This window comes from Chiloscyllium punctatum, chromosome 4 (assembly GCF_047496795.1).
Source record: "Chiloscyllium punctatum isolate Juve2018m chromosome 4, sChiPun1.3, whole genome shotgun sequence".
In the NCBI taxonomy this organism is placed as follows: domain Eukaryota; kingdom Metazoa; phylum Chordata; class Chondrichthyes; order Orectolobiformes; family Hemiscylliidae; genus Chiloscyllium; species Chiloscyllium punctatum.
Window position 1 is genome coordinate 53865351 of NC_092742.1, and position 72089 is coordinate 53937439.

Consider the following 72089-nt stretch of genomic DNA (forward strand, 5'->3'; position numbering starts at 1 on the left):
CATCATTCAGAGGCCATCTCAGGATAGAATAGGAGACGGCCTTAGGAACCCTTTACTTTAAGCGGCCTATTAGTGAACTGCTAAATGAGACTCTCGGTTTCCTGATATGTCATTCGATGACCATTATTTTCCACCTTTTAAATCCATCTACATCCTTTAATTGACCTCAACTAACCTCTTGAAATTTAAAAAAAACAGAAGAGCTGATTACCTGGCCCTTTTCTGTGGTTATGTCAGAGCCCGGGTGTCCCTGGAGCAGGAGCACGCAATGTCCACCAACACCCTTGAGATTTTCAGGAAAAGGTGGGCAGTGCAGGGAATGGAGTTTATTATTTCCCCCTCTAACTCTATTTTGGTTCAATCCCTGCCCTCTCCTTCACTGTTTGATCACACAGCATTGCCCTTCTCAAAGGCACTGAACACTCAGATGTTTCCTTTCTTCCAGGTGGTGGAATATAAATAAAGATTTACGCATTTGTTGTTTAGAAAAAAAACAATAAAAATAACTAGAACAGCTTTATCCAATGACACATGCAAATTTTTCAAAACCAAACAGTGACTCATTCTGCTGGTCTTGTGGGGGTCTTTACTTGTCTTAGTGATCTTACACAGTGCTACCTGAGTCATTCTTGTGTGGATGTTAGAGGGCTATTGATTTTCACTGGAGGAGACCTTAAGTGAGCATCCAGGATGCTGCCTGGTGGCTCCAGGCCTTCAGAACCTGGCTTTGGATTGTAGCAGCTTGGTGTGGGCTAGAGCAGTCTGGGCAACAGTGGGTGTGTAGAGGCAGAGAGAGAGAGAGAGAGAGAGAGAGGGAGAGGCAGAGAGAGAGAGAGAGAGAGAGAGAGAGAGAGGCAGAGAGAGAGAGAGGCAGAGAGAGGCAGAGAGAGAGAGACTATCCTAATGTTGTGACTTTCACAGCACACTAGACTGCATTAACATATCAAGCCATTAACAGAGACCAGGGTTTGCAATTGGGTTTTAGCTTTTCTGTCTGTGTGTTCTTGGAGGCATGTAAACACAAAAATGTCTACAGTTAGGGTGTAATCAGGAAATCAACTTTCTGGTGACAGGAATAGTCAATCCCTCGTCATAAAAATCACATTCCAGTTTATTTTGTATTACTTCTCTCCCTTTGAAGGGTTGTTGTTTGAAGTTCCCTTGACACCTTCAGGTGTGACATTCCATGCTTCCTCCCAGGGCTACCCCATGCAGTCACTGAATTTATAAACAACTGCAGTCAAGTTTTGATTATATGTTCCTTTTTAAAAAGCATGTGGTAACTACAATAGTCTAAGGTTATTACCAATTATCATAACACATAGTTCATAAAGTGTTCAGCAGGTTCATGCTCCTTTGCCAATCACTCCGTAATCCTAGTAATTTGTTAGAGGGCATATGTATGAGACTTTGGAAACAGCTATGAGCTTAGATTAGAGTGGTGCTGGAAAAGCACAGCAGGTCAAGCAGCATCTGAGGAGCAGGGAAAATCAATGTTTCAGGCAAAAGCTCTTTATCCTCCATTCTTGATGAAGGGCTTTTGCCCAAAATGTTGATTTTCCTGCTCCCCAGATGCTGCCTGACCTGCTATGCTTTTCCAGTACCACTCTGATCTAAACTCTGGTTTCCAGCATCTGCAGTCCTCACTTTTGCCTAAACAGCTATGACCAGAGAGTTCACAGTCAGGCTACCAGCAGTCTGGACCGGAATGAGATCAAGTATGGATTTTGTAACCTCAGTCTGAACTTCCACTGTAGCACTGAAATTCTATGTTGTTGCTTACTGTGTTGCAATGAAACTTGAAATAAGTCAGTCACCAGACACTGCATGATGGCTGGATCCAGGTATATTATAACTGATAACTCTCTGTTACAGTAAAGCTGGTCTCCTCATGTTTCTTGACATAGGGGAATCCTCTCAATGTGGCAGACCTGGCAATGTAATAAGAATCTCTGTTCGTGTTCATCAGCAACGTTCATCAAAATTCTGAAAATTCTCTACAACAAATACTACCTGAATGCTTACCACCCAGGGAGCTGCACCTGAACTCCCCTGTCCCCATGGTCTGGCAGTAGCATTTTCATTCTCATTGACTCAGCATGGGTAGACCTTGCACTATGTTACCCAAGGTACACAGAGTCAATATCTGAACTGGTGGCTGTGTGTGCTTCTTCTGTTTCTTCTTCAGTAGTTCTTGTCCTCCCTGATGAGCTATATTCGGTGAGCAAGGGCACTTTTAGGTATTTGAATACAAAGCCAGAGGGAGATGTTTGATTGAAGGATATAGAAGGTAGAACAGAGAAAAGAAAGAGTCAAAGTTCATATCATCACTTGGTATGAGATAGCAGGATCTGGGAGAGGAGGAATTTGAAAAGCAGCATAAGACAAGAACATAGTCCCTCTGATGGTTTTTAATGATGGTGAATGCAAATGCTTCTGTCAAAGCAATCCCTATGACATAGAACATCATCTCTTCCAGAAGACTCAGGGGATGTGGGTATACCTGTTTCCCCACCCTGTTCTGCTCTGCTCCCTTCTGCTGTGGATCACATTATTCTGCAAGAGAGAAAGGGGGGCGGGGTGGAAAGTAGGTGGACGTATATCAAAGCTGTAACAGATAGACATGAGGCTGGTGATGTTGGTACATGTGGGAGGGTGAGGTGGCATCTCTGAGTGTTAGATACAAGCCCTGATTACTGCTGAGTGAGTAACACATTGAGCACTGGGAGAGATTGCTAGCGTAGTCGATAGGAGATATCCTGTCAGGCTGCATTCACTGATCTCGTGAGATTATTGAATCTCTTGCAGTACCCCAGGTTCGCAGGGGAGAACACTAGAAATGGACTTTCCCAGCCACCTGAGCTCAATCACTCCCAGAGAGCATCCTGACCTCCTCGCTTCCTTTGCACCTTTTATGCAAACATCTCCAGTGTCACATCAGAAAACCAGAGAGCCTTCGCTCTGCCCTCTGCCCTACTTGCTGTGATTATTCTTTGACTACATTCTCCACAGAGGCAGTGACAACCTTTCTATAAAATGAACATAATACCCATTTAAAGAGGAGAGCTTGTCTTTAACGGAGTGTGTAATGATGATAGATTAGAACCGCAACTTACTAGTGGACTTATTGAACTTATAATTCCAATATGTTTTTTTTAGTAGAGAAGATTGCTTCAGCCTCAAAATGTCTGGGAAATGAACTCTGACTGTCTTGCAAAGTGTTTTGGAGATCCATGGATTGTCACAGCAACACAGTGACATGGTAATTGCAGACAGAAAGACTAAAAAGAGGAACAGATTATGAGAGGTGACTAAACACTCCCCATCACCCCTATCAGGAGAAAGCCATCTGCTTCTGACATAGAGTCACAGAGTCATAGAGATGTACAGCTCGGACACAAACCCTTCAGTCCAACCTGTCCATACCGACCAGATATCCCAACCTAATCTAGTCCCATTTGCCAGCACTTAGCCCATATTCCTCTAAACCCTTCCCGTTCATATACACATTCCTTTGCTTTTTCAATGCTGTAATTGTACCAGCCTCCACCACTTCCTCTGATAGCACCTTCCATACTTGCACCAGCCTTTAGGTCCCTTTTATATCTTTCCCCTCTCACCCTAAACCTATGACCTCTAGTTTTGGAGAACTCCACTCCAGGGAGTTTGTCTATTTATCCTATCCATGCCCCTCATAATTTTATAAACCTCGATAAGGTCACCCCTCAGCCTCTGACGCTCCAGGGAAAACAGCCCCAGCCTATTCAACCTCACCCTATAGCTCAAATCCTCCAACCCTGGCGACATCCTTGTAAATCTGTTCTGAACCCTTCCATGTTTCACAACATCCTTCCGATAGGAAGGAGACCAGAATTGTACGCAATATTCCAACAGTGGCCTAACCAATGTCCTGTAGAGCCATAAAATGACCTCCCAACTCCTATACTCAATGCTTTGTCCAATAAAGGAAAGCATACCAAACGCCTTCTTCACTATCCTATCTACCTGCAACTCTACTTTCAAGGAGTTATGAACCTGCACGCCAAGGTCTCTTTGTTCAACAACACTCCCCAGGACCTTACTATTAAGTGTATAAGTCCTGCACTGATTTGTTTTTTGCAAAATACTGCATCTCGCATTTATCTAAATTAAACTCCACCTGCCACTCCTCAGTCCATTGGCCCATCTGATCAAGATCCCATTGTACCCGGAAGTAACCCTCTTCGCTGTCACTACACCTCCAATGTTGATGTCATCTGCAAACTTACTAACCATGCCTCCTATGCTCACAACCAAATCATTTATATAAATGATGAAAAGTAGAGGACCTAGCACCGATCCTTGTGGCACTCCAGTGGTCACAGGCCTCCAGTCTGAAAAGCAGCTCTCCTCCACCACCACCCTCTGTCCTCTACCTTCGAGCCAGTTCTGTATCCAAATGGCTAGTTCTCCCTCTATTCCATGAGATTTAATCTTGCTAACCAGTCTCCCATGAGGATCCTTGTCGAACGCCTTACTGAAGTCCATATAGATCACATCTACTGCTCTGCCCTCATCAATTCTCTTTGTTACTTCTTCAAAAAACTGAATCAAATTCATGAGACATGACTTCCTGCACACAACGTCATGCTGACTATCCCTAATCAGTCCTTACCTTTCCAAATACATGTACATCCTGTCCCTCAGGATTCCCTCTAACAACCTGCCCACCACTGAGGTCAGGTTCACCGGTCTATAGTTCCCTGGCTTGTCCTTACCACCCTTCTTAAACAGTGGCACCACATTAGCCAACCTCCAGACTACAGCACCTCACCTGTGACTATTGATTATACAAATATCTCAGCAAGAGGCCCAGCAATCACTTCCCTAGCTTCCCACAGAGTTCTCAGGTACACCTGATCAGGTCCTGGAGATTTATCCACCTTTAACCGTTTCAAGACATCCAACACCTCCTCCTCTGTAATATGGACATTTTTCAAGATGTTACCATCTATTTCCCCACATTCTATATCTTCTATGTCCTTTTCCACAGTAAACACTGATGCAAAATACTTGTTTAGTATCTTCCCTCATCTCCTGTGGCTCCACACAAAGGCCACCTTGCTGATCTTTGATGGGCTCCTATTCTCTCCCCAGTTACCCTTTTATCTTTAATGTATTTATAAAAACCCTTTGGATTCTCCTTAAACTTATTTACCATATCTATCTCATGTCCCCTGTTTGCCCTCCTGATTTCCGTCTTAATTATACTCCTACTTCCTTCATACTCGTCTAAGGATTCTCTCAATCTCTCCTGTCTATAACTGACATATACTTCCTTCGTTTTCTTAACCAAAACCTCAGTTTCTCCAGTCTTCCAGCATTACCTACACCTACCAGCCTTTTCTTTCACCCTAACAAGAATATACTGCCTCTGGATTCATTTTTGAAGGCTTCCTATGTTCCAGTCATCCTTTTACCTGCGAACAATTGCCCTCAATCAGCTTTTGAAAGTTTTTGCCCAATACTGTCAAAATTGTCAAAATTGGCCTTCCTCCAATTGAGAAATTCAGCTTTTAGATCTGGTCTATCCTTTTCCATCACTACTTTAAAACTGATAGAATTATGGTCGCTGGCCCCAAAGTGCTCCCCCACTGACACCTCAGTCACCTGCCCTGCCTTATTTCCCAAGAGTAGATCAAGTTTTGCACCTTCTCTGGTAGGTACATCCACATACTGAAATCAGAAAATTGTCTTGTACACACTGAAGAAATTCCTCTTGACCTAAACCCTTAACACTATGGCAGTCCCAGACAATATTTGGAAAGTGAAAATCCCCTACCATAACCACAGATAACTGAAATCGCCTTACAAATTTGTTTCTCAGTTTCCCACTGACTATTAGGGGGTCTATAATACAATGCCAATAAGGTGATCATCCCTTTATTATTTCTCAGTTCCACCCAAATAACTTCCCCGGATGTATTCCAGGAGTATTCTCTAAATTTTACCATTCTAAGGAAATACAAAAAAGTGTGACTAAATACCCACTGGTCTGTGTGAATTAGTGGACTGATGTCCTAATATATGGACTGGTGTTCTGAAGATCACTGTTTGAGAAGAGCCATTGATAAACTCTCCATTGCTGGTCAAGAAATGGAAAGAGTGAGTGGTTTTCCAAGTGCTGTCAGCCAGCCAATGTCAAAAAGAAACAGAACTAAAGAATTTCAGTTAAATAAGCTGAGAATTTGAAATGGATTGCTCAACTGCCAATATCATGCTACCAGCACCATCCAAAGTAATGGCTGCAATATTCTACTCTATAAACTTCAAGAATGGCTTGGAGATTGATTTTAAATCATTTTTAAGCTGACTTTTTCAGAAGCACTTCTTATCCTTATTCTGGATTTTTAAAATGTACTGTGCTATGAGTTTTTTCTCACATTTAGATTAGATTAGATTAGATTACTTACAGTGTGGAAACAGGCCCTTCGGCCCAACAAGCCCACACCGCCCCGCCGAAGCGCAACCCACCCATACCCCTACAACTACCCCTTACCTAACACTACAGGCAATTTAGCATGGCCAATTCACCTGACCTGCACATCTTTGGACTGTGGGAGGAAACCGGAGCACCCGGAGGAAACCCACGCAGACACGGGGAGAACGTGCAAACTCCACACAGTCAGTCGCCTGAGGCGGGAATTGAACCCGGGTCTCTGGCGCTGTGAGGCAACAGTGCTAACCACTGTGCCACCGTGCCGCCCTTTAGGAACTAATTTAGGAACTAATAAACTCACTTTTTTGTTACGTCATACAGACCTGGCTAAAATTGCTCATTTTAAAATAGAGGTTTATTGTGTGAGTGAGAACAGTATCCATCATTTAAGGAATCACTTTTGGAATAATCTTGTTTCAACCAATTGAAGAGGCAGGAGAAAAAAGAAGAGGAATCAGATGACCCCTTCTTACCCTGGACCTTGGCAACCATGACAACTTGAGAAACCTTGTCCAGGGTCTGATCATCCAGAAGTCTTCCTGAAACAGGCATTAGCCAGCCATGCTGCTTGGTTCCTGCTCCATCAAACTGAGACAACCAACAGTGCATTTGGGGGTGGACTGCACACTCCGAGTCATTTAAATGAACCATAAACTTGCATGCTGTCTGTCTCAGTAAGATACTTCACTTCTTTTTCTTTGTCCTTTCCCAATTTTTCTGAACCCAAGTGGCTTGCCTGGCCATTTCAGAGTGCAGTTAAGAGTCAACCATATTGCTGTGGGCCTGGGGTCACATGTAGACCAGAAAGAAAGCAAAATGGCAGATTTCACACAGTAAAAGATGGAGAATTACAGCCATCACAGTCACGTTCACTGAGGCAAGTAGTCTATTCCCGGTGCTGTGATGGAATTTGAACTGCCTTTGACTCCAAAATATTAGCATGTCCCTCTGCAGTCACATTGGAGAGATATGCATGGACTAATCAAGACTTTCAATCTACACACCAGCAAACACAGGCCATCAAAATGTTTCCCCGGTGAGAAAGTTGATAAACATATCACTGAGGGCGGTAGATTATATTTATTCTACAATCACATGAGCTATCTGACCTGTTGACAGTTTCCACCATCATTTGGATCTGATCTTTTGGTTTCAGACAGCCAGCATAGGCACTTGTCAATTTCTATAGTGTTAAAACATTGCGGCGTTTATGTTCTAACTGAGACTTCTCTCATTTTACATACTTCATGTCACTTTCCTGAGAGTATCCTTCTATTGTTTTCCCCATCACACACTTATCTAGTTTCCCCATGAATGCATCTGCACTATTTAGCTCCCCCACTCCATGTGGTAGCAAATTCCTCACACTTTCACTTCTTCAGCTTCTCATGAATTTCTTATTGGATTCCTTCTGGCTATTGTAATTCAAGTAAAGAATTACTTCCTTTGCCCCTGCCTTCTTCCTCCACCTTCTAGACACTTGTTCTGCTCTGTGAGATCTCTATTCATTCTCCACATAATGCTGTACTTCAAGGGACAGGTGTACTATCACATCAATGTCTGGCAGCAACTGGTCTGTGCAGAAACCATGAGATCTGCAAAAACCCTTTAAATACTTGCCCCTACATTTGCAGTAAGTCTTTGTTACTTTAAACTGCCATAGAAAGCAATAACCAAATAAGCAACAGCCTGAAGACATGAAGCAGCAAATAACCAGTGAGTAATTCCTTGATTCTTTTAAACAGATGTAGTAACTCAAGAGGTTTATAAAATCATGAGGGGCAGAGGTAAGGCGAATAGCCAAGGTCTTTTTCCTAAACTGGTTGGGGAGTTCAAAGCTAGGGAGGCATTTTTTAATTAACAGGAGAAAGATTTGAAAGAGACCTGAGGATCAACCTTTTCCCACAGAGGCTGGTTTGTGTGTGGAAAGAATTGCCACAGGAAGTGGTAAATGCAGGTACTATTACAACATTTGAAAGATGTTTGAATAAGTACATGAATAGGATAGGTTTAGAGGCCAAATACAGACAAATGAGATTAGTTCAGTTTGGAAAATTTGGTCAGCATGGATGAGTTGGACTGAAGAGTCTGCTTCCATGCTCTACCGCTATATGATTCTATGACTGTCATATTTATAAGGTGCTACATTTTCCCTTTGCTAATCATCAGACAATATCAATGAAAATGATGCTATGCTAGAGAGAAAGAAGGGACTTTAAAAATTGAATTGATGTACATAAGACTTTGAATGAATATTTTGGAAAATCTGTCAATTGATAAATCTTAATCCACAGCAGTGTCAGGATACCTGCCAAAGGAAATGGATTAAAAATCTCTCACAAAAGAAAAGAATATTGAAATAAATGGATTACATTTCACAACTTGAAATATTTAACCTGAATCAATTTCAGGGGTGGCATGGTAGCTCAGTGGTTAGCACTGCTGCCTCACAGTGCTAGGGTCTCAGGTTTGATTCCACCCTCGAGTGACTATCTGTGTGGGGTTTGCACATTCTCCTCGTGACTGTGGGTTTTCTCCGGTTTCGTCCCACAATCCAAAGTTGTGCAGGTCAGGTGAATTGGCCATGCTAAATTGTCCATAGTGTTAGGTGCATTAGTCAAAGGGAAGTGGGTCTGGGTGGATTACCCTTGGAGGGTCAGTGTGGACTGGTTGGGCCGAATCTCATCTCATTTAAGATGAGAACCAACAGGGAAAACAAAAATTTGTAGCAGTGTTCATATTTATTAGAATGCAAATCATTTTTCTAGTTAGAGTGATGTTTTATTATTAAAATGTGGCTCCTGGTGACACTTTGCTTGTTTTATTACTGCAATTTTATTATTTCAATATAATGCTGTGTGGCCTGGAAATTTGAAACATTGCCAGCCCAAAAAGGCACTTATTTCCCTGTGCTTTCTAGTGATATATTTTTACACTCTTGTCTAAACTGCATTTTTCATTCCCTCCACTTCACAGGAACAAGTTTATTATGGTTTGGCAAACGAAAATGTATTAAGAAGAAAACAGTTACATTCAGCTTCAGTTGTGGTGCAGATGTCCTCCTGCAGCCATCCTTCCTGATTGTGGGGAAAGCAATTGCCACCAGGATTGTTGCATAAAAGTCTAAAAAGGTTATTGCTGAAACCTGCATTAAGCACTGCCCAATGATAATGGGTTGGCTGAGGGGAGAGATTGGGGCAGATCAGCTCTGAATCAGCTTTTACATCAAGTGCTTCCTTATTTTTAATAACAAAGGGCTGAATCTAGTGTGGAGGCTTTTGTGGAGGTTAGATTGCCTTGCCCAGGTGCTCTTGATGTAATTTACCAAACTCACCTCATTAGGTGAAGATGGGCTTATGCCCAAAACATCAATTCTCCTGTTCCTTTGATGCTGCCTGACCTGCTGTGCTTTTCCAGCAACACATTTTTAAGCTCACCTCATTAGGTACCTACCATGCGGTGGGCTTCCTTCCCAACCGATTTTGCCTCACATTACCACATGTCGTACTCGGAATGACTCCCCACTCACTGGATATCCGCTGAAAGAAAGGAAGATCTGCATCACTTGTTCCTGTGTCATCTTTAAAAGTTCATCACACACCCAGACAGGCAGTGTCCGTCCAGAGCTGCGCAGCATCATTCCTGACATTTTCCCTGGATATGACAGGTAAGGGGAAAGCCAGTGTTCTGCTTCATTGCCTACTTCCTGCAGGTCCTGGTCGACAAGCTGGTGCAGAGGCAGGACCTCTTCCTCCCTGGACCATGACACCAGACTGTGCCAGCCTAGTGCACAGTTTCCATCCAGGATCCAGAACCTTCAACCATCTAGAGGAATACCCAACACTCTAAGACAATGACTAATGCCCTTCTCCACTCTCCCAGGACAAGGGCCACTATCTTCTCTCTGATACATCACACTCATTCTTTCTTTCTGTTACTGTATCCATTTCTCACCAAGGTTCATACTCTACCACTCTCAACATCTTGCCTATTTGCTTTCACTCACCTTGACCCCTGACACCACTAACACTGCAATACCCTCAGTGCTGCCTACGCACTTGCTCAGGGCACTTGCCTCCTACATCAAAAGTAACAGCTATGCCATCCACTTTCATCTCCCATAAGACCTGACTCCCTCTCTTTCCAGGAGATAAACAGTCCACAATACAGCAAGGAGTCAAGACAGGCAATGAGCTACCTCAAATTTGGCTCCTCACTCCTAATATGGAGAGGATCCTAACTCTTACTGGCCCAAGTAAGCCTTGGACTAGTATTGAAGGCTGCCCTTGACTTATAGTTCCAAGACGCCCTTAGTGAAGGATGTACCCCTTGACTCAGAGGTCTAATGATAACCATGACAAGCTTCCTGGCTTTGTGACTGCACTAAATGTCAAGGAAAGACAATGGGGGCAATGTGCGAAAGGACAAGGCAAGGCAAAGAAAGACAGGGTGCCATGAGCATCCATGAGGTGGACTCAGACAAACTGAGTGCTAAGACACAGAGCAACCATCTCGAAGATGCAGCCTGCTCCAGTCCATGAGCTGGGTGTGTGTCCCTGACTGCACAGTGTTCTTGCTGCAGCATTACAACGACAGTCTCTGTTGCACCTTGAGATGCAGAAGATGAAATATCCTGCTGGTAGATCACAGATGTGCCACCAGGGCTCTGAGAGGCGAGAACATATTGGATGCTAATTTCCATGGGAGTGGGGTGCATGTGGCTGCCCTGAGATGTTGCTGCCCAACATCAAACATGATGGGGAGCTGAATCTGCCAGGTGCACACTGGGTTCCATGTTGAGCTTTCTCCATGTCTTTCCCAATGATTTGGCACATTTGGTAAAATAGAAAGGTGAATATTCATAGTGGCCAGTTGGGCCATCAACATGGTATTTAAGATTAGATGACTTACAGTGTGGAAACAGGCCCTTCGGCCCAATAGGGTCACATCAACCCACCGAAGTGCAACCCACTCAGACCCATATAGAGTCATAGAGATGTACAGCATGGAAACAGACCCTTTGGTCAACCAGATATCCCAACCCAATCTAGTCCCACCTGCCAGCACTCGGCCCATATCACTCCAAACCCTTCCTATTCATATACCCATCCAAATGCCTCTTAAATGTTGCGATGTACCAGCCTCCACCACATCCTCTGGCAGCTCATTCCATACACGTACCACTCTCTGCATGAAAAAGTTGCCCCTTAGGTCTCTTTTATATCTTTCCCCTCTCAACCTAAACCTATGCCCTCGAGTTCTGGACTCCCTCACCTCAGGGAAAAGACTTTGCCTATTCATCCTATCCATGCCCCTCAATTTTGTAAACCTCTATAAGGTCACCCCTCAGCCTCCAACGCTCCAGGGAAAACAGCCCCAGCCTGTTCAGCCTCTCCCTGTAGCTCAGATCCTTCAACCCTGACAACATCTTGTAAATCTTTTCTGAACCCTTTCAAGTTTCACAACATCTTCCGATAGGATGGAGACCAGAATTGCAAGCAATATTCCAACAGTGGCCTAACCAATGTCCTATACAGCTGCAACATGACCTCCCAACTCCTGTACTCAATACTCTGACCAATAAAAGAAAGCATACCAACCGCCTTCTTCACTATCCTATCTACCTGCAACTCCACTTTCAAGGAGCTATGAACCTGCACTCCAAGGTCTCTTTGTTCAGCAACACTCCCTCGGACCTTACCATTAAGTGTATAAGTTCTGCTAAGATTTGCTTTCCCAAAATGCAGCACCTCGCATTTATCTGAATTAAACGCCATCTGCCACTTCTCAGCCCATTGGCCCATCTGGTCCAGATCCTATTGTAATCTGAGGTAACCCTCTTCGCTGTCCACTACACCTCCAATTTTGGTGTCATCTGCAAACTTACTAACTGTACTTCTTATGCTCGCATCCAAATCATTTATGTAAATGACAAAAAGTAGAGGGCCCAGCACCGATCCTTGTGGCACTCCACTGGTCACAGGCCGCCAGTCTGAAAAACAACCCTCCACCACCACCCTCTGTCCTCTACCTTTGAGCCAGTTCTGTATCCAAGTGGCTAGTTCTCCCTGTATTCCGTGAGATCTAACCTTGCTAATCAGTCTCCCATGGGGAACCTTGTCAAACGCCTTACTGAAGTCCATATAGATCACATCTACTGCTCTGCCCTCATCAATCTTTCCCCAAAGTGACAGTGAGGGTGATCCCTCATGCAACATGCTTCGCATAATGCCTCACCCAAAATGACTAAACTTCAAATTTCCAACATTCATTAGTAAAATCGATAGCTGCTTTTAAATGGCAACAAAACTGAATTTAGTTTTGTTGGCTTGGGTATCATGGTTTGGGTATAAATTCCATACAATTGATGTTGGGTTCTGAAGAACCCAACAATCTCCAGTGCTTTTGGATGTTTTTTTTTTGCCAGAGAAAAGAAGAAGAGAAAGGAGTCACTTCACAATGTCTGAGTTCTCAGGTGAGCTAATGGAAACTTATTTTCATTGCTCCTCTTTCCTCCAAATTTTGAGCTGAATTAGCAAATGACAAGAAGAGAGAGAAAAAATAATTGGTCAAAACTTAGAGAAATTTAGACTATAGACTGGAAATTCCAGGTTCACTTTCTGATTAATAGGTCAATAAGACATCTCAATATGGATCTTATCTGTGATGTAATTATTCTTATTCTTAGTTAGGGAGGAGGAAACCTGTGTTTCCCAGCTCCTGATCCCAGCTCCTGATCCTATTTCCAATCGGAATGTGCTTAAAATGATCAATTGGAAGAAACAGCAAGGTGTCAAGAAAAATATTGTGTGAACATGTGCCATTAAATTTTAACTATGAGCATGCAGATGTAGTAAAGTGAACTGTGTCCAGGACTTCAGGACTGCTACCCCAAAAGAGCCTGTACTGTATTATTCTGGAAAGCTTGTTGGCCAATGATACCAGAGCAATCTTTACTCATCTTATATGTATTCACGAAATTAACATTATGAGCATATACTTTCTAAAACAACCACATGACATTTTTAAGTTCCCCCTCATGCCCCTTCCAAAGTCCAATTGAAAATAAGTCAATGAAATCAATTTGTTAAAAATCAGTTTGTTTGTACATGTGAGGACACATTTTCATAGCTATCACATGCTGATTTGATGTCCATTTGGCGGCTAGGAGGGCCAATGTAATGTTAGCATTTATTTTGAGTGGGCTAGAATACAAGTGAAGAGATGTACTGCAGAGGCTCTGGTCAGACCACATTTGGAATACTGTAAGCAGTTTTGGGTGCCTTATTTAAAGGAAGGGTGTGCTGGCATTGGAGAGGGCCCAGAAAAGGTTCACAAGAAGGTTCCCTTGGTGAAGGGTTTGTCATAAGAGGAGCAGTTGAGGACTCTGGTTCTGTACTTGAGGAGTTTAGAAGGATGGGGGGGCTGGGGGGGACCTCATTGAAATTTACAGAATACTAAGAGACGTGGATTGAGTGGAGGTGGAGAAGATGTTTCAACTAGTAGGAGAGACTAGAACCCAAGGGTACAGCCTCACTGTCAATGGTCCTTTAGAACTGAGATGAGGACTTTCTTCAGCCAGAGGGCGGTATATCTGGAACTTATTGCTGCAGAGGGTTGTGCAGGCATAGTCACTGACTGCATTTGAGACAGAGATAGTTTCTCAATTAATAAGGTGATCAAGGGTTATGGGGAGAGTGGGGTTGAGAAACATATCAGCTGTGATCGAATGATCGAGCAGACTCAATGGTAGAATGGCCTAAAGCTGCTCTGATATCTTATGGTCTTATGATGTGGACCAGAATCTGACATTTTAGTCTAGAAGGAGGGTCACTGCACCACATAACCCTAATTGGCTAATTAAGTTTCGTTTGAACACATGTAACATATTATATTTGCATGCATTAAATGTACAAATAACACATCTGTTTGGGTTGAGATGGAGCATACTGACAAGAGTCCTGCACAGAATCAGAATTGCTGAATGAAAATCTTTTCGGCGACTGACTCAACACGGACATCTACTGCAAACCCACCGACTCCCAGAGCAACCTGGGCTACACCTCCTGCCAGCCTGCATCCTGTAAAAACACTATCTCTGATTCCCAATTCCTCCGTCTCCGCCACATCTGCTCCCAGGAGGACCAATTCCACCACAGAACATCCCAGATGGCCTCCTTCTTCAAAGACCGCACTTTCCCATTCCATATAATGGATGATGCCCTCCAGCACATCTCCTCTCCTTCCCGCACCTCCACCCTTAAACCCCACCCCACCCAATGCAACAAGGACAGAATCCCCCAGTCCTCACCTTCCACCAAACCAACCTTGCATTATCTTCTGCCACTTCTGCCAACGACAAACAGACCCCATCACCATAGATATATTTCCCTCCCTACCCCATTTGCATTTCAGAGAGACCATTCCCTCCACGACTCCCTTGTTAGGTCCACACTTCCTACTAACCCACCCTCCACTTCCGGCACCTTTCCCTGCCACCACAAGAAGTGCAAAACCTGTGTCCACACCTCCCCCCTCACCCCTCACCTCCATCCAAGGCCCCAAGGATCTTTCCCCATCCGACAGAAATTTACCTGTACTTCCATGCATGTCATCTACTGCATCCATTGCAGCCGATGTCGTCTCCTCTACATCAGGGAGACAGGTTGCCAACTTGCAGATCATTTCAGAATCATCTCTGGACCACCTGCACCAACCAACCCCAATGCCCCATGGTTGAACACTTCAACTCCCCCTCCCTCTCCCACTCCACCAAGGACATGCAGGTCCTGGGCCTCCTCCATCACCAAAGCCTAACCACCCAATGCCTGGAGGAAGAACTCCTTATCTTCCACATTGGGATTCTCCAGCCATATCAGATTTATGTGGATTTCATCAGTTTCCTAATTTCCCCTCCGCACACCTTATCCCAGATCCAACCTTCCAACTCAGCACCGCCCTCTTGAACAGTCCTACCTGTCCATCTTCCTTCCCACCTATCTGCTCCACCCCCCCCCCCCCCAATCACCCCCACCTGCATCTACTGATCACATAGCCAGCTACCTTCCCCCCAGCCCCACCCCCTTCCCATTTACCTCTCAGGCCCCTGGCCCACAAGCCTCATTCCTGATGAAGGGCTCATGCCTGAAACTTCAACTCTCCTGCTCCTCGGATACTGCCTGACTGGCTGTGCTCTTCCAATGCCATACTCTTCGATTCTAATCTCCAGCTTCTGCAGGCCTAACTTGCTCCCTGTGGACAGAGAAACAGAGTTAACATATTCAGTCATGGACGGAGTTATGACATAGTGGTATTATCACTAGAGTTTAAATCCAGAAACTCAGGTAATGTTCCGGGGATCTGGGGTTCAAATCCTGCCACGGTAGAATTTGAATTCAATAAATACCTGGAATTAGAAGTCTAACGATGACCATGAAATCATTAAATCTATTGTCGGGGGGAAACCTATCTGGTTCACCAATGTAAATTCGGGAAGGAAACTGACAGCCTCCAAGTGTCTGCAGACCCACAGCAATGTGATTGGTACTTAACTGCCCTGTGGACAATTAGGGATGCATACCCACATTCCATGAATGAATTAAGAAATGTCAGATGTGGCGCTTCTTCAGAATTAACTTTAACTACGACAGTGTTTTGGAATAATTTTAAAATACTAGTCAACTGGGGGATAGCAACATTACATTAAAATCAAAATATAAAAAAATGGTGAATTTTGTGCTTAAAGGACATGCAGAATATGTCCCTCCATTCATAAATTATGATATTTCCTTATCAACACAAAAATTTCATCCATCTTCAAGCATAGAATATTCTATATGCATGGCACTGCAAAAACGATATTGAAGTCTGCCTACCATTGCATAAACAAATGAGAGCTATTGAAATTAGATATGTGAAATGTTCTACACATTGTAAGGCATTTTAAACGTTATTTGGGGTGGGGTGAAGGATAGGAAGGGAGTGTGTGGAATGACACAACCACTAAACTTTTGACATATTAAGCACATCACAATTAAGTAGAAGCAGAAAATTAATTTCCAAGAAGAAGGGGACCTCAGCTTCTAAGAAAATTCTAAAATTAATTTTCTACAGCCTTCTAACCAGCTATCATCTGGTGCATTCCAGGAATTGTATCCCACTTTACTGATAAACTTACAGTAATAATAGTGCAGAGTACTAACTTTCCCTAACTTACATCGCGCTATCCAGAATAAAGCTAATACTTGACACAGCAGGTTTTCAGGGTGTGCTGATGCTAAGTCTACAGTGGATATCCTCAGGAATCAAATGGCCAATTAGTAAAATGTCTTTTTTTTTAGACAGTTTCTGCCAGTAGCAGAAAAAGCACAATCCAGTAGCTCCTGTGGATGACTCACTTGGTACTTAGTAGCTGTCCATAATGGATTGCAATGGTTGGTCCAGAGAGGGGTTTGTAAATATTGTAGAAGTCTTTTGATGCAAGAGCAAGTGTTATCATTTTATATGGAAACAGTAAACACTAACTGTATAAAAAGGTGAAGGCTTCACTACTGCCACTAGGCTGCTAGAGAGAACTAGTAGTTAATCACTTTCCAATGATATAAATGACCATATTTACATTAAAGAAGCAGTGGTAGGGTTGGCAGCATTCAGGCTTCTATGCCCAGGGTTGTCCACTCTTTTTTTTTTCATTCGTTTCTTCTCTGGAGACCGGAGCGTGGTGGCAGCTGGTGAGCCTGGACTAGGACTCTAACAGATGACAGAGAGGGGGCTGTCAGAGGGGAGATCATGAGGACCCAGTGTCAGCTGCAACCTGAAACCAGTGGCAGTGTCAGCACGGAGGTGGTTTCAGCCCAGCCTCCAATGGCCCAGGAATCCTTTGGGTTGCTTTGGTAACATCTTCCTTCTTGGTATCGGTGACAAGATTGGTCCTTGGGGCAGCTTCTGTGGAGTCTAGTGGCCCGGTATACCCTAGGCCTTGCGTGGTAGTCTTGCAACGGTATTGTCTTTTCCCAAAACCAGGAGCCATCAATTAAGCTAAGATGGACTTTGTCTTAACATTTTTTAAAAATGATTTCTTATCTATCCTTTCTGTTATTAATATAGGTATTGTGATATGGCAACTTAAACACTTCTCACTGTATTTTGTTTTGTAAAAAATATAAATGACAAAAAAATGACTCTTCTAAAGCCACGCCCTTCACATCACATATGTGACCACTTCAACAGGTTTATTGCCTGTAATCTCAGTCTTTGGTTTTCCTGCTGTTCTATTTCATACAGTAGGATTTTCAGGCCAGATTCTGAAACTCTGGTACCTTCATCTCTGTTTGTACATCATGCCTTGCTGCATTCTTTACCAATACCTAACAGGTTTTTCTGTCTTCAATATCCTTTCAAGATGGCCCAAATATTGTTATGCAACATTTAAACGAGTTAGCTCACTGTCAAGTCGCTAAAGCATTCTACTTCCTTTGTTCCTGCTGCTCCTTTAAACTAGTTTTGCAATGCTTCTTTGAGAAGATTGAACATAACTTTAAGCATCACAGATCATCGGTTCAGTTTTACATTGGAACAGCATGCTTTCAATTAATATGATTATTACCCTCATCGGGTTCATTTCTCATTGATGTAAAGGCAGGACAGGAAATGAAATATCAGGAAATTTTACTTTGCACTTTGTTTTCCTCCTTCATTTTCATGTATTTGCCCAATTTCTATTCTTTTACAAAATATGTTCCCAACCTGGGAAGTATAAGTGCTCATCCCTGTGAGATGATCTGGCTGTAACTCCAGGCAATGGAGGAAGCAGGTTACAACTAAGATCCAGTCAGGACTACACATTGAATTTAAAAGGAGAGATATATGTGGCACCAATAGAATGTAGAACATAGAACAGTACAGCACAGAAACAGGCTTTTCGGCCTATCATGTCTGTGCAGAACATGATGCCATTCGAAACTAATCCCTTATACCTACACATGGTCTGTATCCCTCTATTCTCTGCTGTGGGCATATTTGTCCATAGGGTTGTGAATCTCTGGAATTCCCTGCCCAGTGAAGCAGTTGAGGTTACCTCATTGAATGTTTTTAAGGCGAAGATAGATAGATCTTTGACCTGTAAAGGAATGAAGGGTTATGGTGAGTGGGCGGGTAAGTGGAAAAGAATCCACGAAAAGGTCAGCCATGCTCTGATTGAAGGGCAGAGCAGGGCGCAATTGGCCCACCCATGTTCCTATTTCTTATGATCTTATGAGAATCATATGTAAATGCTCTTAAACTTTGTTGTGCCACCCTCCACTTGCAGTGCCACCTATCATCCTCTGTGTAAAAACATTTGCTTCATGCATTTCCTTTAAACTTTCCCCCTCTCGCCATAAACCTATACTCCCTAATATTTGACATCCATCCTGGGAAAAAGACTAACTATCCAGCCTATCCATGCCCCTCATTCTTTGATACACTTCTACTGGGTCACCCTTCATCCTCTGACTCTCTAGTGAACACAATCCAAGTTTGTCCAAACTCTCCTCATAGTTAATTCACTGCAATCCCGGAAACATACTGGAAAACCTGTTTAGTACCATCAACGTCCCACCTATGTTTTGGTAAAAAGAACGACACACTACTCTAAAAGTGGTCAAACTAAAGTTTTATCCAGTTGCAAGATGACTTGCCAATTTTTATACTGTATACCCTGATTGATATGGATTTACCCTCAAACAGCAATCAAACAGCCCCCAATCTAATTTCTCCATTCCCTGTTTAATACTGTTGTAATTAGCCTTCCACCTATTTAGCACATTAAGCTGAGGACCAATCTTATCCTTATCCATAACTATTTTAACACTTAACAGAATTATGATCACTGTTCCAAAAATGCTCCCCCATTGAAACTTCAATCACCAGGCCAGGCCCTTTCTCTAGTTAAACTATCTAGAGCTGTTTCAAGAAACACTCCTAACAAATTCTGCCCCCTCTAAGTTCCTGGCAGTGAGAGAGTCACAGTCAATATCGGGGAAGTTAAAATCACTGAAGACAACAACAACCACAACATCAGGTAAGTAGTTCTTTATCCATGCCATGTTCACTCCTCACTTTTCCCCATCCCATTAAGCTTCTCATATATCCCAGGTCATACTGCTCCCATCTTACTGACACTTCTTTCATTCCTTCACATGCCTGTCAGCTCCCACACCTTCGCATAAGGCATTCTGCTACAACTACCCACAACCACCTGGGCCTGCTCTGTGACCTATTGCCTGTCTCCAACCAATGAGTACTGTTTTCTTGGCAAATAGATTCCTCCCATATCCTTGCCCCTGTATGTTCCTCTCCATTTCCCAACTGAAGGCCTAAGGGACACCGAAGTTGATTTTTTTTTTAAAAAGTGAAATACTAACCAATAATTAAAATAGGATTATAAAAGTTTAAAGTGTGGGGAACTGTGGCCATAGTAAGTTATAAATTTACGCTAAAATAATCTATACTTGTCGAGCTACCTTGAACTACCAAAGATCTGAGAGATAAGAGGTATTGCTTGAGGAGCAGCAGCACCATCTAGCTTTGGAAGAACTGAAAGGGACGTACCTAGCACATTTGATGTAGGTTGAAAGTAATACCCAGGTATGACAGGTGTAGTTAGAAAATTATAGTCATGAAGAAAAATGTCAAATCGATCATTATGCACAAACGATGAATACATTTCCTGCAGATGTTCACAGTAAAATGGAGGATATACTGTTTCATAACAACAGAAAAAAAAAACCTTGTGATATCAGAGCTAGTAATATACAGAGACAGAATAAATCAAATTCCATTACTTTTATGGTTCTGCGATTTTAAATTAAATGTTCAAATGCCTCCTACAAGGTTTGGAGTATATCCTCATCCATGCATCACTTCCCAGTTTAAAGTGGAGAATACACTGGGTACTAGTTGGATTTAGATAGATAGCAGGACTGAATAATGAAAGTGATGTTTTATTGCACTGTACTTTGGGAGTCTAGGAAACTAGTTTCAGTTCAGACAGCAGCATGGAATGATCCTGGACTTAGACAGCCCTGTGGTGGGAGTTCTGGACTTTAGCAGCATGGAATAAACGTACAGCCTGACAGCACTGTGAACAGGGACCCATGGTTTAGCAGAAATAGGGTGCGTAAGTCTGGCAGTTATCATGAAGGGGTGGACTGCTGGGTTCAGCTCAGCCTGCCAGCTTGTCAGTGATAAGGTGAGCAATCATTCCAAACAGCACAGTAAAAGTGTGGTGGGGAAAAGATAGCTGCATAGATCAAAGGATTAGTAGCAACATTTTCTTTGGAGGTGTATTTTTCTCTGCCTCTCTTCATCTCTGCAATTCTCACATATCAATAACTAGAATAGTTTCATTTATGAACCACCAACAAAACAGATGATAATAGAATCTTTGTTTGTTGTGCATCAGCCAGTCTCTCTGCCTCCTTCTCCTCTGTACACATCTCTCACAAGCACCAATAAGTTAACATTTCCATCTGCTTCTATTAAGACAAAATTAAATTTGATAGTCTGTGGAAGTACTGGCGACAGCAAAGAAAGAAACAGAACTAACGTTTCAAGTTGGTGTTCTTTCATCAGAATTGTGTCAGGCTTTAAGCAAACAAAGAGATGGGGAAAATGCAGGGTGAGGAAAACAAAGGGCCTGCAGAAGATATGAAATGGTAAAAGGGATGATGGAACAGGACAAATGAAGGAACAAAAAAGTTGGTCTTGATGGAAATGAATACAATACAAGCAACTGCTGTCTGAAATAAAATAATAAATGGAGGTTGCAAGATTAGAGATTATGTTCTGGAATTGTTGAATTCAGGGGTGAACCCAGAGGTCGGAAAATGCCCAGATGAAAGACGAACTCCTGTTCATCTAGCTTCTGTTGAATTTAATTGGAACAGTGGAATAGGAGGCCGAGGATAGCAAGATTAGAGTGGGAGTGAAACAGAGAGGTAACATAACTGGCAATTGGACTATCAGGTTTGTGTTTGCAGACTAGAGATAGATGGTATTTTGTAAAACACCAACCCAATCTGGGTTCTGTCTCTTCAGTGAATCTATACCAAAAGTAATATCTGCCTGATGAATTAGTTGTATGAGCCCAGTACAATGGAAAGGGGTATGATTAAAGGGCAGGTATTATACCTCCTGAACTTCCATGGGAAGGAACCACAAGAAGGGAATGGGGAGGGGGTGATTTAAATATGGACCAAGGTGTTGAGGAGGAAATCATCTCCTCAAATTGTTGAAAGGGAAGGAAAAGGGAAGCAGCATTGTGGTAGACTTTGCAGAAAATGATCCACTGCACTTAGAAGCTATGAGCACTAGGTCGGGCCTACTGTATTTGTAGGAGGAGAGCAATGGGTGACAGCAGTACAGCAGAGGGCCCATTGCCCACAATCCTCAGTGGAAGAGACAGCAAGATACATTAAAAGCACAGGAATGGAAGGAGCTATCAAAGCAGATGGGACAAGAGGTAAAGAAAAGTGGGTTGGAGGTCTCTGTAATAGGTCTTTAGTTTGGCCAGAAGATCAAATGGTTCTACCTGACTACAGCTGCTCCCCTATTTTTCTCATCTTAAACTCCCATACTTTTCCACATTCTTGCTCCCTAAAACATATGAGGAAAAGGTCAGTCTTCTCTTCCCTACATTTCCAATTGAATGCCTTGGATACCAGGGATAATTCCTTCAGCACTTGGCAGAAGCGCACTATAATAAGCATCCTCCCCTACCCCTCACCTCCAGCCAAATGCCAATTCTTACCAGAGTTAAATGGGGACCTGACAATCAGACACACAGAGAGGAAACCTGAAAAATGAACTCATCTGGGCCTCCTTTCTTCTTAAGATCAATTATTTTATCTTTTAAGCTACTGAAGATCAAGCCAGGCTACATCTTGCTCTGACTTTTAAAATGTGCTTATTTTATCTTGTTTTTTTTTTCTCTTGGCTTAATAAGCCATTCTGAATACATCTTAAAATTTCTAGCTGTTCTTTTGAAGTTTTGGAAAGGCAAATGGATCTCATTAAGAGGCAGAATGAAAAGCACTGAGTTTTGACTAGCTCAACTATTACCAATACATACCAACAAATTACACACACAGGTACAATTCAACATAAAAATAGCAATACAGATTTTGCAGTAACAAAAACAATGAAGCTAATTTTGCTTGCTGGTTATAAATGCAAAAATGGTACATCAACTTCGTATGAAATGCAATTTCCAAAAGCTGAAGTCCACATTGTGTTTATGGTTAACTTTGTGAAGATGATATTTTGTTTATTGATTCATCACGTAATAAGTGGAGTGGTATGTCCTCACTACATTTGAATAGTAGACATGAAGTAAACCGACAGCAAATATTTAGGGCTAGTCTTCTTTGTGTTCATTCTCTGAGATGAAGGTGACCTGTTCGTTTTGTGAGAGTTTGGCAGGTTCTGATGAGTATGTAAGTAACTGTCAAGGCCTGGAAGATTCTGAAGCAATGGGCCTGGATAGCATAGATGATTGAGTTTTGGATACGGTGCTGACCTGGGATTTCCACTTGTATAAGCTCTCTGCCTTTGATATTCACTCACATTCAAAGGAATCTTGATTTGATTATGCCAGGTGCAGTAACTTTGGGTGAGCTTCACCCAACATTCATGGTTCGTATTATAAATTAAACCTTCAAAGAGACTTTGTGGCACATTCTTTGACTATTGCAAAACCCTACTTTAAACTCAAATTCTTTATCTAAGATTTACTTTGATTAATGAGTGGCAGGCTGGTTTAATAACATCAGTCCAACTAAGTTGTGAATTTTTCAACATGTGGGTGATTGAGACACTCGATATCTGTCCTAAATTTCATGAACAAATATTCATAAGGATGGTTGGCTTCATAATGACAGTCACTCATTACCAAATAATCATTACAAGTGTGGAGTCTCATTCTTACAGTTTGTTGATTTTTACAATCTTCAGAACAATATCAAATTCTTTTTTCCTTCATTTTATTTTCTTAATCCAATATTTTGTTTCCTCTCTTATTTTTCTTTCCGACCCTGATATGATATCCCTCCAAATCTTTTGTATTTGCCAGTCTTTTGTATTTGCCAGGGCGGCACGGTGGCACAGTGGTTAGCACTGCTGCCTCACAGCGCCAGAGACCCGGGTTCAATTCCGACCTGAGGCGACTGACTGTGTGGAGTTTGTACGTTCTCCCCGTGTCTGTGTGGGTTTCCTCCGGGTGCTCCGGTTTCCTCCCACAGTCCAAAGATGTGCAGGTCAGGTGAATTGGCCATGCTAAATTGCCCGTAGTGTTAGGTGAGGGGTAAATGTAGGGGTATGGGTGGGTTGCGCTTCGGCGGGTCGGTGTGGACTTGTTGGGCCGAGGGGCCTGTTTCCACACTGTAAGTTATCTAATCTAATCTTTCGATGTGATTAGTTAAGGTGATGCCTTGTTGATTTTCCTGATCACTCTGGTCCAAGGGACTCATGATCAAATCACTCTCACACCAACTTTTCTTTTGGAGATGTGTAATGGTTAGATTAATTAACAGTAGGTGGAAAAGTTTTGCCTTCCCGCAGCAACATGTAACCCTTTGGAGGTCTTATGGCATGCTGGTAGTGTCTCCACCTTTGAGCGAGGAGCCCTGGATTGATGTCCCATCTGCACCACAGGTGTGGAATAACATCCCTGAACATGTTGATTAGAAAATATTTAAAAAAATTTAGTTCTCCAAATCTAATCTAAATGTTTTTAAGAGAGTTTGAGACATTTAAAGGTTAGCCCACAACCTTCAGTCTGCATGGTGGCTTAGTGGTTAGCACCTCACAGCACCAGGGTTCCAGGTTCAATTCCACTCTTAAGCAACTGTTTGTGTGGATTCACATGTTTTCCCTGTGTCTGTGTGAGTTTCCTCCAGGTGCTCTGAGTTCCTCCCATAGTCCAAAGATATATAGGCTAGCTAGGTTAGATATGGTAAATGTGATGTTACAGGGATTTGGGTTAGGATGATATTTGAAGGATTGCTACAGACTTGATGGACCAAATGGCCTCTTTCATACTGTAGAGTTTCTTCAATAACTCTAACGTAAAAGATACTAAATTATGAAATGCAATTGATAAACATGTCAAATAAATACTTTAAATTTTATTTAATATTTTAGAAATTTCAGTTTCTGAAATGCAGATAGGATCAAGGATAACCCCAAGGCATTTTATGCGTATGTGAGAAACATGAGAATGACGAGAACAAGGGTAGGTTCGATCAAGGACAGTAGTGGGAGACTGTGTATTGAGTCAGAAGAGATAGGAGAGGTCTTGAATGAGTACTTTTCTTCAGTATTTACAAACGAGAGGGACCGTATTGTTGAAGAGGAGAGTGTGAAACGGACTGGTAAGCTAGAAGAGATACTTGTTAGGAAGGAAGATGTGTTGGACATTTTGAACAACCTGAGGATAGACAAGTCCCCCGGGCCTGACGGGATATATCCTAGGATTATGTGGGAAGCAAGAGAGGAAATTGCAGAACCATTGGCAATGATCTTTTTGTCTTCACTGTCAACGGGGGTGGTAACAGGGAACTGGAGAGTGGCGAATGTTGTGCCCCTATTCAAAAAAGGGAATAGGGATAACCCCGGGAATTACAGGCCAGTTAGTATTACTTCGGTGGTAGGCAAAGTAATGGAAATGGTACTAAGGGATAGGATTTACGAGTATCTGGAAAGACACTGCTTGATTAGGGACAGTCGGCACGGATTTGTGAGGGGTAGGTCTTGCCTTACAAGTCTTATTGAATTCTTTGAGGAAGTGACCAAGCATGTGGATGAGGGTAGAGCAGTGGATGTAGCGTACATGGATTTTACTAAGGCATTTGATAAGGTTCCCCATGGTAGGCTTATGCGGAAAGTCAGGAGGCATGAGATAGAGGGAAATTTGGCCAGCTGGATAGAAAACTGGCTAACCAGTCGAAATCAGAGAGTGGTGGTAGATGGTAAATATTCAGCCTGGAGTCCAGTTACAAGTGGAGTTCCACAGGGATCAGTTCTGGGTCCTCTGCTGTTGTAATTTTTATTAATAACTTGGAAGAGGGAGTCAAAGGGTGGGTCAGTAAATTTGCAGACAATACGAAGATTGGTGGAGTTGTGGATAGGGAGGAGGGCTGTTGTCAACTGCAAAGGGACTTAGATATGATGCAGAGCTGGGCTGAGGAGTGGCAGATGGAGTTCAACCCTGTCAAGTGGGAGGTTGTCTATTTTGGAAGGACAAATAAGAATGCGGAATACAGGGTTAACGGTAGGGTTCTTAGCAAGGTGGAGGAGCAGAGGGATCTTGGGGTCTATGTTCATAGATCTTTGAAAGTTGCCACTCAGGTGGATAGAGCTTGTAAGAAGGCCTATGGTGTATTAGCGTTTATTAGCAGAGGGATTGAATTCAAGAGTCATGAAGTGATGTTGCAGCTGTACAGGACCTTGGTTAGGCCACATTTGGAATACTGTGTGCAGTTCTGGTCGCCTCACTTTAGGAAAGATGTGGAAGCTTTGGAGAGGGTGCAGAGAAGATTTACCAGGATGTTGCCTGGAATGGAGAATAGGTCATACGAGGATAGGTTGAGAGTGCTAGGCCTTTTCTCATTGGAACGGCATAGGATGAGGGGTGACTTGATAGAGGTTTATAAGATGATCAGAGGAATAGATAGAGTAGACAGTCAGAGACTTTTTCCCCCGGGTACAACAGTGTGTTACAAGGGGACACAGATTTAACGTGAAGGGTGGAAGGTATAGGGGGGATGTCAAGGGTAGGTTCTTTACCCAGAGAGTGGTGGGGGCATGGAATTCACTGTCTGTGGGAGTGGCAGAATCAGAATCATTGGTGATCTTTAAGCGGCAATTGGATAGGTACATGGATGGGTGCTTAAGCTAGATGGGTGCTTAAGCTAGGACAAATGTTCTGCACAACATCGTGGCCGAAGGGCCTGTTCTGTGCTGTAATGTTCTATGTTCTAAAATATTTTGAATGATCCTCTGCCTTCAACAATATATTGAAAGCTAACATATTTTCATGTTACAAGGGGGCATAGCTTTAAATTAAGGGGGGGTAGATATAGGACTGATGTTAGGGGTAGGTTCTTCACTCAGTGAGTCGTAAGTTCATGGAATGCCCTGCCAGTAGCAGTAGTGGACTCTCCCTCTTTATGGGTATTTAAGCAGGCATTGGATAGGTATATGGAGGATAGTGGGTTAGTGTAGGTTAGGTGGGCTTTGATCGGTGCAACATCGAGGGCTGAAGGGCCTGTACTGCGCTGTATTCTTCTATGTTCTATGTTATAAACACCGTAATGTAAGATTTGGCTGCTTCAAATTCATGCTGAATGTTCCCATTATATTAAAAAAACCAAAAAAGTAAATGTGTACAGGATCAATCTACAACATAGAAGATTTTTAATCATATATAGATGCATAGTTAGAAGTAGGGACACTAACATTTTTCCTTGAATCTGGCGTGTAAGACAAATTTCAGTTTCCATGCAGTGATTAACTAACCACAAACAGGAATCAAAGAAGATTTACTTTTCAAACACCATATCAATTTGAATCATCAATTATAAAAATGAAAGTCACATAATTGGAAGTAAATGATCAAAATCTTAGCTGCTAAAATGAGACTCGCTCAAAGGTAGATCACTACCAGCATGCCATTAGGCCCCCCAAAAGGTTACATGAATATATTGACGAAGTTATAATTAGCAGCAATGAAAAGGTTAAACAGTTAAAATATGTTGTGCACATAAACCTCTCACCCAAGTCTGAGAGCAGCACAAAGCTGAATAAGAAATTGCACTTTTATTAATCAACAGGTATACAGCACTCCAGACTAGTCAGAACTAAAACTGAACCACAAACTTCCTATTTCCAGTTGAACAGAGATAGCCACTCTTGATCAGAAGCAATAGCAAACTAATGACTGACCTGGATATTTTCTACCCTACAAGTGTTGACAGAAACACACGGCTGGTGAATAACCCCTTACAGTTTTCTCACCATGCTAGCTATATCTTGCACAATGCACCTTTTGTTACATGTTTAGAAATGAAACCTGCAGTAATTTGGCAACAGTTGAAATTCCTCTTGTCTCCTAATCAGTTCAATCAAAATCAGCAGTTTAGAAGAACCTGGGAAATCATTAATCGAGCACACCTGTGCAGAGGTATAATGTGGAGAAATTGAGCCAACGTTTAGTCCTTCAGCAGGTGAAATTCACCCAAGAATTACATATTTGAAAAGGCTGCAACATTCCCAGTGTTTAACTTAATATGATCTCAATAAAAGGTTATTCGAATCAGTTCCAGGCAGTGGGCTGTGGAGGGGGTCATAGCTACCAACAGTCTGTCCCATTTCCACGATTATGTTCATGCCCAAATTTCCTTGGACAGGGAGCACATAGACACATCAACGGTCTCGAAGCCTTTACAGAGGGAGAGGTGGGCACCACAGGGGATACAGTGTTTCACTTCCCCCTCCAACTCCATTTTGATGTAGCTCCCTCCCACTTTCCCTACACCCCCCGCACAACTTTCACCATCAATGGATCCCATGGCCCATCATGTGCTTTACTTGTGAATGTTTCATTGGCTACTTTGGTGATTATTGATGGTGCTTAGTGCTGAAATAGAAACAAAAAAGAAGTCACGGTGATTTGGTGGTGGGAAAGTTATTCAGTCAGATGTAATAACACTCCTGGATATAAAACAAACAAAACCTACTTGATCCATACATAGGCAGTGAAAATCAGTTATTGAATCCCAATGTATGAAATTATCATCATTAAAAATATTTCCAAATCTAGCCACACCTTTGTAACCAAAGCATGAAATGAGTTCACACCATTGTATATTGTCTGATCAAGCATGTCACCTATCTTTCACAAATAATTAGAGTGAAGATTAAATATTTCAAGAAGATGGCAGTTCACAAGCCACAAATAAATATATGCAAATAAAAATTAAATGGATATCTATTCCTTTCATTTCCTTTCCTGGGGTCAGAACATTGTAATGTTACTTTTCCATATCTTGTTTGGTGCTTTTCATGAGTGGAGGCATCTCATCACAAGGTTCTGTGATGAGCAAATGGCCAATGCTTTTTGATGTGTCTACTGGAATAACCAACTTATCAGTAATCATCAACATTGGATACACAAAGTTTGGGAGAAGATTTGTAGCTCGGGTGCTCGTTGTTGTGGCTCTGTTCGCCGAGCTGGGAATTTGTGTTGCAAACGTTTCGTCCCCTGTCTAGGTGACATCCTCAGTGCTTGGGAGCCTCCTGTGAAGCGCTTCTGTGATGTTTCCTCCGGCATTTATAGTAGTTTGTCTCTGCCGCTTACGGTTGTCCGTTCCAGCTGTCCGCTATAGTGGTTGGTATATTGGGTCCAGGTCGATGTGTTTGTTGATAGAATTTGTGGATGAGTGCCATGCCTCTAGGAATTCCCTGGCTGTTCTCTGTTTGGCTTATCCTATAATAGTAGTGTTGTCCCAGCCGAACTCATGTTGCTTGTCATCTGAGTGTGTGGCTACTAAGGATAGCTGGTCGTGTCGTTTCGTGGCGAGTTGGTGTTCATGGATGCGGATCGTTAGCTGTCTTCCTGTTTGTCCTATGGAGTGTTTTCTGCAGTCCTTGCATGGGATTTTGTACACTACGTTGGTTTTGCTCATGCTGGGTATTGGGTCCTTCATTCTGGTGAGTTGTTATCTGAGAGTGGCTGTTGGTTTGTGTGCTGTTATGAGTCCTAGTGGTCGCAGTAGTCTGGCTGTCAGTTCGGAAATGCTCTTGATATATGGTAGTGTGGCTAGTCCTCTGGGTTGCGACATGTCCTCGTTCCGTTGTCTTTCCCTTAGGCTTCTGTTGATGAAATTGCGGGGGTATCCGTTTTTGGTGAATACATTGTATTGGTGTACTTCTTCCTCTTTTTGCAGTTCTGGTGTACTGCAGTGTGTTGTGGCCCTTTTGAATAGTGTCTTGATGCAACTTCGTTTGTGTGTGTTGGGATGGTTGCTTTCATAGTTTAGGACTTGGTCTGTGTGTGTGTCTTTCCTGTAAACCTTTGTGGTGAATTCTCCGTTCGGTGTTCTCTGTACCATCACGTCTAGGAATGGGAGTTGGTTGTCCTTTTCTTCCTCTCTACTGAATCTGATTCCTGTGAGTGTGGCGTTGATGATCTGGTGTGTGTTCTCTATTTCTGTGTTTTTAATGATTACAAAGGTGTCATCCACATATCTGACCCAGAGTTTGGGTTGAATTTGCGGTAAGACTGTTTGTTCTAACCTTTGCATTACTGCTTCTGCTATGAGTCCAGAGATGGGTGAGCCCATGGTGTTCCGTTGATTTGTTCATATATTTGGTTGTTGAATGTGAAGTGTGTTGTGAGGCACAGGTCCAGTAGTTTGAGTATGCCGTCTTTGTTGATAGGTTTAATGTCCTGTTGTCTGTTATGTCTGTCCAGCAGGTTGGCTATTGTTTCTTTGGCTAGGGTTTTGTCGATAGAGGTGAACAGTGCCGTTACATCGAATGAGACCATAGTTTCTTCCTTGTCTATGTGTATATTTCTGATGATGTCCAAGAATTCCTGTGTTGATTGTATAGATTGTCTGGATCTGCTGATCAGGTGTTTCAGTTTCTGCTGTAGTTCAACAGCCATTCTCAGACAACAACTCACCAGGACAAAGGACCCGATACCCAGAATGTAGTGTACAAAATCCCATGCAAGGACTGCACAAAACACTACATAGGACAAACAGGAAGACAGCTAACGATCCGCATCCATGAACACCAACTAGCCACGAAACGACACGACCAGCTATCCTTAGTAACCACACACACAGATGACAAGCAACATGAGTTCGACTGGAACAACACTACTATTATAGGACAAGCCAAACAGAGAACAGCTAGGGAATTCCTAGAGGCATGGCACTCATCCACAGATTCTATCAACAAACACATCGACCTGGACCCAATATACCGGCCACTACAGTGGACAGCTCGAACTGACAACCGGAAGCGGCAGAGACAGGCCACTATAAACGCTGGAGGAAACATCACAGAAGCTTCACAGGAGACTCCCAAGCACTGAGGATGTCACCTAGACAGGGGACGAAATGTTTGCAACACAAATTCCCAGCTCAGCGAACAGAACCACAACAACATTGGATACAATCATCAAAGATAGGACTAAATATTTATATTTGTCGACTGTAGGAAAGCTATGAGAGCACAATGACTGTAGGGTATTCAATTCCATTCAGAATTCCTCAGCTAATGAATCAGACTATTCCTGCATGCAGTAAAACTTGGAAAATATCTAGTATTCAGATGATAATTCATAAGTGACTTTCATCATATATAAAGATCAGACAAGGGTTGTCTCTAACAAATGACGGCTCAAATGTCTCCCCAACGGCATTGGTATTAGTCAGTCGCCCCAGGACCCGGGCAGATGTGGTTGGTCAGAAATTCAACTGAGCCAACAAAATAAATACTGCACAAACATCTCAGAGATTATGGGCAGAAGTTTACCAAAATTCAGTGAAATGTCAGTTCAGGAATCTCTTTGCGAGCTTTCTCATGCAATTCTCCTCTGGATGTCCCACTCTCTGCAGCATTGCTCTCTGATTACCTTGCTTTCAGCTGGGCTGGGAGTACTTGCTGAAGCTGTCATCTTCAGGGAATCACACAGCCAGCGCCATATTGAAATTCCAGCTGGATACCAAGTCTTGCAAGTCAGGAACTGCCATTCAATGGGTGTTGCTGCATCACTTGAAAGAACATGGCTCAGAAAGGGAAGTGGGCAATATACTTCACCATCAGTAAGTTGGAGGTCTTGGTGGACAGTCATAGAGATATACAGCATGGAAACAATCCCTTCAGTTCAACTCGTCCATGCTGACCAGATATCCTAACCTAATCTAGTCCCATTTGCCAGCATTTGGTCAATATCTCTCTAAACCCTTCCTATACATATACCCTTCCAAATGTCCTTTTAAATGCTGCAATTGTACCAGCCTCCTCCACTTCCTCTGGCAGCTCATTCCAAACACGCACCCCCTCTGTGTGAAAACTTTGCCCCATAGGTCCCTTTTATATCTTTCCCCTCTAACCCTGAATCTATGCCCTCTAGTTCTGGACTCTCCCACTCCAAGAAAAAGACCTTGTCTATTTATCCTATCCATGCCCCTCATGATTTTATAACCCTCTATAAGGTCATCCCTCAGCCTCCGACGCTCCAGGGAAAACAGCCCCAGCCGATTCAGCCTCTAGGCAAAAGTGAGGACTGCAGATGCTGGAAATCAGAGTCTAGATTAGAGTGGTGCTGGAAAAGCACAGCAGGTCAGGCAGCATCCGAGGAGCAGGAAAATCCTCTTCCTATAACTCAAATCCTCCAACCCTGGCAACATCCTTGTAAATCTTTTCTGAACCCTTTCAAGTTTCACAACATCCTTCCTATAGGAAGGAGACCAGAATTGCACACAATATTCCAAAAGTGGCCTAACCAATGTCCCGTACAGTCACAACATGACTTTCCAACTCCTAACTCAATGCTCTGACCAATAAAGGAAAGCATACCAAACACCTTCTTCACTATCCTATCTATCTGTGACTCTACTTTCAAGGAACAATGAACCTGCACTCCAAGGTCTCTTTGTTCAGCAATACTCCATAGGACCTTACCATTAAGTGCATAAGTCCTGCTTTGATTTGCTTTCCCAAAATGCAACACCTTGCTTTTATCTAACTTAAATTCAATCTACCACTCTTAGCCCATTGGCCACTCTGATCAAGATCCCGTTGTACTCTGATGTAACCTTCTTCGCTGTCCACTATATCTCCAATTTTGGTGTTATCTGCATACTTATTAACTATACCTCCTGTGCTAACATCCATATCATTTATATAAATGACAAAAAGTAGTGGACCCAGCACCGATCCTTGTGGCCCTCCACTGGCTGTTGGTGCTACGTTCCCCTGAGATCCATCACCCCCTACATTTTCCAAGACAGCATACTTGTTTGAAATGGGGAAAGCCACAGAAGACTCCTGCACTACCTGCCTACCTCTCCTACCTTTCCTGGAGTTAATCCATCAATCTGACAGCATCTGTGGCTTTGCTCCCTTCCTATAACTTGCTGGAGGCCAGTGCCATCGTCTTTCCTCAGGAGTATTGCAAGAGAACACGGCAGCAGACTCTGCCAACCTGTTGCTATCTGAGTCAGTGAAGTGTCAATGATGTGGAGTAACATCCAGCATTGCAGGAAGAAGCTTAATGAGCTTCAGCACTTTTCCAACTAAATATTGCCAGTATTTCTCTGCTACCTCACACTCACTCTGTCTGTACCACCAAGGCTGATCATTCCCAACACTGCATGCAACATCTTCCTTCAATAGCTCTCACTCACCACATCACCACCACCCCCCCCCCCTCCCCTCCCAAGACCACCATCCTTTGCCACCCTCTGGTCTTCCTACTTGGGGCATCTCACCAGGATTTGCAGACCTGCATCAATACTAAAGGTTGTGCCAGTTACTTTCATTGCACTCAGTCATTCCCTCTGTTTCACTCCAAGAGAGAGTCCTCTCTCCAACGGGAGAAGACCCAACCATTCATGTAGTGATGCTGAAACCTCCATGTTCCAGCAGCCAAGTAAGATTCATTGACAAGTGCTACACTGCTCTCCCATTGCCGTCACTGTCAATGTATTCTCAACGTGACCAGACTGATCACTCTTTCACAACTCTTTCCCTCTCTTCTTTTCTGCAGGCACCAGCAGCATCCCCATGGTCTCTGGCCTGAAGAAATCAGCCCCTCAGGGCATCATCTCCTTCCCTACCTCTGAGGATGAAGACCAGATCCCTCTGAGGAAGCACCAACAAGACAGCCTCCTGCACCCTCTACCAGCTCAGATACTGACAACCTGCTGGGTACTTTAGCCAGTGAACAGTCAGGAGCACATTCTGATGAGCACATTACAGCCTCATCTTCATAGCTAACAGAGGAAGAAATGACCCAGTTTGCTGGCTTCCATCTCATTGTTTAACTTAAGTTATATTAAAACAAGGGAAGGATTAAACAAAGTGAAATTTGCAGTTGGGATTACAGTGGGGATGCTGGCCTTTGCATCATCAAAACATTTACCTTGGTAAGGCCACATTTGGAGTACTGTGTGCAGTTCTGGTCGCCTCACTTTAGGAAAGATGTGGAAGCTTTGGAGAGGGTGCAGAGAAGATTTACCAGGATGTTGCCTGGAATGGAGAATAGGTCGTACGAGGATAGGTTGAGAGTGCTAGGCCTTTTCTCATTGGAACGGCGAAGGATGAGGGGTGACTTGATAGAGGTTTATAAGATGATCAGAGGAATAGATAGAGTAGACAGTCAGAAACTTTTTCCCCAGGTAAAACAGAGTGTTACAAGGGGACATAAATTTAAGGTGAAGAGTGGAAGGTATGGGGGGATGTCAGGGGTGGGTTCTTTACCCAGAGAGTGGTGGGGACATGGAATGCGCTGTCTGTGGGAGTGGCAGAGTCAGAATCATTGGTGACCTTTAAGCGGCAATTGGATAGGTACATGGATGGGTGCTTAAGCTAGGACAAATGTTCGGCACAACATCGTGGGCCGAAGGACCTGTTCTGTGCTGTATTGTTCTATGTTCTATGTTCTACCCTCAATGAAAGATGGATTCACACAATGCAGCTCCATTGAACAGAGTTCAGAAAGCTATGCTGTCTGCACTGTTTGGGTTGACACTGCTATGCTGTAGGATACTGAACGTGCTGTTCCTTCTAAAGACCATCCTCACTTTCATACTTGGTACAATGCTGCAACTCTCAAAAGACCCTTAAGGTCCATCGTATATTCTGATTGTGTCTTCCAGTTGTCCAGAGATGTGCACTGAAATGTATCCCCCAAACATGACCCACATTGGAGTGGACATCTAAGGCCCACATTGACGCCCGTGGGAGAAGGTGTTACATTGCAGATACATGGGACATCATGACATGGTATTCTGACTGCCACCTCTGAACACCTCTCTCTCACCTGCACAGCTTTCTTTGGAGCATGAGTGATTTTGGATCTCCTGCATTTTTGCCACACCCTGAGCGCACCTAATTGCTAGAAATTCCAGTGACAGTTACCCATTCCCAATCCCCCACACCCTTTTACACTGTGGGATGAGCATCACCTTATATGTGCTATCCACGTAACTTTCATTCTTCCAGATGCTCCTCAGTGCCTCCAAACCTCACTCAAGCTCTGTAACCCAGTGCTCGAGTCGGAGATACTGATGGCACCTCCTTCACATGTGTAGCTTATCGAGACAATCAGCATCCAAGAACTCCCACACATTACAGGTGGAGTATACCTCTTGAAGGAGTTGACCTGCCAGCCCTTTAATTAACCCAAACATTACCCACTAAAAAAAACTAAATGTAATTCTCACTAACACAGACTAATAGTTAACTAGTAAGTATAGTAATTTCAACAGGTTATTTGAACAGATTAAGAAAATTAAAGAGTTATACTCACCCCTCGAACAGCCAATCAATTACCAGCTTGGCTGTGATATTACTCTGGGATCTCACACTCCCTCTCATCAGAAGCTAGTTCACTGCCAACACACCCCTCTTGCAATGTCCTGGCTTCTCTCCTCATTAGTTTCTGTTAATATTCTGTGTATTCACTTACGGCAAGTTGTTTGATCCCTGTCAGCTGCATAATCATCAATGCCTGACAGGATTTAGTTAAAATCAGTCTCCATTTTCTAGGCCCAAGGCGCTTCCCGTCTCAATTAGCCTTCTCCCAGCCTAACAATTTAGCTTTCTATTTCCCATTCCTGACCCCAGTCTCCCAAACCTAATTATGTAAACTGTCCACTACTGCTGAATCCCCTAGCTCTGATATTTTATGGCCAGCGTTCTGGCTAGTAACTATAAGAATATAGAAATTGGAGTTGGCCATTCAGCCCTTGAACTTGTTGCATCATTCAATTATTTCATGGCTCATATTCTATTCGTTGATTCATAATCCCTTATTAGCTCTAGTTAATAGAAATCTATGAATCTCAGATTTAAAATTAATAATTGACCCGGCATCTACAATCAATTGCAGATAGATCTGCAAACTTGAACCAATCTTTGTAAGAAATTTCTTCCCCTCTTCATTCCAGGCTGCCTGGCACTAATATTTACTCTGGGATGGCTATTCCTGGTGGAAAAGGTTTTTCTGTATCTTTTTTATCAGCTCACCTTAACATGTTGAAAACAAATTAAATTACTACATCATCTAAATTTCAGGGAATATAACTTTAGCTGTTATCTCTCTTGCAGTGAGATGACAATTTTATTTTAAATGTTGAGTTTAACCCTGGCAACATCCTTGTAAATCTTTTCTGAACCCTTTCAAGTTTCACAACATCTTTCTGATAGGAAGGAGACCAGAATTGCACACAATGTTCCAAAGGTGGCCTAACAGCCGCAACATGACCTCCCAACTCCTGTACTCAGTACTCTGACCAATAAAAGGAAGCATATCAAATGCCTTCCTCACTATCCTATCTACCTGTGACTCCACTTTCACAGAGCTGTGAACCTGCACTCCAAGGTCTCTATGTTCAACAACACTCCCTAGGACCTTACTATTAAGTCTATAAGTCCTGCTAAGATTTGCTTTCCCAAAATGCAGCACCTCATATTTATCTAGATTAAACTCACTTGGTCTTCTATGTGGTAAAAAGCTATAAGCAGTGAAACTGCAAAGAGTCTTAACAGTCCCAGCATATTGATCATTAAAATGTCACAGACAGGTGAAGAAATATTATCAAAAGACTACTCAACTATAATGTTGGCACATATAATTAGACATATGGAATGCAATGGGGTAGAAGGCATGCTTCAGTTACTAAAAGCCTGACTTGACAATAACGAGAGTACTGTAAAATGGAAACAAAATACTGTGAACACAGGAAATCTAAAACGAAAACAGAAAGTCTGAGACAAACTCAGCAGGCTTGGTAGTGTCTGTGGGAGGGAGGCACAGAGTGAATATTTTAAGTCCAACTGACTCTTTCAGAATTTGGATGGTGAGGTGTCCAAAACAAAAGATCACAAACTCAGGATAAGAGGTGGATCCTTTTGGAATACTGTGTTCAGTTCTGGTCTCCCTGTTCTAGGAAAGATGCTGTTAAACTTGAAAGGGTTCAGAAAAGACTTACAAGGATGTTGCCAGGGTTGGAGGATTTGAGCTACAGGGAGAGGTTGAATAGGCTAGGGCTGTTTTCCCTTGAGCATCGGAGGCTGAGGGGTGACTTATAGAGGTTTATAAAATCATGAGGGGCATGGATAAGATAAATAGACAAAGACTTAGAACAATTGCAACATTTAAAAGGCATCTGGACGGGTATATGAACAGGAAGGGTTTGGAGGGATATGGGCCAGGTGCTGGCAGGTGGGACTCGACTGGGTTGGGATATCTGGTCGGCATGGACGGGTTGGACCGAAGGGTCTGTTTCCATGCTGTACATCTCTATGACTCTGTGACTCTATGACCTGTATTTTCTTGTTCCAAAGTGTATGATTGTACACTTGCCAACAAGGAAATCCATTTACCACATTGTTTTTCATTTATTGCATCTAATAATATCAAACTGCAACATCTGTACTGCTTACTATATCACCGATTTTTATATCTTTAAAAGATGGATATGTGGCCCTTTGTCTTGTTATCTACATCCCACTGCAGCTGTGGGTCTGCAAAGGCTTGGGCCAGTGTCTGTTACTCAGGTTATCCAAAGCACTGGTTAAAGTACAATCTTGTGCTGGTCTGCTCCATCATATTCTGTTGTAGCTCTGGACCATATGAACACAGCAGGAGAGATCATCTGACAACTATGCAGCCATGTCAATGATGGACAACCTTTCCTGGACATATTGCTTCATGGAACAACGAAAAACAGAATTTCCTCATGGAGACAGTGGAGAAAGATTTCCATCTGCCTGTGGTTAGAGAAGATATTTACACAAACGTGTCCTGAGTTATCTCGTACTTCTTAATGAACTGATTTGTGTGAATCCCATGACAGCTGATGTAATGTGGATGAAGATTCGATAAAGGTAAAAAGGTACTTTTGTTGCACACTTCAATAGAAGAATATGGGGAAATAATAAGGTCAGGCAAGAGTAGGGCTTGGCTCAGTCATTATATTTCAGAAAACCTCACTGTATATCTCATTAAGTACATTTTCATATTCTTCAAGAATATGGATAAATCGAAACCATTTCACGTGTTGGTCAAATAGGCAATATGTTACTCAGCAACTAAGAAAGCACTGGATTTTACAGACCTGAACCTGTAAGTCCTTCTGGAGGAAAAGGAGCTAAAGTGACACAAACTGTCGGGTATTCATGTTGGCAATCTGATAGAAATCTGCTGTTCATTTCAGACTCAAGGTCCTGACATTACAAACTAACACGATATTTTCTAGGGTCTCCTTCTCAGGTCTGAATAAGAGCAGTCCCACTTAGGAATAGAGCAATGCAACATCCTAGAGTGGAAAATTAGACATATCTTTCTGACATATCCTTCTCTTTCTGACCACAATCTCTCGGAAAAATGCAATTCCTTTGCTTACTTTTTTCCAATAATTTCCAATAAGCCAGGAATCTCTTTTTCTTGCTTGATCAAGGAAATGAAAGCTGGGAACATTAAGTCTGACTGGGATAGTTTACAAAAATAGTATCCACGACACTGATAAGTAGATGCTATTCTATTTAAAGAGTACTATATAGGCTGCATTTATGCTGTTACTCTTGTGTCAATATGAAGTGGTTTTGGATGCACATCGACCTAAAAATGGCAATATAATTCACAAGATTACTGAGCACAGTAGTAAAATCCTCAGTTACAAGATTCCTTTAGATGACTGCTTGAGCCTTTGATGCAGCTTTGAGTTCTGAAAGCATGCAGTACACATCCAGATTTTCACTTAAGATTTGCACTGTTTGAATGCAATTTCATATTTTAACAATTCCACAAAGAGAAAGATTTTGCATGTGAGCAAGGCCACAAAAGATCAATGAACCATTATTAAAACGCTGGAGAATAATAAATATTAGAGAAATATCACTAAGTAGCACTCTGATCAAAAGGTTCAAATGACTGAATTCTGGGATGAGATTACATTCTTGAAACTGCTCCAGGGCGTTTACATCATGGGATGATTTAATTCTGATTTGGAATTTGTGCCAACAGTAGTTCTTAATGAAAGTAAGAGAGCCAGTTTTTTTGTACGTATTTTATGCATAATGAAATCTAAACAGAAAAATTGTTGCATGTGACAATTATAGCAAGAAATAATATGGGCAAATTAATTTTTAATGAAAAGTCATTAAAAGTAAAAATAAATCTTAACCTGTATTAAGAATGTGGGTTAGAAGTGGGAACATTTCTACTGTTTGACTGTTTTACCCATGGCATTGTTCTTAGATTCAGGATATCAGGCCACTACCGTTAGTAATCACTATATCTGTATGGCCTATAGTCTTTCTTTACCTGCACAACATCTGGTTAATTTATAGTTGCCCCAGGGATTAGATAGAACCTCCTTCTTCATTTTAGCTACTTGTTATTAACCATGGCTTCAGGTGTTCTTCCTTGACTTTAGAAGATGATACAGTGAACATTGTACCAGATTGTTAGGTAAGGGGTAGATGTAGATGTAGGGGTATGGGTGGGTTACGCTTCGGCGGGGCGGTGTGGACTTGTTGGGCCGAAGGGCCTGTTTCCACACTGTAAGTAATCTAATCTAATCTAATCTAATTGTGGTTTAGGCTCTAAACTGGTAAGTGTAAGTATTAAACACTAAACAAATTAATGAGTAAAGGCAACGACACATTGGAGGTCTTCAGCATCACAGACCAAATGATCCTAATCTGAAGAAAGAAAGTAGTAAAGAGTCATGTCTGCTTTGTTAAACTGGTACAGGCACATGGACCAGGTACATCTATTATCCTTTAAGGAGCAGATTGCCATTTATTATTCACTGTCACTGTCCAATTCAATCTGTCTCTTTCTCAAGGCTTCATACACACTACATAAATGTTACACGGAGGTGGTAACCATGCCCTTGGCTGGAGAGTCTGGAGTGAATGTGCTAGCACTGGCCCTCGATGACACAGCCAGATTTTATGGCCATCAAGCTATTAGTTGCTTGTTTCTACTCTTGTGATATACAACGTCTTGTCTTCAAGAACAGTCAGTCAAGGCAGTCAACAGCTCCCCTAAACTGAGTAGCATCACCAAAACCTGTGGCCAATATGGGGACTGCAGCCAGACCCTGAGTAGGAGTTTTGTTGGAGGCGAGAATTCAAGGTAAATGGAAGATCCTCAGAAGGACCTGTCAGGCAGTCCCAACATGGGATGAATGGGGATTGAGTGGGATGCTGGGGTTAAGGTGCAGCCCTTGCTGCTCAGGGGGACACTATGCGTCACACGGTGCCCAAATAGAAGGCAAAGTCTGGCCGTCATCCCAACCACTGGAAAAATATCAGAGCGTAGTAAAGTATAGGCAATGTCCACTTCCAGAGTGATCATAAAATGTTAGCCATATGATGTTGACAGACATGTAGGATTGAAGAGCTGTATTCACTCTGCTGCTTGTCATGTGAATAAAATGTTTCCTCAATTGGACCCAGATCCTGAAGGTGACGCTCTTAAAGCTGAGCATTTAAACCTCTCCCTGGGCCTGATGATGATCAGACTTGGCAAGTTTGCTCCCACTTGTGGGAAAATGTATCCCTCTTTACCCTTATTGCTTGCAAAGGGGCTTCTGAGCATCAAAGGATCTTGGAGCTTGCTTTCTGTTCATCTTCTACTCTGCAACACTAAAACAAAATAATGACTCCACAAATCCGTAAAGAGTTAAGTTAGACTCTGGAGGTCTGCTGGGAATTATACCCAGAAAATGGGCAGCATGCCAGTTGGATGGGAAGCCCACTAATCAAGAGTTTTGGAAGCTTGAGGATTAAATGACCCTGGGCCTGAAAAGTAAGATGGGGGATGCGGTTAGCTGTCAGCGCACTCCGGGTAAAAATCCACCCTGAAGCTTCTATTGAATGTGGGTGTTCACCAAAAGACTGGAGACGGGCCAATGTCGTAGCCATTTTTAAAAAGGTCTAATCTAAGTAATTAGAGGCCAGTTAGCTCAACATCTGTGGGAGGGAAAATATAACGTCTTTAATTAAAGATGAAATTACCACGTATCTAGATAAAGAGAAAATAGTTGGAAGTAACCATCACCGAGCACACAAGGGTTGAACATCATGGACAAACCTTGTTGAATCTTCAGAATAATCAACAGATTAATTAGGAAAATGCAGTGGATGTATTTTACATAGGTTTTAAAGAAGCTTTTGACTGGGTATCTCGCAGCAAATTTTTCGAGGAAAATCAGATTATCAGATTTGGGGAAAAAAAATAACAATGTAGATTCACAATTGATTAAAAAGAATACAGATTGAACTAACGATCCGCATCCATGAACACCAACTAGCCACGAAACGACACGACCAGCTATCCTTATTAGCCACACAGGCAGATGACAAGCAACATGAATTTGACTGGGACAACACTACTATTATAGGACAAGCCAAACAGAGAACACCCAGGGAATTCCTAGAGGCGTGGCACTCATCCACAGATTCAATCAATAAGCACATCGACCTGAACCCAATATACCGACCACTGCAGCGGTCAGCTCGAACTGACAACTGGAAGCGGCAGATTCAAACCACTACAAATGCCGGAGGAAAGATAACAGAAGCGCTTCACAGGAGGCTCCCAAGCACTGAGGATGTCACCTAGACAGGGGACGAAACGTCTGCAACACAATTTCCCAGCTCGGTGAATAGAACCACAACAACAAGCACCTGAGCTACAAATCTTCTCACAGACTTTGAAATTGAACTGGAGTTAAGGCATTTATTTAGAGTGGTTGGAAGTGGGCTGTGGTGTCCAAAGGGTTTAATTTTAGGTTCACACGTGGCCACTGTGTTTATCGATGGCTTGGATGTAGGCCTAGAGAGAGTGTGTCAAACTTTATAGCTAATCACAAAATAGAAAGATAACTAAATTGTCAACAAACCAAAGAAAACTGAAAATAGATATCAATAAGATGAGGAATGGCTTAAATTCGGATGGAATTCAGTGCTTTAAGTATATTTTGTAAAAATAAAATGGCAGTAGTAATTATAATCCAGCTGGAAATAGACTCAATGTTGTGAAAAAGTAAAGATGGCACAAGACAGTACCACAATGATGAGGGTACACAAAGAGACAGATGCATTTCTGGATTTTCAGTTGTAAATTTTAAATTTGATTTTTTGTTAAACAAAGGTATTAAGGGATATGGGCCATAGACAGGAATACGGAGTTAGGTCATAGATCAGCCATGATCTCATTGAATGGTGCAACAAGCTTGGGAGCTGAATGGCCTACTCCTGCAGGTTAGTTGGATTGGCAATGCTAAATTGCCCATAGTGTCCAGAGATATGCTGGCTAAGTGGATTAGCTGTGTGAAATGCCAAGTTACAGGGATAGGGTAGGGTGGTGGTTCTGGGTGGGATGTTCTTCAGTGGGCTGGTGTGGACTCGATGGACTGAATGACCTGCTTCCATGCTCTAGGGATTCCACGATATTGGTAGCAAGCGTGCAAATTTGATTTGGAGGGTAAAACTCAGGTGGGACTCATTCTTGGTACAAAATAAAACATTGAGGTCCCATCACCTTGCCCCCAGAGCATTACTATAGGAATTCTTCCTATTTCTTGATCAATGTTTTCTCAAAGCTCTGAAGCAGGTGGAGACTTAAACCAACTCCTGCTGGTTTTGAGATAAAGACACTACCACTGTGCCACAAAGGTCCTCATTCTTCTGGGCCTTTTCTTCATTAGTACTATTATTGAATGTCTATTATGGTCTGGCAGGCATGCCTGAAAGAGATATTGTGTAAGCAACCAGTTTGGGAAGAAGGTTATCACACACCTCTAAAGCAGGTGGAATTTAAACCCAGGCTTAGAAGTAAGGACATTGTTACTGTGCAACAAGAGTGCAAAGCTCTTTGGGATAGATATTGCCAGTCAACTTGTTTAGATATATTATTACGCACTTCTGGGGCAGATAGGATTATGAGCATCCTGGCTCAGAGGTACGGTCACTAGCACAGCACAACAACAACGCTTAAGCTCTCCAGTAGCCTCTCAGCCCAACTATTTTCAGCTGCTTCATTAATGGTTTTCAATCAGTTTTAACATCAGCACTGGTATTATTTACTGATAAGTGCCATAGGGTTCAGTTGCATTTTAAGTTGTCTCTTTCTAAGTTGTCAGCACCTTCCTAATGCAAAATTCTTATACATTCTCCTAGTGGTACTTTACAATTTATATACACAGCTTAAAGATGAGTATACAAAACTCAGGCTTTTGGGATCATATACATATGATGGTGTGGATTTCAGTCAGTTAGTCTTAAATCTTTACAACAGGCTGCCCAGGGAGATGGTGCCTGTAGTTTGTATTAATTCATTCAAATTCAAAAGAACACATTGTGACCGGAAAATAATTTTGGGGATGCAATATGTGAGTAATTTGAGACTGTTATCTGGTAAATGTAACAGATTTGAGAGAAAACTTTGAACTGAGGGTCCTCAAAACTTTCTGCAACTGAGAGATTTCTCTCCCCTGCCTGGATCTATTACAGCCTAATTGATGGATATGGAACATCATGACAAATCAACTAACATTATTGTATCATTAGGGGCTCTTGTGGTGCAGTGGTAGTGTCCCTACCTCTGAATCAGCAGAGCTGGGTTCTAGTCTCACCTATTCCAGAGATGTCTTATTGCATCCTGAATAGGTTGATTGAAAATAGCTGTTATTATATCATTTTACTGTCTGAAGAGTAGAAGGAGAACTAGATCAATTTGGGCTGTTTATCTCAAGCAATTCCCATGTTCCGGGTTATGGTGTTTTTATTCTAACACTGAATTTCATTGATAAGATGAGCAAAATAAAAAGTTTAATTAGACCCCCCACCTTTCTCTTTCTTGAAGGGATACCAAAATTCCTCAACTTTTCAGTTGTGTCTGGTTGTCACGGTCATACTATATAGCAATTATAATTAACTTGCATTTCTCCTTGACTATCTCTATTTCTTTATCCAATGTTTTAAGCTTTTTTTTTCTTTCCTTGGCTCCATTGGATCATCAGAATCCAGGTGTGATATAAAAACTGCTAGAATCTAACTTCAGTGAATATTCCCTCACATTGTATCAACTCAATTGCAGGGTATTGTGGCAGTGAGCTGGACAGTCATTAGTTAATGTAAATGAGGTTGAACAAGCTAGCTAATTACAGACATTCTCAAATTTCATTGCCAACAGCACACTAAACACTATTACCCTCAAAATTCGGAAATAGTTTCTAACCAATATTTTGTGACCTGATATAAATTTCAACTATATTTGTGCATTTCTAAATTTGTTTACTGGCAGAAATAGCCAATATGAGACTATCAGAAATGTAATACATGTAAAAAACTCACAATGAACAGAATGCATTGAGGTTTGTCTAAGTCATTAGGTCTCTTAATCATGTAAATATTTTCAGTTTAAAAGGCCATGATATAGTTTTGATCTAACCCAAGAACCTGGACTCATCGGTCCTCCAAATGTTGCCTTGTAGACATATTATAAGGGACATTTTGTAAAGACTCTTTATCTGGACCTTACATCAAAGGCTAATACTACACTCTGATGTCAATTAAATAGCACTTGGAAGCACAGAAGTTGATTGTAACACTCTCTGGTGAGTGAGCACAAATAGATAGGTTTGAGGTTTATGCTCGCCAAGCAATCACTGGGAACCACTGGGCATTGTCGGAAAAGTGAGCTCTTCTTTTTCAAGTGACAGCAAATTAGTGAGAAGAAAGTCAGCTGCTTGCTTTAGTAGGTTAGAATGTAAAATTAAATGCATCATTTAATACTTTATTTCCGGAGGTGCTTTTAAAAAAAATCACCATGACTTGATTATATCCTATTAGTGAAGAACTTAATCCAACAAGATACATTTCAGAAATTGTTCATGCTGCTGCCATTCTGTTGTGTCCATTATTTTGCCCTGTGCTTTAATGGTAGTTGAGAGCCCCTGTAATTATAGTTTAATTTTATAATAGAGGAACAGTATCAGTGTAGCACAGAGGAAAGGAATGTAAGGCAGCATTTAAGGAGGTATTGTCCTGTAAAATACTACTCCACTCAGGCCATCTGAATCATATCTATTTCTGCTATTACCATTATAATCACCTGCCCATACACTCCAATCTTGACCATGAAAGACTTGATCACAATTAACTTGCTACAGGGCCATTTCAAGAATCAGTTGGAAGTCTGTGCAGTGTCAGCCAAGGGCCTTCTGGGGATTATTCATCAAGTCACTGACTGACATTTTAGGAGATCTGGGACGTTCGTCTGGTTTAGCTTGATACCAAGTTAACTAGATTCGATTCCCTCAGTGCAGAAACAGGCCCTTCAGCCCAACAAGTCCACACTAACCCTCCGAAGAGTAACCCACCCAGACCCATTCCCCTACTAATGCACCTGTCACTATGGGCAATTTAACATGGCCAATTCACCTGACGTGCACATCTTTGGACTGTGGGAAAAAACCAGAGCACCTGGAGGAAACCCACGCAGACACGGGTTAAGGCCATTTGTTTTGTCATGTTGCTGGGTTCTCCAAAGTGAAGTATCCAAGAGATGGCAATAATATTCTCATTATCATCCCCAACTGTTAACCAACTCAACTTCCTTTACAGAAAGGAGCCCTGTTCCTTGAACATTCATATTATTGTAAAGTATACTTTAGACACAAACTGTGCTTAGCAAAGCATACTAAAGAGAACCTCTCATATCAGTACAAGATTGCGGAAGGTTGAGACAGTGGAATTTTGTATTTCTTGAGATCTTCAAGCAAGTTAGCTACAGCTTGTGAATAACAAGGCATCTATTTTTTGCTGCCATCAATAGTGATTCCACAAGCAGTACAAAAACAACATTGAGAAGCAGTACAACTTCTCAAAGAGTGACCAATGAGCTGAACATTCTGATTTTCAATGGGTAATCAATCAGCCTTAGTTTTTGGGCTTTGCGATATCCTTCAGATGGCGATCCACACATTATTTGTAGCTTGCTCTTTCCTGCTTATTACCTTTTAAAAAAACCTGGATGAGTATATTCCTGGAACATGGTCCAATAGACCATGGTCCAGAGCAACATGGGGTATTGCATGAGGAGAATCATCATTTGAAGAAGTCTGCTCTAGCAGTTGCAGGTCATATCGGGACTCATTTAAACGTTCTTAATCTAATAATATACTTTATAATCTAATAATATAATAGCATCTACCATTTTTAACTCTGATAATATTTCTTCTCCTGTACCTTCAAATAAATGAGAAATGTTTAAATTATTCTCCTTTTCATTTTGTCATATCATATCCACTTTCTTTGCTTCTATATGATGAGGCTAATTTAATCCATCTGACTGATTAAGTTAAGACAAAATAAGGCACTTTCTCTGACTGAAACTAGTCTTACAAAAAGCAAAGCAGTGCATAACTGAATGTTCTCCTTTATAATTATCTGTGAAGGGACCGTAAGACACTAACTATTTTGCCACACCTATCTTCTGTGCTTGTCTCTTTTGGGGTTTTCCCTCCATGTAAGATGAGGGCTGGACACTTGACTTTTGCTGCTGTCCTAAGAAATGTAAAGTTCATCCAGGTCATTCATAGCCATCACCATTCAACCGGTTTCTGGATCTGTGTCTCCATAGCAGTGGTCTGGCTGCAATCATGACAGCTATGAGATCCTGAAAATTATCAGGGAAACAAAAGCCAGCATTTGTAAGCAGCAGAGAACCATGGTGCTGGTAGGATGCAGTTAACCCGATGGGACATGACATGTTAGCTTTCTAAGGCAAGATGAAAATAAAATTGGATATTGAGTTGGATTCAGCAGATCAAGCTTTCCATAGGAACCTATTTGTAATGCATTAGCATGTCAAGCCCAATCAATAAAACACCATTTCACCAGATTAAATAGTTCCCTAGCATTAACACTGCAATGATTGAGGCGCTTAGATTCACAATTGGTAAAAGGTGGTGTGAAGCCGGTGGGGTAGTATTCCTATTGGATTTGGACCATGCAGGAACTTCTTTTGTTCATGGGAAGCTTTGTTAGACTCTTTGGAGAGAACGTAATAACACACTGAGATTGAGTGGTGACAGTGCAAGGGAATCGAGAAATGGCTGGCTGAGGGAGGGATGATAGATTGTGGTGGATCTGCAAGGGCTTGTGGGAAAGAGGGAAGAAGTTGCATTATAGCAGGAAGGTCAAAATCTACATTCGAGAGGTGAAGCAAGATTGTGGATCAATCCAAAGATAGGAGATTAGAAGATTCTAGCAGCATCTACAGTTTCAATGTGTCCATTCACACTGTCAGGTCAATGCTGCTGAATACCAGGGAATGCATCCCTTTCTGGGTGCTACATATTTAAAACTTAAAGCCATAAGGCCATAAGATATAAGAGCAGAAGTAGGCCATTTGGGCCTGTCTGTTCCAATATTCAATGAGATAATGGATAATCTGATAAAGGGAAGGCAATGGCCGAGTGGTATTATTGCTGGATTATTGTCCCAGATAACATCCTGGGTACCTGGGTTTGAATCCCCATGACACATGGTTGAATTTGAATTCAATACTTTTTTTAAAAAATCTGAGATTAAGAGTCTAATGATGACCAAGAAACCATTGTTGTTTGTTGGAAAAACCCATCTGGTTCACTAATGTCCTTTAGGGGAGGAAACCGCCATCCTTAGCTGCTCTGGCCTACATGTGACTCCAGACCCACAGCAAAGTGGTTGACTTTTAACTGCCGTCTAGGCAATTAGGGATGGGTAATAAATGCTGGTCTAGTCAGCGAAGCTCTCATCCTGACAATGAATAAAGAAGTCCTCAACACCATTTTGCTGCCTTTCCCCATAACCCTTAACCCTCTTTCTGATTAAAAATCTATCCAACTCAGCCTTGAATATATTTAACAACCCAGCCCCAACAGCTGTCTGTGGTAAAGCATTCTACAGATTCACTTCCCTGAGAGAAAAAGGTTTCTCCTCATCTCTGTCTTAAGCTCACAACTCTTTATTCTGAAATTGTGTTGTCTAGTCCGAGACTCTCCCACAAGGAGAAGGAACCTTTCCACATCTAAGCTCCCTTAGAATCGTATTTGTTTCGATTAGGCTTGAGTTGGAAAGTTTGTGAATACTTGGATTGATTTTGTAAAGAGGTCAATGAAAAGGTGGTGGAACATTATTTTTTTGAAAAGGCATATCTCAGTAATCACCTGTCATGTAATAACAGCTTTTTACTGGCTGTGATATTTCAGTTTCTGCTTTAGATATAGTTTGAAATAGTAGGGGAGAAGCCAGCTGAAGAAAAAATGTTTTGCAACTGTGTTCTCTTTCTTTCTTTCTGGTAAAGAATCCTTGTGTTGTGGATCTAGCGTAGTAGATGGAGCTGCTCTTGCATGAGAAGCCTCTGGAAGGGTTTGTTAATACTGGCTGAATGATTGCATCTGCCAAGGGTCTCATGGACAACTGCATGTATTCATCAACATCTGTTTTCGTGTGAGAAAGTCAGACTGATAGTCATCTGAGAATTTCAACCATTATCCTTTTTGCCTTCAAGAGCTAAGACATATTGGCCAAACATGTTTTTAAAAGTGAACCTTTGCAGTGAGCAATCTGCTTTTGTTTTATTTTAGCATGTGTCTGTGCGCACACATCTGGGAGGATAAACATTTACATTTTCATCTGACTGAGTGCGTTAATTAGATTTGCATTCTCATTGAATACATGTTCTTATAGTAATAATTCTTTAGATATTGTTTTGTGTTTACTGTATAAAACTGTATACTGAATTTATGATGTGACCCATGGAGTAGTGGGACTGGAGACAATAGTACATTGCTCCCACTTCAGTAGTATCATCACTCAGACCTATGCACCATGAGGTAAAGGTTGGGTTTTTGACTTTTTGCTTGTCCCTCTCCCACCACATGATTGGCTGGCACCTCATCCCACCCACGAGTATTGAATTGGTTGGTCAAGTCATCACAGTGTATATCGGCCAGCCTGCCTAATAGTGGAAATCCTGCGCAATTTCAGTCTAACCATCAGAACAACTTGACGTGAAAACACGGTTCCAGCTCCGGGTTCTGCAAGCTATTAAATTGGAAATACATCTGTACAAATTTAGCATAAGTATATAGAATCATGCAGTACAGAACAGGCCTTTCGGCCCATTGAGTCTGTACCACCAAGGCTACATTAAATCTACACCAGTTTCACTTTGCAGCACTAACTTTGAATACTATGACATTTGAGCTGCTCATCTAAGTGTGGATAATTGACAGTACAGATGTGTAATATCTACAAATTACCAAATATGATTTCAGAATTTCTTTTCACTTTCTTTCGAATTAAAATTTATATTATCTGAACTAGAACAGTTGTGCATTTCACAATAACAAAATAAAATTATTCCAAACAAAGAAGTCTTTTAAAGTTAATGTTTGTCAGCCTTTCAAAAAATCCTAGGTCTGGACCTGATATTTTTGCATATAGTTTCACTGTGAACTGAATTTGGATTTTGCAACCTAAGTATATGCAAAATTCCTAATTTGCTAATTTTTTTAAAAATAAACTTTAGAAACTGTATTAATTCAAACACAAATATCCAAATTGGGAATTAAAGCAGACCCCTGCTCTGCCATTTAATAAGTTACTGGCTGATCCGCATTTCCACCGACTGCAATGAACTTTAACACCTTGCTTATCAGGAATGTACCACAGTCTTTAAAATATTAAAATATTCTGCTTCTATTGCCTTTTGGGGAAGAGAGTTCCAAAGACTAGAAAGAGGAAGTGTGAAAATAAGTGATTAGGATGAATTTGGACAGACAACTAAAAGACAGTAATGGAAACTACATTTTCTCAAACAAAAGTACGTGTATAGAATGAGCTGCCAGAGGAAGTGGTGGAGGCTGGTACCATTACAACATTTAAAAGGCATCTGGATGGGTATATGGATAACAAGGATTTAGAGGGATATGGGCCAAATGCTGGCAAATGGGACTAGATTAGTTTAGGATATCTGGTCAGCATGGACGAGTTGAACCAAAGGTCTGTTTCTGTGCTGTACATCTCTATGACTGTATGACTCTAATGACCAATGATCAGTCTATTTACAGCACACAACTATAACTTTAATGCCTTCATAGCTATAACCTCAGTGGTGGGCAAGTTGTTGGATGGAATCCTGAGGGACAGGATGTACGTGTATTTGGAAAGGCAAGGACTAATTAGGGATAGTCAACATGGCTTTGTGCGTCGGAAATCATGCCTCACAAACTTGGTTGAGTTTTTTGAAGAAGTAACAAATAAGATTGTTGAGGGCAGAGCAGTAGGTGTGATCTATATGGACTTCAATAAGGCATTCGACAAGGTTCCCCATGGGAGACTGATTAGCAAGGTTAGATCTCATGGAATACAGGGAGAACCAGCCATTTAGATACAGAACTGGCTCAAAGGTAGAAGAGAGAGGGTGGTGGTGGAAGATTGTTTTTCAGACTGGAGGCCTGTGACCAGTGGAGTGCCACAAGGATCGGTGCTGGGTCCCCTACTTTTTGTCATTTACATAAATGATTTGGATGCGAGCATAAGAAGTACAGTTAGTAAGTTTGCAGATGACACCAAAATTGGAGGTGTAGTGGACAGCGAAGAGGGTTACCTCAGATTACAACAGGATCTTGACCAGATGGGCCAATGGGCAGAGAACTGGCAGATGGAATTTAATTCAGATAAATGCGAGGTGCTGCATTTTGGGAAAGCAAATCTTAGCAGGACATATACACTTAATGGTAAGGTCCTAGGGAGTGTTGCTAAACAAAGGGACCTTGGAGTGCAGGTTCATAGTTCCTTGAAAGTAGAGTTGCAGGTAGATAGGATAGTGAAGAAGGCGTTTGGTATGCTTTCATTTATTGGTCAGAGTAATGAGTACAGGAGTTGAGAGGTCATGTTGCGGCTGTACAGGACATTGGTTAGGCCACTGTTGGAATATTGCGTGCAATTTTGGTCTCCTTCCTATCGGAAAGATGTTGTGAAACTTGAAAGGGTTCAGAAAAGATTTACAAGGATGTTGTCAGGGTTGGAGGATTTGAGCTATAGGGAGAGGCTGAACTCTGGACCGAAAGGTCTGTTTCCATGCTGTACATCTCTATGACTCTAAATGGACAGATTCTTGCAGAGATATTATAATTAGTGTAATATTGAAATATGAGATACAGTTCTGGTCACCACACCACCAGAAGAATGTGGAAGTGTTGGAGAGGGTACAGAGAAGGTTTACCAGCATGTTGCCACGTATGGGGGATATTAGCTATGAAGAACAGTTGGATAGAGTGGGTTTGTTTTCATTGGAATGCAGGAGGTTGAGTGGAGACCTGATAACATTCTGTAAGATTTGGAATAGCATAGATAGAGTGCAAAGTATGAGGCTTTTTTCCAAGGGTGGAGGGACCAACTACTAGGGTACACAAGTTCAGGGTGTGAGAGGAGATCTTTAAAAGAGATGTGCGAGGCAAACTTTTCATACAAACGGTGGTGAGTGCCTGGAATGCGCTGCCAAAGGAAGTGGCGAAGCAGACACAATAGCAGCATTCAAGAAACACCTGAATGAATACGTGAATAGGAATGGAATAGAGAGATACTGATCCTGTAAGTGAAGACAGTTTTAGTATGGAAGGGCAAAATGTGTCAGCACAGGCTTGGAGGGCCAAAGGCCTACTTCTGTGTTGTATTGTTTTTGTTCCTTATTCTTTGTTCATTGCAGTATACAGTGTTTTTTAAACTCAGTAAACCTTTGGAACGAAAAACATTTTCTTGTTATCTTCCTTTTTAAATTGAGATCACAATTTATTTTTCTTCATCTTACAACTCCAATAATTCAACTGTGGTTCCCCTTCCATTTACACAGCCAATTCCAGTGGCTCTGCCCCCATTTAATATAGTCAATCCCTGGGTCATCTATTAATACAGAAAGGGCTGGAAGCTTTTCCCTGTTAAACGGTCAACCTCTTAGATTCCTGGCTCTTTAATACAGCTAATCCCCAAGACATCTACCCCATTAAGCAAATAGGGAAAGAAATGTGTGAGTATCATAATCCACTTAAAGACAAGTCCAAGATTTGTTGCTGTTGGTAACTTGCGATGTCTGGAAACTGTTGGAATTGGTGATTGAAACTTTTGCAAGTGGTCCTGTAATACAAGTAATTTAAGTTAACTGGCAGATCTCTCCCACTCTGGGCTCCTGGGAAACAAAGCAAAGGAACACGACAACTTTGTTCCACACTAACATAATTTTATTTGGACATGAAAACTATCATGCTTTATATATTAAAGCAATGAACGTGGAATGGAAACCATGAGTCTTAGAGTCCAGATAGTTGACCCACTATTAATCAATTAATAGATGAATAGAAAAAGAAAGCACAGAGTCCCTGAGCTCAAACAAATGGCAGAAGTCAATTTGAAAGTAACATTCAAAAAAAGATTCAGTAAAACTCTTGAAGGAAAACAATTTTGCAGGGCCACTGGGGAAGATCAGCATGAGTTGAATTAATTGACTAGATTTTTCAAAGTCAAGGCACAGGCACAATGGACCTGAATGCCCCTCCACTCCCACCCCACTATGCCAAATCATTCTAGGACATAAAGAGACCACAAATTTATTTACATATAAGGCAAACACCTATAGAATGAATGTCTTTTTGATATATATTTTACTAAGATAACCAGAAAGGTGTCTAAATTTTAAACTCACTTCAGTGTGACAGCATTTAACATACCTCTGAGAGTTGCATTTTGTAAAGTTCTGCAATGATCATCATGATTTTAATCTTTGATGTTTGTGTTTCTACAATTTAGAGTGTGGCAGAGGATATCTTGACAAAAGTCATTCTTTTTGTCCAGGAAGTGGCAATGTACCACTGGGAGAACAAAGCCCATTATATTTGACCATTTCAGATAGGCCACTACACTTATTAACTGATGAAGTTCAAAGACATAAACAGCCTGATGGCCTATTCTGGACAAGTATAAACATGATAGCATTGATATGCCTGAATGCTGAGGTCTACGAATGGCTCACTTCGTTTTTACAGAACATTTACTAACCCAGTCATCAAGGTAGTGAAAGGTTGATATTTTATTTGTTCATGATTGATTTTCTAATTTTTGATGGCACTTCCAGGGTTTGGATAATGGTTACTCTTAAATTGCTTTCTTACCTTATCATTATGCGATAATTTTCCTTGGCTTTGCAATTCTCTTTGCAATGTTTACTCCTACTCAGTCATGTCTTTCAGTTTTCAATATGACCTTAATTGTCAAGTTAAGCCAATTTTCTCTTCTCATGTAACACTCTGGCCTCTGAAGTGTCCCAAGGATCTAGGTATTGATTCCTTTGATTTCTCATGCTGCCCTGCAAGAAATGCATGTCAGATTCCACATTTATTCTGATGGTACCCAGTTCCAATAACACGCCTTCTCTCTAAACACTTCAAACTTAGCATAACTGTCCAGCATCTATTATAGAAGGAGCAATACATTCATTCTATTAAATATTAAGAAGATTGAATTCACAGTCTTTGGTTTCTGCTACAAAGTTTGGTTCCCTACCTACCAACACTATCTTCCATCAGAATCTAAGATTAAATCAGACCATTTGCAACCGTGTAGCCTTAAACCTGAGCCAAGGTTCTGATCCCATATTCTCTCAATTACCAAAAATGCCTACCATTGCCTTATTTCCAGTTATAATCTGAACAGCTGCTAAAACCTTCATCCATGCATTGGTTACCTCTAGCTTGGACTTTTCAGTGTTCCCTTGGCCAGCTTCCAAACTTTCCCCCTTCAGACTTGCTATTTGAATTCTAACTTCTCATGACGTGCCATTCAAACTGTCCTTGTTATCTACATTGGCCCTCAGGCTGGAGGCATCTCACGATTTAAGTTGTTATAACCAGGAGAAGAGGGGCATCTTGGCTCCCGTCTTCGTATCTCCTTCAGCTCATCTCCACAATTACTTCTAATTCTTTACAGCATGCAGCTAATTCAGGCTTCAATTCAAACAAAAGGAGTAACTTTCTACTCCTTGGTGTGGTATCAGGAACAACAAGAAAGTACAAAGAATGATAAGATCAGATTCTCAATGCAAGAAAAAGTTATTCTAATTTTTCCCCACAAACTACACATGGTAATTTCACAATCTCATAATTTTTTTATGGATAGTGACTACTTTATTTCCATGTATTTGCAGCTCATTAAAACCCCAATTTGCCTTATTTTACACCACTTGACAACATGGTCTTTAGTTGCTTGTTGCAGTAACAGCTTTACTATTTGAAATCTTCTCATGCAATTCCTTTGTATTGACCATCGGAAATTTGTATTAACATTTATAAATTAATAGTCTCTACGGCGATCATACCAGTCAATGGCAGGTGGGCAAGACAGGATGAAACAGAACTTCAGTTATCGTTTTATCTAGTTACATAATGCACTTCGTTTTTCTAATTTATCCTTTATTACTACAGTCCCAAAACATAACCATCTTAAAAAGCCATGTACTTGGATCGCTTATATACCTCTCCCTCCCTGAGAAACTTGGCAAATTGCTGACATGTGAATCAGAGTGAGTAGCTGGCAGCTATGGCTTTCTCAGTGCTTGCCCTAGCTATCACCCAACTGCTTCTTCACAACAGTGCCCCTGCATTTTCCATGGCCACCATCCTTCATGACCCTTCATCCACTCAGTTTGGCATCAGCAAACCACCAGCTTCACCACATCATTATATCTGCTCTTGGACCAACTCACACAATGCATCTGCATTCCAATACTGTATTTTGGAGCTCAGGGACAGCGGTGACATTTGCTAAAGATTTATTGGTGGCCCATGTTATTTTACTGAAGAGAAGGCGCACCTACAGATATTGGCAGAAGGGAATAGGCTGTTGATTTCCATAGTTTGGGGAATATATTAAGAATGTCACATTCGGAAATGGCTATGCTTTAGCTATCTACCTAATTTTAAGGTAGAATATGCAACTAAAGGATAATTAATCAGTATTTTACCTGCATACACAGCCCATGTGATTCATGTTGTCATGGAGATAGCCTTGAGAAGGGAAGGGTACCTAGAAAACCAATTGTCAGATGGGATTACAAGGTTCTCCTTTTAAGGAATCCCTGAAATTCACATAGGCACATATGACAATAAATTTAAATATAGAGAGGTCAGCCTTCCGGAATCTGAGGGAAAGAAGGAGACAGGAGAAGACAGCAACTAGAAACAGCAAATCTCAAAAATTCACAATACATTGAAGTGAGGCTCAGATTGATAAGCTTAAATTCAAAATGATTTTTCTCGTTTAAGTTGAAAGGAGAATCTCCATTGTATCACTCACCATTAATGATAGTTCTGGTATCAAATGTCACCAGGCTGGGAGAGAGTGAAGTAGATCCTTGGGTGCTAAGAATCCCTTTGGGTGGGTTCCAGGAGAATACTATTTGCTAAAGAAACAGTGTAAAGTGTTGGTTCAGGTAAAAGTTGAAAGGGAAAGCACTTCTCCTTAAAACATTAATTGCCTAGAAGATAATCTTGTCAATATGGTCTTTAGTTGCTTGTTACAGTACAGCTTTACTATTTGAAATCTTCTCATGCAATCCCTTTGTATTGACCATCAGAAATTTGTATTTACTTTTATAAATTAATAGTCTCTGCAGAGATCATATCAGTCAATGGCAGGTGGGGGGAGACAGGGTGAAACAGAACTTCTCTTTTTATCTAGTCACATAATGCACTTCAGTTTTCTAATGTATCCTTTATAACTACAGTCCCAAAACATAACAACCTTAAAAAGCCATGTACTTGAATTACTTACACAATTCAACACAAATTAGCAATATAGTAACATCTTCTGTGTTGACATTTATATGTGATGTGACTCCAGAATTGAGGTCAGTGTGACTTTGATGGACAAAGCACATACTTGTGACACTCCACACAGCATTTCTGCTGAACGAGAGCCTTATCATGTATATTTTCCATTGCATTCAGTTAGAAGATTGGTACAATTGAGGTACTTTGGATCTGTATGACTCATATGTTTTCTGTCTTCAAAGGGCACCCTTTCATTTTGTCCTTATTAAGCTGACAGATCATCAATGAAACTTTTACACTGTAATAATAATTTCCCTTTGCGGTATTCACTGCTGTGAGTACTATGAATTATCTGAGAGCACTAATGCAAGGTTTCTCCTGGAGTTGAGAACTCATATTTTGGTTCCATTCCATACTTTGACATGTAAATGCATGCACACAAGTATATAACTGCTTAATAAAATCCTGACTGAATTTCACAAAGCTGGTTTTTAGAGTGCTTAATAAAGGTTTTTGCGCATTAATTTTTGTCACATTATAGAGTGGGAGCTAAAATACAAATGGACAAAATGATTTTGGTTCATTTAATCAGGTTTCATTTCTTCCATTCTTCTTTGATATAGCAGTTGAAAAGCAAAACTGAAAGTCAATGTCCAAATTTCACATCCACTCTATGCCTCTGAGGAAGCAGAAGCTTATCATCTCCGGAAGGATCTATTATGTCCCATATTTTGGATAGGTTCTGCACTTTTTATTTACGTATTAAGTGGTCACAGCACCAATATAGATTACTGATGCAGTTCCAGTGGCTTATATTTTCATAACCCTTTTTAAATACCTCAGCATCAAATGTCAGACCGCAATTTGTCACAAATAGGCATTTACTGTATTGTGTAGCAATTGAAGTCAAGTTAGTTGCAGATGTACCACCTTGAGTGGTGCAAATGGTGTTGTGGTTTCATTTTTGCTTGAACTTCATTTCAAACTTTGCTCCAATTTGAGATTTTAATTCTTTTCCAGTTTTTTCACAAGAAAACATTTTAGCCAAACCACTATTATCATGTCGCTCCAACACTTTGACAGAGTTCCATCCCTGTATGTGATGTGTCAGGTCAGAAATGCTTTGTGAATTGTCCTCTGAATGATTCTCAGTGGTGAGTATTGCCATGATGCATGTGGGACTTGCTGACATCAGTAATCAATAGTACCTGTTTCTCTCGAAGTCTTCAAGTCATCAGCATGAATTTCTCGTCATTGGCACCATTTACAAACAGTGTTGGTCACTGCTGTTCACTGGGTTGTGGTGAGTAGCTATCAGTAATGCCATGCTGTGTGGGGTCTTTCAAGCTTGAAGTGGTTGAGTGTGAATGAGGATATCATGCTTTCTGGTCCAACAGCCTTGTTGAGTCAGTGAAAAGAAGTTTATTGCATTACTGCAATTGTGTATTACAAGGGATTGTTAGGACCACACTAGCCCCAGGTCTCTTTTTGTATAAACGTTTTCTTTACTCTAACCAGGACCCCATTCTTTCAACATCGTGGGTGGTGCTTCCTAAACCCAGTCAAGTAGGAACTCCTTCAGACTGAAAGGCAGTAAGTGCAAATGAAATATACATCTAATGTTGTCTGATGCTGTTCATACCAGTGACCAAATATGTCCCACACTTTTTATCATGGGTCAACACTTTGTTGTAAATGACAGGGATGCAGTACAAGTACAATTTGAAAATCATAATCCCAGAGATTGTCTCAGGATGTCAAGATCACTCGGACTGTTTGAAATGTTCAAAGTGCTGGCTGTGGAACAGCTGGATTAACCCTCGTGTCTTGCGGCTTGCTTCCCAGGGATTTGAGCTTCTTAAGGAACCTGCTAAAGAGCTGAAACATTCTGGAATGCAATGTTTCAAGTTAATTTCTGGTGTACAGCTGTCAGATTCACTACAGAGAGCTACAAAATGTTTTTCAAATGATGGGGAAAGTTATGGGGCCCTTGAGTAATCTGCACTGCAACATGCCTTTCTTTGGTTCAATTTGTCATTCTGTGGAATTCTCTGCCCCAGAGTGTGATGGAAAATGAGCCATTGAGTAAGCTAAGGTGGCGATAGACAGGTTTTTAAATAGGAATGTGTTGAATGGTTATAGAAAGCGGAGTTGAGGCCATGATGAGATCAGCCATGATCATATCAAATGGCAGAGCTGACTTGAGGGACTGAATTGCCGACTCCTCCTACTAGGGTTCTGACGTTCTTATGTTCCCTAGTGTTTGTCTTGTTGCCGCTCTGTGGATTCTCTCTTTAACAAAGGCTGGCACAGACCCTATTGTGTCCAACCAGCAATCAGGCTGCTGCCAATGAATGGAGGGGGCTTCCAGTCAACAGATCAGGGGGCCAGTGCTTACTCTGCACTTCTATAACATTCTGCACCACTCCAATATCTGAACCTACATAGTTGCCAGCTCACTCTACAGAAGTGCACCCCCTTCACAATGGAAGAATGTCTCCTCTCATATTTGAGTTTTTTTTTTAATTTCAGTTGGTGCCTTCATCTTGAAGAATCCTCTCATTCACCTCCATCCATCAGTAGTTCCGACCTCTGTCAGTGGAGCTGTGGATATTTCAATGCTAGCCAGTACACTCAGCTTCACGTCAAACTAGCATCATGACAGGTGCTCAGTCTGGCTGAAGATAAATAGATAGTGCCTCCAGGATTGCAATACAGCAATTTAGATCCCTAGAGATCAATTTAGATTTTTGTGCTTAAATCTCTGAAATTGGCCTTGAGGTACAACCTTCGGACTCAGAGTGAGAGTGCACAAACTAAAATGCCTCCTCAAGTGGATGGAAAGGATCCCACAGTACACCTTTGAGCAATAACACAGAGTTATCTCTGGTGTCCTGATTGATAATTATCCTCTAATCAACGTCACACATAATAAATCCCCAATTGCTATTTGTGGATGCTGGTTGTGAGCAAATTGGCTGCTGCATTTCCTATATTACAATAGGAAGTATGCTTCAAAAACTATTTCATTGCCTGTGAAACAATGTGGGACATTTGGTAGTAATGAAAGGTGCTATATGAATACAAGCTTTTTGTTAAATCAGAGTCTATTAGTCCTAAGTAACGGCTGTAGGCATGGTTTATTTAATGCTAGACAAAGCTTCTTTGGTGAACCCTTCTTTGGTGGAAACATCCCGTATACAATTACCAGACACTCCCAGATAATTCAGAGAATTCCTAAAGGTCATGTGTGAAGTAACAACAGTAGACAGCAGGATTTTCAAACAGTCTGAAAAGAGACCTAAGTCGTACTTTTTAAAAGAACACCAGCAGCTACTTGGCAGCTTGATATTATGAGGTAACCTTATGACTTAGCAATCCCACTGGGCAGCTGTGCTTGACAGAAATGCAAATTGGAAATTTGGTTGCATGCTGTATACAATTTTCCAATCGTCAAACGATAATATTTAGCATATAAATGTACCAGACTTGTCAGCATACACCCCCTGTCAGAAACTGTACACTGACAAGCCTTTGCATCAAACAAAAATGATCTTATACTTTTTTTCATGGTGAATGGCCAATAGAGGTTTGTTTGGGTAGATTAAGTATTGTATATCACTTTCTGTGCACTCAAAAGGTGAAATGTTTCCTGCTGTGATATGCTCCACCTAGCAACCCTGACAAAACATGGTGTGTGCATTAGAATCTCTCAATTCTGAGACTTCAACTCGTGAACATCTGGTTGTAAAGCCAGTACTGTTACTATTGGGATACCATAAAGAGAGATCAAGAATCATATAAACTGTGGATCAAATTTCCTGTTTCCACATTCTTGTCCGAGTTTCACATTAGAGCTAAGAGCATAGGTCATGGAAATGAAGATATCTGGCTTGTAGCATGCACTTGGTTTGTGTCATAACAGCACCCATTAAATGTCAAACTTTTTTTTAAATTAATGCACCTCGGCCAGTCACAGATAAACTAAAGTCAATATGCACACACACCTAAACCATTTCATATCCAACCCAGATGTGATGTAGACTGTCATTAACCTATTGGGTTTTAGTTGTGATGTAATCCTTTAGTCCTTTCACACCCATTTTCCAACATTTCTCTTAGTTGACTTCCCCTATAACATCGATGTCTCTTTTTCAGTTTTTACTTTTCTGTAAAATTTTATTTTAGTTTGTCACTATCTTTTTTTTTATTTATTACTAAAGTCTGTTTAATGTCAAAATCCATATCATAAACGTGTCTGTTGAATTGCATATATGAGTAATATACCTCCAGAATTGAGCTTGCAAGATCTTTTTTGTTCATGCAGTATTTGAAAATGCTGTTCTTTTCTTTAAATAACCAAAGGTGGATTAGCACACTGCTTAATGTTTAAATAAACCTACTTTTTTTAAAAATTCAGAATCATCTTACTACACTTATCCCTAGAGGGCTCCACTGGACTTGTGGAACACCAGGTTGATAAAACAAATACCTGAGTCCTTGCAGTTCAGAGCTTGTTCCTTCAATATTTGGATCATAGGAACTCAACATCTTTAGCTTTAAAATTGTTGGCTATCTTATGATAAAACTTAAATTCTCATGAAAGTGTTTTAACCATCAAAATGTATTGGTATTATCTATAAAGATCAGCAAAACAGACTGAATTATTATCAAAATGTGTGAAATTCACGTACATCCCTTTGTCAACATTCTGTAAATTATGGTTTATAAGTCAATCTGGTGTATAAAATGACTCAATTTTTGTCATGCCAAAAATCATATTCTTGCATATACTTGGGATATATAAATTGACCTTCCTTTTCAGCCATGGTACATTACACTTGCATTAGTAATTAACCTCAATTTCTCACCCACAAATGCATGTTTACTTACCAGTACCTTATAATTGGGCACAAAGGATCAAGCAAGTGATACAAGCAGTGTTGCAAAGGTGCGAGAGAGGTTATGACATGCCCAATGTTTGCACTGGATGTTGATGATATCTCAAAATGGTAGCCACCCACACCCACATTGACAGCGAACATTTATACTTGACATATAAGTTGAGCTGTATGTTTGCAGGGTTTTTCTGTAGCTTCAGAAGTTGACTTACATGCTGAAAGCTACAGTAGCAGCTCATGTTTTCATACTGCAAAGTCTTTTTTTATTACATTACACTTCCATAAAAAGATTCCAAGAACTTTAGACAGATTGGTATTTTTGGAAGCAGAAAAGGTTTTCTGAAGAAAGCTAATTACAATTGCATTGTGGAACTGAGAATGACTACTTAAGGGAAATTTTTTACATATTAGAAATCACTAATTAAACACCATAAGGTCTTCATAGAATCACAGAATTGTTACAGTGCCAAAGAAGGCAGTTCAGCCCATCATGTCTGCACTTGCTATCTTAGCCTCGTGCCAGTCTCCTGTTGCCCCATAAATGCTGTATATTATTTTGTTGGCCTCAGTTAAATCTTTCATCATTTTGCTCCTAGCATGTGGATTTTAAAAACCCATCCTTTGGAAGTTATACAAGTTTAGATTAAACAAGGTGAGAGATGTAATTGAATTGAGATGCACCACCTTGAAAGACAAGCAAGCTACTCACTCGTATAATTCTCAAGTTTTTCAAAAGCAGGGAGCAATCTAGATTTCATTGCATTGAAAAGAGAGAACTAGAGTTTATAGATATAGAATCACAGAGACGTAGAGCACGGAAACAGACCCTTCCGTCCAACTCGTCCACGCTGTCCAGATACCATAAATTAAACTAATCCCATTTGCCAGCATTTGGCCTTTGTCCTTCTAAACCCTTGCTCTTCATATACCCATCCAGATGCCTTTTAAATGTTGTAATGGTACCAGCATCCACCACTTTCTCTGGCAGCTTGTTCCAAACATGCACTACCCTCTACATGAAAAAGTTGCCCCTTAGGTCCCTTTTAAAACTTTCCCCTCTTACCTTAAACCTATGCCCTCTAGTTTTTGACCCCCCCCTATCCTGGGGAAAAGACCTTGGCTGTTCACTTGATCAATGCCCCTCATAATTTTATAAACTTGTATAAGGACATCACACAGCCTCTGACACTCCAGAGAAAATAGTCCCAGTCTATTTTCCCTGTAGTTCAAACTCTCCAACCCTCATATCATTAAACACCTTCATATGTAATGATAAAACAGAGTGTTGAGTATTTATCATTAATCTCCAATAAGACAGGGGTCTTCATCAATTTCTGACAGGTCCACAGTTAGCTATTATCAACATTTGGATTCGGAATAAATCGTGTTCTTTGTTATATTTATTATTTTTAAGAGAAATAGAATCAGGTCAAATTTCGAAATGTAAGTAGTAAAGTTAATTAGAGCTAAAAATCAAAATTAAAATGTAGCAGTCCCATGACTCAAATCACACATATTGTACATTTAACCACATTAATTTACTCAGATTCCATCAATAATAAATAACAATCTACAATTTCCTTGCCCAGTCTTGCTGCCTCATCCACTTAATCCTCAAACTAACACTGTAGATATTGAAATAAAAGAACACTGCAAATGCTGGAAATCTAAGATAAAAACAGCAAGTGGCATATATACTCAGCAAGTCAGGCATCACCTGTGGACAGATGACGGAGTTAACACGGCAGATGTGATTTTCCATTTTGTAGTCTCAGTGTGGGGCTGAGCATGTTTAGTTGTACCTGACATACACTGAGAAATCCCATGGGATCATTAGCCAATCAGTGGGCATTATAGCTGACCAGAGGCCCTCAAGGCCTATCACGGGATCTTCCAGTGAGATCCCGCATGAGCAGAAGCACTCAAGCTACAGCTTCAGCTTCCCGGTGACTGTCAGAAGGCCAAGTCTTTAGGGGATCCAAGGGCAAGAAGGTAAATGGTTTCCTTTTGCTTCTCACAGGGTGGAGGTCAGGGTGAAAGGGGTCAGGAGGTCAGAGATCAAGGCAAGGGACTGGCTTTCTGAGGCCAGCCATGCTTCTGGTTGTTCTCACGTAACAGTAAATGTAGCCAACACCGTACCCACAAACCACTGGGAGATTTCCCTGGTTTCCCAGTCAGAAAACCAAGCAGTTTTCTTGGCTGTAGGCAAGACAAGTTACGTGGGAAGTAGCGATCTGAGGTCTTCAAGCAGCTGTTAATTGAACAATTAAGGGCCTTAATTACTGGTGAGTCAAAAAAGTCCCAAATGGAACTTCTGGTGAGGTGGATGGAGGAGTGAGGATGGGGCATCACCTTCAGGGCTAAATTGCACAATTTCCCCTTCTTGTCACTCTTCCAGGGAGGACAAAATTCCACCCATAGTTCTGAAGAAGAATTATAATAGACTCAAAATATTTAGTGTTTCTTTTTCCAAAGATGCTGCCAGACTATGCCGAGTATTTCCAACGCTTTCTGTTTTTATTACTGTAGATATTAAAATCAGTTAAGAAACCACAGAACACTTTACCATTCCACCCGCTGAAGCATCAATCTTAAGCATGAAGAAATGCTAACCATAGGACTAGCAAGCTAGGACAGGTCCAACTAATGGAAGTTAAAAAATCATGTTGTTTTAATTTCACACCCAACCCAGATGTGAAGTAGTCTGTCATTAATACCACCCTCCACCCACTTCAATTGCTTTGTGGGAGGTACTGAGTGGGTTGCATCTGACCATATTCTAGCATGAACCATTATCAGAAAGGACAACAAAGGAAAAATTTGGTATTGATAGGAATGGCAGAGTTAATGTTGAAATCTCTGTTTCTTCTTCCTGTTTCTAAAATTACCCTATATTACAAATTGATTGCTAGTTGTATCTGCTACTGCAGACTGCACAAAGCAACTTATGGTATATATGAAAATTACTGAATGCCAAATGTAGCAACAAAAGTATGTGTGCTAAACTAGTGAGCAGTGACACCAAGATTACAAACAAACTGGCTTAATCTCAGGCTGCTGTCAGGAATAGGGATGGTCTCAGTAATTTGGGAAGGATAGTACATCTCTTTCCCTGAAGAACTTTAGCAAAGCATTTGGATTTTATGACCATGAATAATAGCTTCATGGGACTGAATTTACCAGTTTCTGAATGATGTGGACAATGGTCAATCAGATGAGAAAAGTATGAGATCTGTGACATCAAGGGAAAATGTCAGATTTTGCACATGAGTTTGTAGTGGTGAGATGAGAATTTCACATGTGAGTGTTGAGGGGTCTAGTTTATTCTGCAAATCGCTGGTATCTTCTCTATGTATCTATCTTGGCCAGCATTCCCTAACAGCTCAGGGCAGGTGCATGGGCAGCAACCTGCATCCTTCATCCATAGAGGCTGGCAATAGGCATGTACCAGCCTTACCACATCATCATGATATATTTCCAACTCACTTATAATGCCGTTCACCACTTCAGTACTGCACTTTGGAGCTCCCCAATGCCTGGCATTGCAGTGTTTCTGCCAAGCTGCTTTGTACACAATATCATAGATTAGATCAGGGTGAATCTCAGAGCTTTTAGCTTTCTTTCTTTGTACCCACTTGATTGCTCACGGCATCTCTGCCTTGCCTTTTTGTATACTGACATCTCATTCATAATTTAAAGGCTCATAGTAGTTCTGCCTTGTCTCACTGTTTCGTGACTTCAGAAAGTCAGGCAGCTTGTCATGTTTGCCAGCACTGATCAGTCAAGGCAGATAAGTTGCTGTACTGTACCATGTTCCAACAATGGTCAGACCTGAACAGGCACCAGCAGCTTATATAGCAAACATATATATGAATGTGCTTCAACCAAATGAATGTGTCTTAAAGTCTAAGGGGAGCAGTCATCAGTTAAGTCAAGAGGAACTGTCCTCAGTATAGGGTAGCACAGTTAAACTCCAGTTTCTGGAAAAAGTTAGCACATGTTCACTGTTGCTAAGAATGGCTTTCAGTTATTTTTTATTCATTTACAGAATGAGGGCTTCTCTGGTTAGGCCACATTTATTGCACAGAAGACTGTTAGGAGTCAACCACATTGCTGTGGTCTGGAGTCACATGTAGGCCAGACCAGGTAAGGGTGGCAGTTTCCTTCCCCAAAGGACTTCAGTGAACCAGATGGGTTTTACTGACAATTGACAATGGATTCATGGCCATCTGCAGCCATCTTCCAGCCATCTGCAGTGACAGATTTCAAACTCAGATCCCCAGAACATTACCTGGGTCTCTGGATTAACAGTCCAGCAAAAATATTACGAGGCCATCACCTCTCCTTAGTTCTAGATTTAGTCATTGAATCTCAATTCCACCAGTTGCATCGGTTGGATTTGAAGATGTGTCCCAAGAGCATTAGCCAAACCCTCTAGATTATCAGGTCTGCAGATCAGAGTTGAGAGTGTGTTGCTGGAAAAGCCCAGCAGATCAGGCAGCATCTGAGGAGCAGGAAAATCGACGTTTCGGGCAAAAGCCTTTCATCAGGAAAAATGTCGATTCTCCTGCTCCTCAGATGCCTCTAGGTTACTAGTCCAGTTAATAACACTACGCCATTGTCTCAGGTAAGCAGTCTGCTAGATTAGCAATAGCGAAGCCATCAAAAGGGACAGTGATTAAATCAAAAGGGACTGCGGTCACCATACATGTGAAAGTAAGTCTTCTCTTTTAAATAATGTCATTAAGGGACAAGATGTGGATGAAAGCAGAAAGGAGTCATAGATTATTGAAAGCGTAGGTAGTGTTGTGGTAGTGGGAAAAAAAGATTAAATCAGCAAGAATGGAACCAGATGAGAGCTACCCCAACCTGAAAAAGAATGGGGGAGAGGTTTGAAGATGATGGTGTGGTCAGCTGTAGCAAAGGCTGCAGCCAGGTCGAAAAAGACCAGGAGGGAAAGGTTCTCATTGTCAAAATCACAACGAATGTCATTGTTTATTTTAATTCCTGTTTTGATACTGTGAAAGGTGGGGAGACCTAATTGGACAGTACATTGAAGAAAGGTAAATGAAGGTATTTTTCAAGAGCAATGTACAGAGAGGGTCCTTTGTTTACTGGAGCCCATGATGTAAAACATTCTGCGGCAGACATCATAATGAACTCCTGTTAAAAGTGTGTAAAACTGTCTCTTTATTCAGTGACAGTCCTAGAATTCCAATACTTAAAATTGTAATGTCTCTAACAGCTAAATTATCAATATGATGCAAATGAGAAAGAAGACAACAGTAAACACACCCGTACACTAAACCTGTTTTGAAGATCTTGGGAAACAGACTGATTTCATAATAATCATATCTTTTACTCTTCTTCCCCATCCCCCACAACAATGACATGTTCCCATAGCTTACAGTGGATCTTCATGCTGGCTTCAGCCTAACGCCAATTCAGGGACCAGCTAACCTCAGAGCTATGGTCTCAACAGCTGTCCACAGCCCTGGGCAGGGGGTTCGAAACACAGTCCGGGTGACTGTGAAGAAGGTAGAGGATCGTACACCGGTCGACCACATCCTGTTTATTAAGAAAGTACTGTTGGGATGCTGTGGGTTTGCTGCTGCGGACGTGTACTGCCTGCAGGATTTTCCTGGGGCAGGCTACTTTGATGAGACCTTCAGAAGCGTGAAGCAGTGCGAATAGCTCCTGAAGATCTTCAAGGAGAAGGAAGGGGAGCTGCTGTTTTCCATCTTGTCGGCGACCCCATTGTGTGTGCTTCCTGCACAGAGGAATCGGGTTGTTACAATCCATATGTACAACCCCTATGTTCCAGCGGCTGATATCCTGACCTTCCTGGGAAGGTACGTCCAAGTTGAGGGAGAAGCCACTGATGTGATCGACCCCTTTGGGATCTGGACCAGTAAGCAGCAGGTCAGGGTAACTCTGAGGGCCGATTACAATGGGAGCATCCTCCACCCACCCTCGAGCTTCGCAATTGGAGAGAGCAGAGGCTACCTGACATATGCAGGGCAGCCGAAAGTGTGCCGAACCTGCGGGAAGTCGGGACACGTGGCGGCAGATTGCAAGGTGACCATCTGCAGGAACTGCAAACAGGAGGGTCACTTGACTAACGACTGTCAGGAAGAAAAGAGCTGCAACCTGTGCGGAGAGGCGGGCCATATGTACAAGACCTGCCCAAGACGGGGGGGGGGGGGGGGGGGGGGGGGGGCCACTTACGCACAGATGGCTGGAGGTGGCAATGTGAGCCGTGGACCCCCAAAGACCAGTAAGGTCCACCCAGACAGCAGGGAAACGGAGTCTGGTGGCACCCAGAAAGAAGAACAGGCTGGAGTGGAGGAGGCGGCAGCCAGCGGAGAGACACAGCAGCTGATCCTAGCTCTAGCCGGGCAGATGGAAGAAATGGAGGAGGAGGAGGTAATCAAGCAGGCGGAGGAGTGGATACCTGTTAAACAGGAAGAGAAAATCCTGCCAGGTCCCCAAAGCCTCCCAGCAAAAGGAGAAAAGACAGCTGCACGAGGGAGGGACGGCCAGCTCTTCGGAGGGGGAAGATGGGCGCAAAGAAGGTCATCACCACCAGAAGAAGAGACAGAGCACCGTAGGTAAAGAGGAGGGCATTTCCTCCCAACCAGGAAACAACGAACCCCCCGAAGTCCACCCTCCACCCAGTGAGAACCAGGGGGTACCCACTGGCCCACAACTACAGGCAACTGAGAGCTGTAATCCTCTGACAGTCCCATTGTCAGACACAGAACTGGACAGTGAGGACCCATGCCTTGGCTCAATGACACCAGAGCGGGTAAATGACCCCAGTGAGGAGCTGGATAGCCACCTCAGCCCAGCGAAGGTCCAGCAGTTCATGTTCACCATGGGGATGCAGACAGCTATCCCAGAGACAGGACAGTCAAATGGACAATGGTAACCCCATAAACTGGGGGTTAAAGAAGTTTCCTTTGCTTTCATATAACAGGGCACCCACTCAGTAGGTGGGTTCTGCTGAAGCCACAGCTAAATACTAAGAGACTGGATGGTTAATAAAGGGAACTGTAAATAGGATAACTATAAATTCGATTAATTCAATCTGTTCTTTGTAATGTTAAGACATGCAATGTATATATCTATGAATGACATGGCAAATTGTACAAGTACCAAAGATTTATTTCTATGAATAAAGTATATTTTGAAATTAAAAAAAGTTCCCATAGCTTACAGCTACCTTTCAAAATGTGATAAGTAAGATAAAAAACTTACATTTTCTCCTCTCCAAACCAGAAGCACCAGGGCCTGCTATAGTCCAATAACAACGTCCTGACTGAGATCAGCAGACATAGCACAGACCAGGAGTCAGTCTTTCTGGTTTCTACAGTTCAGAAACACTAGATCAGAAGATGAGCCCTGGGTTAATAGGATGTAATAGCTGGATCTTCATCTATATGAGTACCCTACTTTGAGATCTTATGTTATGATCTTACAAAATCAAAGCAGATTAATTTTATCCTAATGACATCTTTAGTATCATTAATGACATAGCCATTCCAGAAATCAGAACTGGTACATAAAGGTGCATTTAATCCTTACAAAAAAAAAGTCCGCTGGTTTACAAATCTGTAAGAGAATGCTGATTTTTAATACTAACACAATAATAATATTCTACATGTATTTGGACAAGTGCACACACAAAAAATAATTTCTTAACATTTACACAAGAAAATTATTGTTTGTTAGAAGAGAGTATTCCAAATAAGCCATTTGATATTTTCCATCATTGAACCCCTGTAGATAAAAATCTGTATTGTCTTCAAATATGTGCATAGCTGTGTGTAAAGACAATAGTTACACAACTCAAAGCACCTTTGCATTCTTATTGTGATGGGTCACAAAGCTTGCTACCTGTGGGAGACAGCTATTTCCATGATTAGCTCATCATATCATCATGTGCTGCCAACACCAGTGAACCTCTCCCCATTCCTGTCCTCAAATGCCTTGGTGATTACAACTCTAATGTATAATTCAACAACAGTTCAAGTGTTCATCACCATAATAACAAGGCAAGCAGGATAGCAAAGAGGCACATCACAAAGAGCAAAAGCTTTTGGGTCCATTAATTAGATGACAACACTTCAGAAGGGGGAAAAAAAACTAGTAGCAAATACTTAGGTAAATTCTGAATGACATTAGTTGAAAAAGTTTTGAATGAGTTGTGTGCAAATGCATTGAAGCAGTAATGTGAGGAGATGAATGTGTGGGAAGGTGAATAAAGTAGTTGGAAGTGTGAAGATGTTTGTGACATTATAATGCATTGATAGGCTTAAATTAAGCTTAACTTTAGATTTTCATTCAAAAAATCCAGACAGTTCACCAATGGTGATTTAAAATATAACAGGCACCCTGATACCTTTCTGTAAGAATTTTCTTTGCCTGTAACAACTGACAACAACAAAATCAAACATGAACAGGGATTTGTGTTTTATTTAAAATGGCTTTTATTTGCCAGAGTAAAATTCAGCCCACTTATCTGAAACAAACATTGTGTCATGTCAAACTGAGAAATAGAATTATTTTAAGAGCTGTATTTAAATGCAATTCACCTGAAATCAGCCAAACCGGTATAACTATCAATAAGTTTAAAATGCTAATTAAGTCCAGTGTAAGTTGAAGTTCAGCGATTTTCTGGTCTCATTTAAAAAACATCTGAAGAGGTCTCCCTCTACAAAACTGGACACACACCTCACATCAATTGAGTTCGACTGGTGAGTTTCCACAAGTTGTCCCATTGCAAGCTTGCGAGCAGGGTCTTAAAATGAAGGTGTTTTTTGGAAGCAAAATATTTAAAAGCTTGTAATTTCTTTTAAAGTTACTAAGAGAATGACTACTACATGCCAGTTTGGTTAGTAAATGTTGTGTATCGATCTTAAACGAAACCCCTTTACCTTTTCTTTCCAGTTATTTAAGATTGAGTTGAGCACAAGTGGTAAACTAAACACTGAGCTAAATTTGTTTTGTTTTCTAGTGTTCACCACTTCAATCATTAAGATATTCCAGCTGGCCATTCTTAAATATGCCAAGGAATTATTCCAATACAAAAAATTAAGTTCTAAACTGCTGCCCAATCACATGAACGCATGGAAGATTTTAAATTCATCAATACTCAAGTGAATTTGAGCAGAAATCTAAGCAACAAAAATACTTCTTAAAACTAGTATAACTGTGAGCATAATTTTTGCCCAAACCACCAATTGTGTCCAAAACAGAACTCTTGGCCATAATCGCTTGATTTTGTTCATTTCCACAACAATTATTTAGCTGTTTGTAATCAAAAATAAGGTGCGTTGTTAAAATGCTTACACAATATTATGCATGATCATTTGATTAACATATTGTATTACACGTTCAATTTCATCACATAAATACACTACATTGTTTTGTAGTATTGTTTGAACTGCAGTGCTTAACACTGAGTTTTGAAATTGAGGTAACATATATCTTTTCTATATGTCCAATAGTGTTTGTTTTGCCTTATGTTGTGTTTTGGTTCTTAGATTGCGTGATCTTCCTGTGCTTTCTCTTACAGTCACATAGGATTATTTTAATTCCCTAGTTGGCAAGTTAGTCTGATTATGGCCTTCGGGATCAGTCTGTTTCTCTTTAGCCTGCTCCCCCTCCCCTGAGTAGCAGACAGTTAGTGTCATTTGTTGTTTATCTCCTTGCTGTCATCCTGTCTTTTTGCATAATGCAGGAAGGAAAATACATTGACAGAAATGTATTAGGTCAAGAAGCTATTCCACAATACAAAATTCTCTTTGAGAAACCTTCTACAGAAGTTAAACCAGCACAATGCAGGAGGTGAGGTTTTAGGATGCCGGTGTAATGAATGCCTCATTCTTAATGCAACAACCACCTTGCTGAGTGGAGGCAAGGATCTAGTGAGAGCTCTGATCCAACAAATCATGCTTACCAACTAAAGCAGATGGAGATTTATCATAGAATACTACAGCAAAGGAGGCCACTTTGTCCATCTTCTGTGTCAGTCATTTTCTACTTGTGAATGATTTCACTGTGAAACTTGAAAGGGTTCAGAAAGGATTGCCGAGGATGTTGCCAGGGTTGGAGGATTTGAGCTACAGGGAGAGGCTGAATAGGCTGGGGCTGTTTTCCCTGGAGCATCAGAGGCTGAGGGGGGATCATATAGAAGTTTATAAAATCCTGAGGGGCATGGATAGGTTGAATAGGCAAGGTCCTTTTTTCTTGAGGTGGGGGAGTCCAGAACTAGAGGGTATAAATTTAAAGTGAGAGGGGAAAGGTTTATAAGGGACTGGGGGGGAAATACTTTCACACAGGGGATGGTGTGTGTTTGGAGAGAGCTGTCAGAGGAAGTGGTGAGGCTGGTATAATTACATCACTTAAAAAGCATCTGGTTGGGTATATGAATAGGAAGGGTTTGAAGGGATATGGGCTAAATGGATCTAGGTTTATATAGGATATCTGGTCGGCATGGCAACTTGAATCAAAGGGTCTGTTTCTGTGCTGTATATCTCTATGACTCTATGACTGTAATCTCATATTCGTGTTTCCATCTTGCTTCGGTTAATAAATTGCCTTATTTAGACAACTACCGGGCTCTTGCTTCAATGATTTGTGCATGACAACAACAATTTGTAGCAGAGAATTCCACATTCTCATCTGCCTCAGTGTATAGCTGTATTATATTACCTCCCTTTGGTTTTTGGCTATTTTGAAGTTGTACTTTTGACAAACCAATAAACTGCAGAATTTCTTCCCAATATTGTACATATGGGTACAATCTGCATTTTAAATATTTTAATGTCATTGAAAAGAAACATGGTGCAGTTTTTCCATACAAGAGGACAGAAGTCAGATTCTCACCATTGAGAGAAACTCCCACACATAAGTTCTCCTTTCTGAAATAGAGGGATCGAATTCTCACCACCAGGTGAGTAGCAGTCTATTGGCATGTTGCTGCATCTCACTAATTCTATAATTGGTCTTATTCACTTACCTTCCCAACTAATGTCTTCCCAGTTTAGAAACCCACCAGCTCAAAAACTTGACATTAACAAATGATTGCTTATCTGTCAAATTCGATCGAGCCTGGGCAAGTTCTGCCATATATTGCCTTTTGATGAAGAATGTTCCAAAGACAATCCGTCCATGTGCCCAAAACATCAGAGTAATTTCAGGGACTCCAATCTCGGTAATGACTGCCAAGTTACCATTCATTCTGAGAATGCTTCTTTTCAGAGATTGTCCATAACCATCCAATCAATGCTTCACACTATAATGATACTAAACCGGTCCCTTGCTGTACCTTAGCATCCTAGCTGTCAAAACCCAAACTGCAAAAAGCTCTGATTTGCTAACACACTCACTACAGAAGTTAGGGAATGCATAAAAGTGAACATGTGAGTTTATCATTGTTTACCATTTAGATACATTGCAGCATTTCTTTGAGAAAGCAGACATAGGATAAATTTTCGCTTGCAAAATATATGGAAGCATCACACTGCCAAC